At 33.0% G+C, this 72,089-nt stretch overlaps 3 protein-coding genes across 4 annotated transcripts; 1 reads left to right on the forward strand and 2 right to left on the reverse strand.

The window, feature by feature from the left end:
* Positions 1–963: 963 nt before the first annotated feature.
* LOC112802548 (protein KINESIN LIGHT CHAIN-RELATED 3) lies at positions 964–5,076 on the reverse strand. Its single transcript, XM_025845812.2, has 3 exons — positions 4,677–5,076; positions 1,892–4,018; positions 964–1,457 (listed from the first exon to the last, which is right to left on the reverse strand). Exons 2-3 carry the CDS (start codon positions 3,961–3,963, stop codon positions 1,244–1,246), a joined length of 2,286 nt encoding a protein of 761 aa, XP_025701597.1. The 5' UTR covers positions 3,964–4,018; positions 4,677–5,076; the 3' UTR covers positions 964–1,243.
* A 26,812-nt stretch (positions 5,077–31,888) lies between these two features.
* LOC112803955 (pentatricopeptide repeat-containing protein At3g22690) lies at positions 31,889–35,568 on the forward strand. Its single transcript, XM_029298547.2, has 3 exons — positions 31,889–32,289; positions 33,512–34,552; positions 34,682–35,568. The coding sequence occupies exons 2-3, from the start codon at positions 33,742–33,744 to the stop codon at positions 34,765–34,767; spliced, it is 897 nt and encodes a 298-aa protein (XP_029154380.1). The 5' UTR covers positions 31,889–32,289; positions 33,512–33,741; the 3' UTR covers positions 34,768–35,568.
* A 1,057-nt stretch (positions 35,569–36,625) lies between these two features.
* Positions 36,626–42,441, reverse strand: LOC112802550 (serine/threonine/tyrosine-protein kinase HT1). 2 transcript variants are annotated; one of them, XM_025845814.3, is made up of 4 exons: positions 42,146–42,287; positions 41,521–41,935; positions 40,096–40,551; positions 36,626–37,066 (listed from the first exon to the last, which is right to left on the reverse strand). In XM_025845814.3, the coding sequence occupies exons 2-4, from the start codon at positions 41,881–41,883 to the stop codon at positions 36,812–36,814; spliced, it is 1,074 nt and encodes a 357-aa protein (XP_025701599.1). In that variant the 5' UTR covers positions 41,884–41,935; positions 42,146–42,287; the 3' UTR covers positions 36,626–36,811. The 2 variants fall into 2 exon arrangements, with proteins under 2 accessions (XP_025701599.1, XP_025701598.1); XM_025845813.3 differs by having other exon boundaries at positions 41,521–42,441.
* Positions 42,442–72,089: the final 29,648 nt, after the last annotated feature.

The raw sequence follows: 72,089 nt of genomic DNA on the forward strand, positions 1-72,089 counted from the left end.
AAAAATTTATCATAGTAAAAGTTGTATTTCAGTTCAAAGGGAGAGGGAGAGAAAGCAAAAGTTTACTGTGAATTTCATACCATAAGTTCATTTCTCTGGCTTCCCCTTCAAGCTTCAAAACAAAATGTTGTCCTTGACTAATAGAAGATTACATAGAACCTCAACAAAGTGTTTGGTAAGGACTAAGGACCATTTCCACTTTACTTAGTTAGGCTTTGTTTGTGAGTTTGGAGGGAAAGAAAGGGGATAAAGTAATGAGTTTCCTTCTCATGTTTGGAGTATAAAAGCTGATTATAAAGGAGATGAGGTTTTGACATTCGTGCTAAGTGAGGTTTTAACAAATGCATGAAAACAAAACTCAGCTTTGAAAGAGAAAAAAGCTTCTATAGGAAAATGAACATGTAAATTACATAACACTGAAACGTGTATAAAATTATATGGTGCCCATGCTGAATGTTGCAGCTTAAATTCCTATGGTGCAAGACACTTAGGAATTTCACTATGTGTAAAACTTTGCTTTAGAAGAATGTTATTACAGTTATAGAATAGGATACTACTGGAGAACAATTCTGCCTCAATATGAAAGAAAATTTTGTTACCAACTTCAATCTTAATAGAAGTTTTTAAGAATGACAATCAAATTAGTCATTAGCAAAATAAACAGATAAAATAACCTTTAATATGTTAAAAAAATAAATTAAGTCTTAATTTTCCTATAAAATAATGTAATTAACTAATTGAGAAACGTTTAAAATTTTAAGAAAATAAATTAATTTATCAATTATTTTATTAAAAATTAAGTTATCTAATATTCTAAAAGACTGAGCATTTTTTTCTTGGGCTAAAGTCTGATTAATTAGATACAAAAAGTTTTATAACCCAAATTTCAATGTTGTAGAATATAGTACAAAAATTGTCAATTGTAGCCATAGCGGCAATGAATGTAGACTTGTAGAGTCTCAATCAAACAAGAGTCTTCCACTCTTCCGTCATTATTTAACAGAGAGGAAGGGGAAAACACAAAAATATTGTATACACAAATTTCGGGCGTACCCCGTATACACTTTTACTTTACATCATATGATACAAATATAACATCTGGATATAAATTATTACACTCTCCAACTTTTCCATTTTTCCTCCAATTATGAACACTATGCAATCATTCAAATTACCTAATATACTAAACACTACTTTGGCACAAGAGCTCTTGAAAAGTTATATTGATCAGTTTCAACGACTCTCAGGCGTTGATGACAAGGTTGTTTACAGAAGGAGGAGGATTGGCCTCAAGAAGAGTCTCAAGTGACCTGGCTTTTGTGCTGCGAACTCTACCTGCTTCCTTCAATAGCTCATTCAACCTTCTCTTCTCTTCGTCGACATCGGGGTTTGCTGTGCCGAGTTTTTCCTCCCTCATACCAACAACATATTCCAGAAGCTGAATTGCATCCTCCAGCCTGAAACAAAATATCAAACCCCTTAAGGAGAATCGAAGAATTATATCACCCCATCGTGGAAAGTGCAAAACTATTAAAGCCGTAAACAATTCATTTACTCCCAAAATACCCTTTTGAGGGTATGGTGTTAATATAGGGAGATATAGCTTGTGGTGTTTGTTTCATTTTTGTTTGTTTTTTCACTTGAACTATGCTCCACATTGTTGTGTTTCAATGATTTTCATAAACATATCTAATCAGCGTCCAAATAGACATGCCAAGTGTTATAATGTAACCATTAACTTCAAAAGAAAATGTTGCCACCAAAGATATAGAAAAATGTGACTATGATGAAAAAGTGCAAATTACCGCACCGAAAATGCTGACGAGAGTGCACTAAAATTGCAGACTGGAGATAATAGCGTCAACAAAATTCACAATCAAAAGGCGATTACCTGCCAACTGCATCATAGGTTCCAGCAAGATTACTATATACCCCAAGAGTGTCGGGATGATATGGTCCATACTCATGCTCCAAAATATCCTTTGCTTCTTCAAATAAAGTTGTAGCCTCGCTTAAGGCGTACTGCTGCACACAAGCAAGTCCCATTTGATTAAGGACAATGCCGAAGAATGCTGATCTCTTCTCTCCAATAGCACGGAACTTGGAGATAGCATTCTTAAAAGTACTGTAAGACTCGGCATAGTTCCCCATCATGTAGTGCATTACCCCAATTTGAGCTTCAATCCCTGCAATTGTACTTTGTTGACCGGGGGTGTCATTGTATATCTCCAGTGCCTTCCTCAGTAGCTTGAGTGCCTGCTCGGGCTCATTCATCGACTCATAGATAGTTGAAACATTTGTAAAACCACTAGCAATCTCCTCTGGAGGAACTCCAGCCATTGGATTCTCGTATATCTTGAGTGCACTCTCACAATATGATTTTGATTCCCTTAACTTTCCTGTCCTGTTGTACAAATCTGCCAAGCGCACAAAGACTGTTCCCACAGCTGGATGATTCTCTCCTTTGTAGGTCTTGAAAATTGTTAACGCTTTTTGATAAGAACAAACAGCCTCGTCGTATCGTGACAAGGATAAGTATGTGTCTCCAATACTGCAGTCAACAGCTGCTACATCTACTTCTTGGCCATTTGCTGCCATTGCCATGCTGGCTAAAACAAGATGCTCAAGAGCCGCTTCGTGGTTTCCCTTTGTTTCACATATAAGGGCCATGAGCCGCCTATCAGCAGCCTCTTCAAGAGATGGGGCCGAACTATTTGCTTTATGAATGTCAAGAGCCATTTGGCATAGCCTTTCAGCTTCATCAAATTGCACTGCTTGCACATTAGCTTCCGCCACATACCGACAAGTTTCACCAACTCTTGGGTCTGTTTCCCCAAGAACTTGTCTCTGGATTTCAAAACCTGTTGTGTAACACATAATTGAATTTTCAAGCTGACCCAGCATAGCATAGGTGTCACCTAGCTGCATGTAACCGGCAAATTTAGCAAGAGCATGCTCTTGACCTTCGTCGATAACAGGAATCTCAATTGAGCGCTCAAGCATTGGAATTGCCTCATTATATTGACCCAAGTTGCAGTATATTGCTGCCGTAACATGTAAACACATTACCAGCTCCAAACTCGGTTTCTCATCACTGAAATTCTCGAACAGTCTCAGTGCTTGTAGAGCTAATTCAAGAGCTTTCTCTGGATTATCCCCAGACGAAATCAGATTTCTTGCTTGCTTCAGCAATATTGGTGCCCTCTCTGGATTAACTAGCACTGACTGAGCTGACTCAGATTGGCTATTCGAAACCAACTTTTTCAGCGGAGAATTCTTCGCTTTCTTCACCCCAGTAACTCCTCTAACTGGTTTAGGGCTAGCAGGAGGTTTGGCAGGAGGTTTGGCAGGAGATTTTGCAGGAGACTTTGCAGGAGACTTTGCAGGAGATTTTGCCATACTTTTTCCCTTGGGTCTTGATTTTGGTGAAGCTTCGGCGCCCAATGGCGGGTTTGATGTTTTGACTGATTTTTCTGAAGAAACAGAACTTGTGGTTGCAGATTGGATCTCAGGATTCACATCCAATTTCTTATCATTGGATACACTACTGGCTCTAGAAGACATTTCACCACTAGAATTACCTCGCTGCCTCTTTTCCTTTTCCACTTCCTCTTCCACTTCCTCCTCCATTATCTCCACTTCCCTCATCCTTCCACCAACTAAATGGTGCAACTCCGAATCAATTCTAGACTCATCGGCATCAGATCCAAAACTTCGTCTTGATGGCGACTGATCGGAACTCTGCATGTCACAAACATTTTCATAAAGCTGCTCGATCGAGGGCTCAACCTCAACCACCCGATCAGCCGGATGATGCTGACTGGAACTTTCATGTCTTGGAGGACTTCGGGAACTCCTTGGAGACTTGACAGAAGTCAAGTTTTCCTTTGAGGGTGACTGATTACCATTCATCTCATTAGTCTCCCCATCTTCATGAACTCCATTCGTAACAATTCCCGGCATCTTTAATTCTCTCTAGAACTAAAACTCACTGAACAACCTATACAAAACAAACAATCTACAAAGAAAAAATAAAACTATTTGCCATTTAATATTCTCAACAGATCAAATAAAGAGGAAGAAATCCAAAAGGAGATCCAAGTCCTCCTTAAGATATTTGACAACCATGATAAGCAAAAAAGGGGAAAAAAAAAAAGGAGATGCAACCGACAATATTAACAAGCTAGCAATAAATTCATGCCTTTTTACCATTCAAATATTATAGAAAAACACAGAAAATAAAATATAGTTACTAATCCAACTTCAACTTTCACACAAAACTCAAGCCAAAAAAAATAAAAAATGTACGAGTTAAAACCTTCATCTTAAGCCGCTTTCAATTTCCATCCTTTCAGAGATAATCACACAACTGCTATGGAACTTGGATCTCAGACAAGCTCAATTAACACAAACACATAAATCAAAAAGCAGTTAATCTTATCACAAAAGAAAAAAAAAATAAAAACAAAAATTTATCATGGCACAAGAATGAAGTCAAATGAGCACGAGGAACCTAATTGAACAAAAACCAAATAAGCAAATGAAATTAACGTGTCTCTTTTCTTTTTCTTTTTTCTTTTTTCTTTTTCTTCCTTGTTCGGTTTCAGAGGCATAAAAATCAAGCAAAACAAATAGAAACAAACTTGTAAACAGAACAGAAATGAAAGCATAAATACCTTAAGCAGAGGAATTGTCTCTTGCAGAGAGACAAAGATTTCAGTATATATTTATATAGAAAATGAAGAAGAAACTCAAAGACCCTTGTTGGTGAGATTTATGTGCGTATATAATGTGACAAATGAATGAAACAGAGGTACCAGAATGGTAATGGAGGAGGTGAGGGGCAAAATCGAGAATATAGGGATAAATTAGTAGTAAGTAACGATATTGTTTTTAAGGATATCAAAAAAGTTAAAAATAGAAAAGGGGGAAGTAGAGGAATTAAAAAAAGAATGAGAAAAGGGATTGTGATTGGAGAAATGGAATGAAGTAAGAGAAAAAGGAGGGAAGAAAGAAGATGAAGGAAGAGGACTTCTCTGCTAACCGTGCTTACCGTGATGTGTTCGGTTTGTGTGTAAAAAAGTGTTGTTTTCTTTGCTTGTCAATTTTACATTTCGCATTCTGCCACGTGCCTTTCAGCAGCTTTCTTTTCTTTGTTCATATTGTTGGGGTCATATTTGTGCCGGCCTTTCAAAATATGTATTTAGACTTAGAGTAAGTTTATTTAAAATAAACCAATTTGGATTGGTAGAGTCATTAACTTATTTATAGACTTTTAAATAGAGTTTAGATTCGATAAATTAGTTTTTGATTTATCGAATTTGAGAATATTATAAACAACTAAAAAAATGTTTATTTAAAGTAATAATTTTAGAAGTCTTTTCTTCAATAAATAAATTAAAAATCAAAGTTCTAAAAATAGAGATCTATAAATTTAATTGATTCAACCGAATTTCGATAAAATAAAATATAAAACAATAAATAAGTACACAAAAGTACAAGCGTTCTCGTATAAATCCAAAAATCATATTAACATTTGATTGATAATCTTGCCTCATATTTAAGAATTAATTAAACATAAGTCTAATAAGATTGAATTATTGACCATAAGTTAATACCATAATAACAAAGCAATGATATCATAAGTTCATAACATAATACCAGCAACAACAAATCAATAGAAATTTAACGATTCCAAAAAAAATTATACTACAAACAATTACAAAATGCAATTAGAAAATTACACGAGTAAAATTTTAAAATGATTTTTGAAATTAGTTGAGTGCACTGAAATAGTTTTTTAGATTCTAATAACAAAGACATCTATAAAAATAAAATAAATTCTACCCAACTTTTTTTAAAATAAGAGATAAGCTATTTTTTATGATATGTTTAATTATTATTGGATCAAATAAATTAATTTATTATAATTAATATTAACTCTTAATTTAACTTATTTTATGATAATTAAAAGTTTTATTTAAAATTATAAATATAATATTAAATATAAATCATAAGCTTTATATGATTTTATTTTATAATTTCATGCACATAAAAATAATTATTGAAAAAACTTCTAGTGATAATGACCAAAGATCAAAGAACTCATCAATTAATTATTACTGATGTCAGTTAAATGTATTCTTATTTTGGAAATCTCATCACTATTTTTCGTCTTTATTTTGCCGTTGAAATTAAATTTTAAATGATTTTATACTTGAAAATACTGGATAAATACATTTACTAAGTTCACACAACTAGGAGAAGAACGAAAAATGTAGAATACTAGAACAGATTTTGCCTTGGTTGCAAAAAAACCAAAACTTTTGACTGACTATTATATTACTGATTACTATCTTCGGTTCATAATCATAAGGAATAGCAAATTTTAGCCCTATGTAATTACTCTTCATCATAATTATAAAATAGAATTTTCTAATAATTCTTATAAATTAAAAAAAAAGTTATACTTTGATTAATTAGTTAGGTTATCATCATTTAAATTAAATTAAAATTAATATTAATCATGATAAATCAATACATTTTATCAGGCACAGAACTACTCATACGAAAAGAGACAGTAGTCCCCCCTAAATTTTAATTTTTTTTTATAAATTATGTATAAATTTTAGTTTAGTCTCCCTTAAAATTTTAATTTTAGTTTCTTTATATTAAAAAAATTAAACTTTGATCCCTCCCTAAATTTTATCCTAATTCCGCCCTGCATTTCATAATTAGACATATTATAACGGATAACTTATCTTTTATTTTAAAGAAAATTGAATAGAATTTACCTAAAAATAATGTACCTTAAAATTCTCAAATATTCAAATTATACTCATCTTTTATCTTTAACCTCAACTCCATCACCATCTCTTCTTTTCCAAGTTTCAAACTTTTACAGCCTTCTAGTAACTTTCATTATAGAACAAATTACCATTATTACCTTTCACACCATCCTCCACCATCTCAAATGTTGAGTCTCTCTTCCTTCCAAACCCAACATCACCACCGTTCTTCATTTTCTTTAAACTGCAAACCTTGTAAAGAAACTGCGTCTTCGACGCCTCCTTAAACCTGACAACCTCGCATCTCAAGTAACACCCACTCAGCTGGATCTTCGTCGTCGCTATATCATTGCCTTTGAGTTTTTTCCAAGAATGTTTGGGATCTTGCTCACAGAGTTATAGCAGTTGGAGTTTGCTAGGCCATCTCTGCATTGGTAGGCTCCGGTGATGGCTGGCGGCAAAGTTCTTCTACAATAAATATGGGACGGGTGAGTTCATAAGAGTTTTGAGATTTTGAGAAGGGGCGCCAAATGGATCTTGAAGCTTTTAATTGGGGTAACCTTTGTAGATTAAGGTTGTGGTATTTGAGGAGGAGGTTTGTGTCAGAATTTGAAGGACGAAAAGGAGGAGAAATGGAAGCGAGAGTAAGAAGAGAAAAGTTTGGAATTTGGGAAAGAGAAATAGTAATGGAATTGAGGTTGAAGATAAAGGGTGGGGTAATTTGAAAATTTTATTGAAAAGTCAACAAAAAATTAGTATTTCATTACTTTTGTCATACAAAATCCATCATTTATGGGTACAACCTTGGTTTTCTTATTTGTTGGGTACTTTTGTCAATGTTCAAAAAATTCATAGATACAAATGGTTGTTTTTCCTTTTTAATTCTAAAAAGAAAAAATCTATTTAAAAATAGACTAACATTAGCAGATATAACTTTAAAGTAAAATATATTCACACAAATTACATATCATATGAATAAAATTTATATAATGGTGGACCTATCACAAATATCTAGCACAACATTAATATTTAGTCTTTGGACAAAAATATTAATTTATAAATGGTATTTTTAATACAGTAGTCAAACATTGGTAATAAATCATGTCAAACAATAAGTTTATCTTTGGATAAATTTATTGTTCACATGAAACCAAATAACTATCACATGTTTACTACCACAAATGTGTATATAATTTGGCTAAGTACAGAATTTTCTTTGGGCCGATCCATACCTGCATAAAGCTATAAACTATGTACACATAAATTCATTTAATGCGGTTTAAATATTTTCAATTCACATCATCAATCAATACACAATTAAACAATTGATTCAAATTTCACTCAAAATCTTATAAAAATGTCAACAGAGTCTCTTCTAAAATTTGGATTTCTCCACCCTTCAAGGGTTTCATCGCAACCAAATATCTATCAACCCTTCTCAACCATACCCAGCATCGGTGGCGGAGCCACATAATGGAAGAGGGGGCAATGACTCCCTTAATTTTAATTTTTTACATGTAAATTATATGTAAATTTTAGTTTATCATCCCTTAAAATTTTATTTTAATTTTATTTTATTGTGTAAATATTTTTGGCCTCTCTAATATTTCATCTAACTCTGTCCCTGCCTAGCATAATCCATAAAAAAGAAGAATGAGAATCCTTTACTAAAACGATGAAATTCACGCAAGTCAATACTTTCAAGTTCTAAATGATTGTCTATTAACACCAAACAAATAGAAAATAGAAAAGTAGGCAAAATTCACTCACGAAAGTGATGAAGATGGAAAACTGCATACAAATTTGTTGAAAAATTGATGCACTCAATTAAGAATTGACAAGTGATAATTTCAAAATAAGGATTAATCAAGTTATGGTCAGTCACAATAAGCAGCAACAAAGTATAATGCAGACAAGTCCAGCAACAAATTTTTAGTAAAAATGATCTTAACACAGTAAATGAACGCAATTAAAATTATCCAAATAATTCCTGTATCAAAATTAATCAAAATCAGCAATAAAACAGCGACTCGTCAATATAGTCAAGCATTTTCCAAACAATTCAGCATAGTGAACCAGCCAATAGCTCAATAATTTAACACTTTTCAGCAATCTCAGAACCTAATCTAACATATTCTAACATATCCTAACCACATAAGTCCACTAAATTAACTAAATTCTACTAAGTAATTAATTAACTTGAAATAACAGAATTTAAAATAACAAAATTTAAAAGAAATAGAGTTAAAATATAAAATTTTAAATGCAGCACAAGTAAAAACGGAAAACAGGAGTGGAGGTGTAGTGGCGACAGAAGCATAACTCACAGGGAGTTTGCTGTAGCGGCGGCAGTAGAGTTTACAGCAACAATAACGGCGTTCCAAATGGCGGCGACTTGTAGCAGTGATAGCGGCATTCCAGACGACGGCGGCGACATTTGCAGCAGCGGTGGTGGCGGAAGTTGACGAAGATGAAAGATGAGAAGGTTAAAGAGAGAGTGGGAGGGTGAGTGGTTAGAGAAAGAGAGAGGGAGAGAGAGAGAGGAAGGTGAGAGGTTAGAGAGAGAAAGTAAATTCGAAATGAAGGAGGAGGGATTTACGATTCACCTTTAGGGCACGATTACCGTCGAAATTATTGGTGGATATTTTCGACAATAATGCTGTTTGGATCACTAAAACACAACGTTCTATAAAAGTGTCTACCATCGAATTTTTTCGACGGTAACTCCGACGCTAAGTTTGGCGCCTCTTTGGTTTGTTTTCTCTCCAAATATTACCGGCGACTTTATCGTTGGAAGAAGCTATCTGCCGATAATTATTTGGCTGACAAATCCCACAACAAAACCATCGCTAAATCTTCTGAGTAAAACCGACGCTAATGTACGACGTTAAATTCGATGGTACTCAATATTTTTTTGTAGTGTAAACATTAAAATCCAAATAAAATAATATCTTTAATTTTATTCTCATTTAATTTTAAATAAAAAATAATAATAATTTTTTTAATTAACATTTATGACAAATAAAATTAACGTAATATAAGTTATTTAATATAAAATAACTTAATTTATAATTATAATATATATATATATGTATATTATCCATAATTAGATTAAAAAAATATCAATTTCTAATTTGCGACATAATTTAAGGTTTCTTTTTTTTTAACTAACAGTTTAAAACTGTTTTATTAGTAAAGTTATTTAGCAAAAGTATTTTTTATATTTTAAAATTAACTATTATAATTAATTATCATATATTTATATATAAATATATTTTAATTTAATTTATTTTTTAATATATATTTTATATTTTAATATATATTTTAGATAATTAATTTTGATGATTGATTTTAATTTATACTTTAACATTTTTATTACCCAATAATGCGATTGTTGTGTGGTTGGAAAATATGTTAGTCAGACAGACTAACCGTCACACTCGGGAAGTTACTTGCCTCCTTTATAACCCCATTCATGATAATGTCTCTATAGTATTTCTTTCTCTAATAATATTTTTATCCAAAATTTTGTTGAACAATATAATTTGTTGAATTAATTAATTTAATAATATTTTAACGCATTTTTTCTTTCATATACCCTTATTCATTAATTATAGAACAATTCATATGTATACTAAATATTGAATTTAAAGAGAGATAAGGTGAGATTAATTTAACTTAAACACTTTAAATATTGTTAAAATTTATAACCTTTTGGTATTGATATTTTTGTAGAATATGTTTTTAGTTAATTTTTATAAAAGATCAATTTGTATTTTGGTGCTTATAATTTTTTTAATTCTATACAATAAAATCTAAAACTTATTTATTTTAATAATTGTTGTTTGTATTAACCGTTAAGTGATAATGTGCTTGATGTGAATTGATTGACACATCAATATTTTAGTTTATATTGTTATTATTTTACGGAGTAAACTGATTTTGAAGACAAAAATAGGTCATTTAAATTTTATTAGAAAAAATGTTATTTTTATAAATATCAAAACAAAAATTTATAATATTATATAAGAAAAAATATTCTTAAACAATCATTTTTTCTTAAAAAAGTTTTTTATATTGGTAAACAATATTATGTATACATAAAAAATTAATCATTAAATTAGTCATTATATATTTTTGTATAAATATACACATTTTAAAAAAATAATAATAAATTTTTTTTAATACTTTTGATATATTTAATATATTAAAAATATAAAAAATTAATTTTATAATAATTTTTATAAATATTTTTTTATAATATACTTAACCTATATCTTTAGAATATAAATTAACAAAAATTTTTATTTAATTTTTTAATTTATATTTTATATTTTAATATATATTTTATATTAATAATTAATTTAATAGTTGTTTTTTTGTGTACACTTATGGTAATTGATTGTAAGTAAACTGAAGGAGTAATAATAATGGCAAAGTGCTTGTATTGCTGAAGCCATTCATGAGTAGTATTGTCTACTTGGTTGATTGTGGGAATAGATTTTTTCAATTGTTAAAAGAAATTGAGGGAGTAAAGTATAATTTTTAATTTTTAATTTTTTTCAATTTTTTAAATTTTATTTATAAAATTAATAATAAAAAATTATACTTTATTTTTTTAGTTGTTAAAAAAAATGGAAAGAGTCTGTTTACAGTTGATTGCTCTCTCTGAATTCGTGGGAGGGAAGGAAGGAAGTGAAATTGTGGTGCATTGAGTGAGCAACCCAATATAGCATGTGAAAGGAATAAATACAACTAACAGCTAGGTCTTGGTGTCCCCCAACCCAAGAACTGTTGGGGAAGCATTAATGTAAGGTAATTGGTGAATCATCATGATTTCGATACCATATGGGGAGAATTATATTTTAAGATCCTTGGACTATTATTACCATTTGCCTACTTTTACACTTGAAAACGAAGTCCTACTTTAAAATCCTGTTACACCTTTAACCAACATCATGAAATAATTACAGGGGGTAAATGAGTTTACACTTTACAGTATTGAAAAATTAATTAAATCTAATTGATGATGATATAGTATCCAAAGATTCCTATTTTGTCAATTGACCGTAAAAAAACGAGGGATTCTTTTTTTAACTCCTTTATTCTTGTCCCGTGGGCGTACTTCAAATAAGTTACTCAATTATAAATTATGAAAACACAGTAAAAAGATTTAAACACTTTAAGCTATTTTGAAAAAAGAAAAATAATTTTAAAAAAGAATTCTTTGATATTTTTATCTATTAATTAGTCTTAGTCCTTTAAATTTTGTAAAGTTAATTAACATTTGTGGTTCCTAATAATTGCTCCTGCTCCAACATTTTTTTCTTTTGTGCAAGATGTATTGAAATTGAGCTTATAGAGATTCGGCGGTGGTGGCTCTCAAGACAACACACTATTGTTACCTGGAAGTGGCTCTGTGGATGTTGCGACAGAGGCCTCTCTGAACCCGGTAAGCTCCCAAAATTTGGATGATGCTATATCAATGATCTCTTGCATGTCCGTTAATTTGCCTTCAAAAATAATTTGTTCTTTCCCTACCATAATCCATGGAGGCACTCAAGGAAGAGATTCATGAATTTTTTATAAATTTTCCCCAGCATCTTTTCAATTCACCTTCCTATTGATTGTTCTATTTCTTGATCTGTTCTCAGATTGAAAGGCAATAAAAATCAGAATCTTTGTGTCTAAGGACAGCCTCTGAATAGGTGAATATCTATTTTTTCTCCCTTCCAGCATTTGGAACAAAGGTTTATATCTCTGATTCCTCTTTTTTCAGGTTAGATTTTGTGGGTAAAGCACGTGAGATTAATCTCCAAACAAAATTCAAAGTCCTTTGACTTACTTTGGTCTTTCAGAGTTGTTTCCAAGAGAAGTCTCGATGCTGGTTTGGATTACTTCCTTGTGCTAAATTTTCGGGCTGGGACCTAATGAGATGATACGCCTTTTTAACCTCAAACTCTCCTGTTTTAGAATATTTTTAATAGTAGCAATCTTCTTGCTGGTTGATGTTAAATGGTAATTTTAGAATTTGTTCAATCTCAAATTGTAAGAAAGTTTGTTTAATTATCTCCTCCTTCCATATTAATGAGTTTTTATCGATGAGGTTTTTCACTGTGGCTTCCTGATAAAATTAGAGCAAAGGCTCCAGATTTTGAAACCATTTTGTTGAGGAAGCCACGAGTCACCCTAAATTCTTGTTGTTCTGCCTGAACCAATTCTCCACAGCCCTCCTAAATTAAGCCCACTTAGCATACCAAATGCTCCTCCAAGTATAGCTAGGCATGTACCCAATTTCAGACTTCATAAAATTTTTTCTGTTAAAATATTTAGCTTTTAAGGTCCTTGCAGCTAGAGAATCAGGATTTTTGATAAGTCTCCAACTTTGCTTGGCTAAGAGCGCTTGGTTAAAAGATTCAAAACTTTTGAAGCCTATTCCCCCTTCTTCCGTAGATGCACATAGCTTTGACCACTTTATCCAATGAATCTTTCTCTCTCCATTTTTGCTTTTCCGGTAGAATTTGCTAATAAGGCTTTCGATATGTTGGCAAATACTCTTGGAAAGTTGAAAGCACCCCATAATGTATAAGGGTATGGCTTGGGTAATAGATTTAATGAGCACTTCTTTTTCCACTCTAGAGAGACACTTTTCCTTCCATCCTTTTAACTTCTTCCAAACTCGATCTTGCACAAAATAAAAAATCTGGTTCTTTAACCTACCCACAAAAGTTGAAATTCTCAAATATTTTGAGTGATTTTCCACTGCCTTTATCTCTAACCATTCTTGTAGAAGCTTTTGTCTAAGAAGAGGCACATTTCGGTTAAAGGAGAGTTTGAATTTGTCCAAGTTTACTCTTTGTCTGGAAGCCAGTTGGTAGGATTGAAGGATGTTCTTAATCTTTGTTATATCTTGGTCTGATGCTCTCACAAAAATTATGCTATCGTCCACAAAGAAAAGGTGAGAGATCTTTGGGGCTTGTCTTGCAATCTTGATACTTCGAATAACTTTTCTTTCTTGAGCTTTTATAAGCAGTCCAGAAAATACTTCAGCACCAAGGATAAACAAAAAGGGGATAGCGAGTCCCGCTGTCTAATGTCCCTAGATGGGGTGAACTGCTTAGATGGTGTCATATTTATGAAAACTAAAAAAGAAACTAAGTTGATGCATCTTCCAATTTGTTCTGTCCACCAATCCGGGAAGCCCATGGCCCTGAGAACTTCTACAAAAAAACTCCATTCAAGTCTATCATAGGCTTTTGCCATGTCCAATTTTAATCACATATAACATTTGCTGTCCGTTTTCTTCTTTCTCATGAAATGGAAAATATCAAAACAAATCAGCCCATTGTAAGTGATCAATCTTCCAAGAACAAAAACACTTTAGAAATTGCCCACAATTTCCGGTAGGACTAGCTTTAGTCTATTGGCTATAGTCTTCGTTGCTATCTTGAAAATGACATTCCATAAGGAGATTGGCCTGAATTCTCTTGTGTGCTTCGGATTTTTTGTCTTGGGAATTAGGCATATGTAGGTCACCTCCTTCGTTAATACAATTTAGCACCCAATTGGTTGTGTCTTTCCCAACTACATCCCATATTTTTTGATAGAACAGAGCTGGTAATCCATCCGGACCTGGGGCCTTTGATGGATGCATCTGGTTTAATGCTCATTTGACCTCCTCTTTTGTGAATTTTTTATCCAGCACATTAAACACCTCTTGTAATACTCTTCCTCTCACTACATCAGTCATCTGTTCCATATTTTCTGTGCTCTCTGTCCTGAAAAGTTTTTTGTAGAAGTCAATAATGATTTCTTCCATCTTTTCCTCCTCTTAAAAAACAATAACAGCCTCATCAGCGATCCTTTCAATCCGATTTCTCTTTCCTCTTTGGGCTGCTATTTTATAGAAAAACTTGGTATTTTTATTACCGGACTTTAGCCAAGTAGCTCGAGATCTTTGTGCCCACCAAACTTTTTCTTGGCGCAGAAGGTCATTTAAATCAGCTTGAATCTCCTTTACTTCCTTCACTGTGTCCTCGGTTTGAGTGAGAGTTATTAGTTTATTTAGTCTTTTTTGTTTCTCATTTATTTTCTTTGAGATTATCCCAAAACTCGCCTTTTTCCATTCGGATAGGACTCTTCTATAATTCTCTATTCTTCCATTAATCTAATTTGAGCTGCTATTCCATGATCTTTTCACCACATGTTTGCTTCTGGGTTTCCTAGCCACACCTCTTCGAATCTGAACAATTTGGGCCTTTTTCTTCTTTTCAATGCTCTCCTTTTACATCAATGAGAATGGGACAGTAATCAGATTGGTATTTTTGGAGATGCCGTACTACCACTTCTAGAAAGGCTTCTTTCCAGTCTATAAATGCCACTGTCATGTTCAGTCTTTTTTGAATGTTTACAGCTCCTATTTGGTTGTTTGACCATGTAAAGACGTATTCTATAAAATTCAAATCAAGTAATTGGTTTATCTACAAAGTCTCTTGAAATCCTTTTACCTAAGTGTAAATGACTGGTAAACCTCCTTGCTTCTCCTTTTATTCAAGGACCTGATTGAAATCACCGAAGACAAGTCATGACATGTTTCGGGCTTGCCCAAGGGTGTTCAAAAGATTCCATGACTCATATTTGTTTGTTATTTCTGGATTGCCATAGAAGTCTGTGACTCTCCAAATCTGTTCACTCTCTTCTGCTTTTACCTCCATGTCTATTTGGTTTAGGGACATGGAAGAAATATTAATTTGGATAGAATTGTCCCACAAAACTGCAAACCCCCTGCTCTGCTTCTACCTTCTCCAGAACAGTCAACTCCTGCAATGTTCATCATTCCTCCTCTGTTTCTTATCCTATTTAATTCGTCTACTTTTCTCCTAGTTTCCATTAGGAACACCAGGTTGGGAGCTTGTTATTTTAAGAGCTTGTTTAGGGTTCTCACTGCACATGGGTTTCCAAGCTCATGACAGTTCCAACTTATAAGTTTCATTGGTTTAAGCAGGACTGCTGCCTTGCAGCCTCTGCCTCTCCTCCATTTTGTTCTCCTTTTTTGTTGTTTTGTGCTGGGGCCTACCTCTTCATCAGACTTCATGACATCCTTCTCTTCATTTCTTTTTTCTTTGATTCAGTTTCTGGTTTTGCTTGTATTATAGATTTGGCTTGGTTTGTTCTTGCAAGTCTCTTCCACCTTTTTTTATTGTCTGCTTTGGTAGTCTCTTCATTTTCTCTTTTTTGGCTTTTGTCATTTGTGTTCTTTTCACTTTCTGCTTTCTCCTTTATAATCTCTTTTTGTTTTGTTTCTCCGTCAACTTGCCTAACCTTTTCTGCATTTTTGCTTTCTTCTTGCACCTTCTCTTGCTCTTCTGCTTTCTTGTTCGTCTCTTTCTTGGTTACTTCAGCTTCCTTTTCATCTGTTGAATTCTTTGTCTCTTTCATTGTTAGGTTGGCCATTTGCTTCAACACACTCCATTTCTCTATCTGTCTTTTTTTCTTTTTCGGTCTGGACATTATTCTTTTTTGGTGCCATTTATTTTTGTTCCTTTTGCTCTATTTTGGTTCCTATAATTTCTACTCTGATCCAGGGCCCCATCCCCTTTGTCTTTGAGCTACTGTCCACTTCTTCTGCATTCTTGCAGGATGCTTCATCGTGTCCTATTCTTTCACAAAAATAGCAACAAGTAGGTGATCTTTTATATTTGAAGTCCACCCATGTCTGGCCATCTTGTTTGCTTCCCATCTGTATGCCCTTCTTGATTGGTTCCGTTAGTTTTGTCCATATTATTGCTTTGATAAAACTTCCTTTGTCGGGGGCTAGCTGTAAATAACTCGCAGTCAATGACATCTCCTACTTGAGCGGCTATCTTCCTTCCCAAAGTTGTGGTTTTGTAGTGTTTTGGCATATTCCAGATCTAACGTTTGATCTGTGCTTTTGAAAAATCTATATTTGCTGGGTTAGTTCCTCTTTTCCATTTTTTGGTCAGTAGCCATGAGTTCCTGAAAGTTCAAGGTTCCCCTTTTAGCACTCTCCTCATATCTTCCTTTTGAAAGAAGAATTGGTACAGTTTTGGCTTGATTTCTTCAACTCTGAAACCTTCTGATTTTCTCCAAATGTTGTACATAGCAGTTTGCACCCATATTGGGTTGATGGACTTTTTTTGTGATTAGCTTTCCTATCACATTGTATTTGTATTTTTCTATACCCTCCTCTACATCTTTCTCTTCGTACTCTATGTACTCCTCGTCCTCTTCTGGTGTGTTTTTTGTGTTTGTTATATTTCCTTTTCATATTTGATTGCTAATGTTTTCATTGTCAAGACTTGACTGTGGGGATCAGCACGTAGGCGATTAAAAATAATTTGTGAGGCAATTGGCACTATTCACTACACTACTTGAAACTGTTGAGTGTTGCTCTAGCAAACCTTACAAGGAGAGAGGATTTACAGTTTCTTAGTGGAGTTAATTTATTAATCCTGCAATTATCACGATAGCTAAAAAGCTATCGTGCAAGAATTACACACATTGTGTCATAATTATTCTCATCTCTATCAAGTTTATAAAAACATCAATAAATATGTAATATATTTTCTTTTTACCAAAAATAGAGAGATTCAAACCTATGACCTCTTAGACGAGTATGAGTAGACTATACCATTTGAGTTATGACTCATTGACTATGTAAAATTGAAGAACCCTTTATTTATGTGTATTGATACTACTGTTAATTAATCCAAAAAGTGCAGAGAACTAATTTTTTAGTTAGTTAATACTAATTAATTTTAGAGTTTATTATTTATAATTAGGAAGTAGAGTTAAGAATTTATAATTGAGTAGAGTTTAAATTTTCTTAGTTAGCCAATCCTAAAATTTAAAATAAATAAAATAATTTTAAAAATTTAATTAATATTAACTGAAAAAATTAATTACCTAATATTATTTTAATTAATCCTAACTATATATCCCAATTTTATTGTAGTGTACTTGAATCTGACATGTTAAATTTATATATATATATAATACGAAAAAGACAATTTCTCCTCACGTTACAAAACAGCTGAGGCAGAATTACGAAAGTTTTCAAATTAAACTAAACTTAATTTATGCAAAATAAGGATTGAATACTTTTTTCTCTTCTTCTTTTCTTATTTTTAGGGTCAACACTCAACAGTGACGATTCGTTCAATGACTTTCCGTCGGCATCACAAGTTCACAACAACTTCACAAGTATTTATTTATTTGGATTGGGGTTGGCATCACAATTGAAAGCTTGAATTTTATAGAGGTTAGCAAAATGGAGGCGGGCCTGTGCTACTGATTGTCAAATGGGCCACATATAAGTCAACTCGCCCCTCTTGTAAGGAAACTTAAGTGGGAGCGTGGGACATTATGCTATAGATTTTGTATTTTTTATTTGAGATTAAAATAAATATGTGGTCTCTTGATGTTTATTGAAATTAGTTTCGTTTTTTTATTTAGATCTTCTAAATTTTAAATTTTATTTTAAAAAATAAAGTATAATTTTTTAATTTATTTTATAAATAAGACAAAAAAATATAAAAAAATCATTTAAAAATGAGAAATTACACTTTATCTTCTAAAATAAAAATTTAAAATTTAAAAGATTCAAATTTTATATTTTTAAGCAGGATACAGAATTTAGATTATATTAGATTCTAAAATAATAAGAGTTAACTTACAAATATTTGCTAGAGTTTTTTTCATCTCACACCGTATTTGATATGATAAAAGTTAGTTTGGTAAATTTTATAATATTTTTATTGTAATGTTTAAATTATTTAACTTATTTTTAAAAATAAAAATAAACATTTAAAATAAAAAATAAATTATTTAAAATTTATTAAATATTATTTATTTCTTTTTTTAAATAAATTAAGCACAATATCAAAACTACCATAACATTTATCCGTTAGTTTTGCTAAAAAATAAACTACTAATTTTTTTTCTTAAGATGTCATTGGCTCATTGCCGAGTTATCCTAATTTGTGCCAAAGAGTTTTACAATTTGACATGAGTTAACAAAAATAATTGGTATGTGTATGTATATTTTTTTAATGCTTGCATTCTCTCTCTCTCAACCCAAATATATATATATATATAAAAAAGTAAAAATTAGGTTGATAATGATTTTGATTTTGGATTAATTAATATTTAAAAAATAAATATCAATTTAGTTTTTTACGATAATAAATAGTGGACATGTTATATTCTTTTATTAATTTACTATGTAAAATTTAGTAATTATGTTTTTTATGTACCATTAACTACTATGACGAATTTATTTGTAAAAGATTGTCTCGTAGATAATAATTTTTTGAATGAAACTTCATCTGTTTTGGTAGGATTGGTAGTAAACAAAGAATAGTTGATAAATGTTATATGAAAACTCAAAAGATAATAATATTTCACTATTTAAAACTACATCGTTTTTATACTCATGTATTGGTAACTAGACATTCACTATTTTGGATAATGAAATACATGGATAACTTCATTTCGTTTTATACTATTTAATGACGAAAGGACATATATATCTATAGTTTGCTATCATGGAGAATTTAATTGATATTTTTTTTCTTCGAGAGCTAATCATTTTGAGATCGAAATATATTTGAGGATCTAATTGTTACTTTACTGAAGAAAAATTAACTTAGTGTGTTAGATTGATGTCCAAAAAGTAGGTTGTAACTCTATTCCCTTTGACTAAAGGTTTGTTTAGGTGAGTTTGGAAGAAAATGTTTTTTTTTTCAAATTATTTATTTTTTAAAAAATCTTATAGAGAAGTAAAAGTAATTTTATGTTTGGATATTTTATGCAAAATAATCTTTTTATCTATCAATTATGTTTAAGTATAATAATACAAAAATACTTTTTATTTATGTATTATTAAAAAATATCTGGTTTTTAGAAAAAAATATCTTTTAAAAAAATATAAATTATAGCTTTTTAAAAAGATATTTTTTTCTAATATTTTTATTTTTACTACTAAAAATTTATTAAATATATTTAAAAAATTTTTAAATATTTTTACTTTTATTACTATTTTTTTAATTATTATCAACTTAATGGTACCCAAAGATGCACTAAGAGAGTAGACGATATGTTCTAAGCAATGTTCAGAAATTGAACTGGACTGGCTGATTCGATGGGGTTAATCGGTAACCAGTCTTTTGACCAGTTCGATTAATGTAAAAAATCGTCTGACAAAAAATCGGTCGAACCCACAGTTAATCGGTGACCTGGTAGAATCGATCGATTTTTTGACGGATTTCAAAAATTTAAATTAAAAAAAGTAAAAACCAAACCCCCCTAATAAAACCTACCCGGTGATGAGCAGATATTTTATACGCTTTTTGATGTTATTTTCTTAGTGTTTTCAGTATGTTTTGTTGAGTTTTAGTAGGTTTTTATGCAAAATTCACTTTTTAGATTCTACTTTGAGATTTTATGTTTTTCTTATGTTTTTAGGTGATTTTTGGGTGATTCTGGCAAATTTTGAAAAAGTCTAATTCAAAGGCAAAGAAACGACAACAGATGCTGTCAAATCCTGACCTATGTGCATTCAAACAAGCATTTCTAGAGTTATAGAGGTCCAAATGATGCGTTCTCAACAGCGTTGGAAATCTAACTTCTAGAGCTTTACAACAATATATAATAGTTTATACTTTACTTTGAAAATGAAGACCCAAAATGGGCGTTAAACGCCCAAACTACCCCTGTGGGACGTTCAACGCCCCAAAAGGACCAAGGCCAGTGTTGAATGCCTAAACTTAGCGTTCAACGCCCCAAGGGGAGCAAGGAAGCAGCATGGACACTCCTTAGATGGTGCTCAACGCCCACTCCTTCAAAGTTAAGAAGCCAAGTTCAACCCAAACACTCACCAATTGGGCGCCTTGTAGAACACACATTAACATATAAAAGTGATGTCACAAAAGAAGTATACACTTCACTTATCCTAGTGTGCTTGAGATGCTTTAAGTGAACTTGTAAGGTAAAACAAGCATTGAAGAAGTATGAAAGCATTCAAGCTAAAAACATATGGATGCATATGAACAAGAAGCACAATGCATTGAAGTAATTGCACAACATCCATCGAGAAGTTACCTAATCGAGGAAAAGGATTCAAATCACATGGTGACCAAATCATGCAATTCAAAAAGATTAAACATGCTTGAAGGCATTTCTCATCACTTGGTATTCTTAAAAGGTAAGCATGAAAAACTCAAAATCAAGTAGCAAAATATAACCTCAACAATAAAATCCAACAATATAACCTCAACAATATAACCTCAACAATAAACATAATGATGTTAAGATAACATCCCTTGTTAATACTCAACAACAATTAATGGTAAACAAGAATAACAATCCAACACTTACAATGAAAAAAGAGAAAACAAAATGAAAACTACCTAAAACTAACTAAGCAACTAACTAACGTACTAATTAGTTAACTAAAATAAATGGTTGTCAATGGTGCTTGGGAGTGTTGGATGAGGGGTAGAAGAAGGGAAGAAGAAAAGAGGAGGAAAGAAATGGAAAGAGGAGAAAAAAAGAAATGTAGTGAAGGAAGGACATCCGCGCGCGCGGATGGTAGTGGAATGGGCACGAAGCGACCGCGCAAGGCACGCGTACGCATGCCTGGTGAACCGGAGATGAGGCGCGCACGCGTCCATCGCGCTTACGCGCGGGTTGATGTTTGTGCCTCAGGCACAAAGTTCGCACAGTGCAGGCGCAACTCTCGGGTCATTGGCTGGGGGTGGAACTTCTGCATCCACGCGGACGCGTCATGTGCGCCTGCACGTGGAATGGCCGAAAAGCTTGGGCACGCGTACGTGCACCGTACACGTACGCGTGGATGGTGCTCTGTTTTTCAAAAAAATTTCTATGTTTTTGCACCAATCCAAGCATTCCAAACCTCCAAACAGCTACCAAAACACCATAAAACCTTATTTAACATACTAAACTACCAATTATACTCAACAAATCAACCAAAAACATGAATTTAAACCAATTTCTACCAATATTTACAAAAGAGAAAAATGAAAAGATTTTACCATGGTGGGGTGTCTCCCACCTAGCACTTTTGTTTATTGTCCTTAAGTTGGACTTATGGGGAGCTCCTCTCAAGGTGGCTTGTGCTTGAAGCCATCCTGGAACATCCACCAATGCTTGAATCTTTAATAAGCTCCATTCTTCAAAATTAATAGCTCCAAGCTTTGATGGAGTTCTTCACAAACCATGGGCTCCCAAAAGTGGTCCTCATCTTGTAATCCGGGATCCCACACTTTATTTTCACACCCGTCTTGAGGTTGATCATCATTAATTCGTCCGGTTGGCAAGCAAGAGGAATTCTCATTTAAGCAACCAAACAACATCCTAGACCCAATCAATCTAGTTCTACACCAACCATTGCAATTAAGCTTTGAACACGTAGCCATCATGAACCTAGAATGATATTTCCAACCACTAGCCATCTCCTTTTTGCTCTTAAAGCCACAATATATCTAAGTTGACAATCCGTCTCAACCAAACCATATTCAAGGGGAATAATAAAGCTTGAGTATAAGGAATTTACCCACTTGAATGAAAGAATGGATGGTGGTGGCTTGGGGAGAGGTATCTCCAATGTCCTTGCAAGCTCTACTCCCTTGTTTGCTTCCTTGTCAATCTCCACCTCTTCATAAACTTATTCATTCTCAATCCTTTGTTCATCAACTTCATCTAACTCTTCTCCATCACTCAAGTCATAATTGGAGGACGAGAGAAATCTACCTCCACATCACTTTCAAATTCATTGGGAGAAGGTTCTTCAAATTCAAAGGATTCTTTACCAAGAAAATTGGATGCATGATCTTCATCACCAAGGAAACTCAATTCTTGCTTCATTCTCTCCAAGTCTTCATTCAAAATTTGTTTTGGAGGTTGTGCACTCTCCTCCTCAACATCAAATTCAATCGCCTTGGAGAGGTTCTCTTCGACTCTAGGTTCTCAAGGAGGTTTCGCATCTCCTAAGTCTTCAATCACTTCTTCGTCTTCTTCAATGATCATAGGCTCCTCCAATTGCTCTAATACAAAATAATATCCCTCATTTTCCACCAGAGTTTCCAATCTCTCCTTCATGCTATGCTTTTCAATTAATTCTCCACATGTGACCATGGGAGTACTTTGAGTGCTCAAGCATTGGGAGGCCAAAGTGCTTACTACCTTGGTCAAGGTAGCCACAAATTCTAGTGTCTCCCTTTGCATTTCTCCTTGTCCTTGAAGTATAAGGTCAAGGATTTCATCCATTGGGGATTGGGGTGGATAAGAGGGTTCATTGTCTTGGAGAAATGGTTCATAATAGGAAGGTAGTTCTTCTTGGTAGGGGTATGGTGGTGTATATTGAGGTGGTTCTTGGGAGTATGGATATTGGAATGGTGGTTCCATGCATGGCTCATATGGTTCAAAAGGTGGTTGGTAGGATAGATATGGATTATGGTCATATGGAGGTGCTTGGTGGTAGAGGGCTTGTGAGTATGGTTCATGTTGAGGATATGACTCATAGGCATATGGTGGTGGTTCTTGAAAGTCACAAGGAGATTCACCATAGCCATTGGATTGATATGCATCAAAGAGTGGCTCTTGTTCATAGTCTATTGGTGGAGGTTGTTGCCAAAAAGATTGATCATATGCATATGGCTCCTCCCACCTTTGGTTTTCCCATCCTTGATACATGTTGTCATTAAAGTTCACGTTTTCTACAACACAATTAGGGCCAAACTCATAGCCAAAGTGAGAATTCATAGTGGAAAAACAAAATAAAACTAACAAAAACTAGAAAACAAGCAAAATACAAGCCTATTCACACTATTCACATATGTACAATAACCAATAACATAACACCATTGCAATTTTTCGGCAACGGCGCCATTTTGATGAATAGATTTTTGTGTGGTCTAGAATTTCACAAATGAATTCTCGTTGTAAGTATAGTTTCTAAACCAACAATAATCCTTTCATACAAAAATTTGTTTGTCACAAGTACAAACCCCTAAAATCTATAACCGAAGTATTCAAACCTTGGGTCGTTCTCCCTAGAAATTACAATAAAGTGTCTTGTTATTGGTTATGAGTTTGTTTGGGATTTTTTTGAGGTTTTAGACAAGAAATACAAATGGCAAAGAAAATAAACTAACAACTAACAAAGCTCTTGGCAAGATATGAGAACTAGAAGTCCTATCCTAGTTATCCTCCTCAATTGTGACCACAAATTGTTCATTGCTACCACTTAGTTAACCTCTAGTCATGGAGGAAAGTCAAGTGGATGAATCAATTTGATTCCTCAAGTCCTAATCAACTCCTAAAGGAAAGACTAGCTTTAGAGGTATTCAAAATAATTAGCAACTTCTAATTATCAATCAACAAAGGAATTAGATAACTCAAGAGTTACTAATTACTCTACCTAGGCCAAGAGGAACAAAATCTATACTAAAATCCAACCAAGCATTTCATCAAACACATGGAAGGCATGAAAGAAAAGCATAGTAAATTGACAACAACAATGAAATCTAACAACAATTATTGCAAGAAATTTATAACAACAATCAAAAGAAACACAATTATTATGAATTACCTCAAATTGAATTGAAAGAAAATAGAAGGAACAAGAGTAGATCTACAATAAAATATAGAAGCAACATAAAGGAGATTACAACAAAAGAATAGAAGAAGAATGAATGTAACAACAAGGAATTGAAAGGTAAAAGTAGATGAGAGCAAAGATTAACCTAGATCTAAGAACTAAACATAATCCTAATCCTAGAGAGAAGTGAGAGCTTCTCTTTCTAAAACTAACTCTAAACTAATCCTAATGAGTGTGAATGATGGAATCCCACTTTGCTCTTCAATCCTTGGCCCTTTTAAAGCACCTTAGCGCCAAAGTTGGTTGCAAACTGGGCCCCACAGCTCCTGAGAATTCGTTGGGCGCGAATTCACTTAAAAATCAAGTATCAGCATCGACGCGTACGCGCACAGCACGCGTACGCGTCCATGGGCCATTTCGCAGGGTGCGCGTAAGCACTTGGTGCGCGCGTGTCCATGGACAATTTCAATTCTTTGGCTTTTCATGATCTTCTCCACTTTGTATGCTTTTCTTTCACTCCTTTGATCCTTCCCTAGCCCTTTTCAACCTGAAATCACTTAACAAACAAATCAAGGCATCTAGTGGAATCAAAGGTGAATTAAATTTAGCTAATTAAGGACCTAGAAAGCATGTTTTCACACTTAAGCACAAATTTGGAGACAATCATGAAATCATGCTATTTCATTGAATAAATATGGGTAAAAGATCATAAAATCCCTTAAATGAAACATAAGATAAACTCTACAAATGGGGTTTATCAGGTGTCTCTTGGTATTTTTCTTTCAAGCTTTTCAAAAATCTATGTCTTTGATCTTTAAAATTTTTAAGTTTGGTGTCCTTTAGTGTTAGTCTTTCTAAAATTTTCGAAAACTTAGTGTCCTTAATTTCAAAATTTTTGAATTTGGTATCTTTTAGTATTTTTCCTTTTCAATTTTTCAAAAATTCCTTTTATTTAAATTTAAAATTTTAAGCTTGGTGTCTCGGTTGGCAATCTTATTTTTCTTGCTTATCTTTTCTTTAAATCTTATATCTTATATTTTCTTTCTTTGATTTTTAAAATTTTGCTATCTTATCTTTCTTTTAAATTTAATTCTCAAAATTTTAGTATCTTGTTAAGTCTCTCTCTCCTTTAAATTTTAATGTTTTTTAAAAAATCTTTAAATTTTTTTTAAATCTTATCTTATTTTTTCTCTCTTTTGATTCTTTTCCTAATATCCAATTTTCAAAATTTTTTCTTGATTTTCTCTTTCTAAGTTCAACACTTTTTAAAATAAAATATTTTCTCTTTTAAACTTTAAAATCTTATCTTATCTTATTTGACCTTTTCTTTTCAAATTTGATTTTTCAAATCTCTAATTAACTCTTTCCTTTTAAATTCAAAAATTTCAAAATCAAATATTTTATTCTAATTTTAAATCTTTTAATTAGTTACTTGTTTTATTTTAATTTTAAAAGATTGGTATCTCTTTAATTCTTAATTTTCTTTCCACTTTTTCAAAATCTTCTAACCTCTCTCTCTTCTATTTTTCGAAAATCTTCTACCTCTTTCTCTCTCTTTAATTTCAAAAATCTTCTTTCTTTCCCACTCTATTTCCGAAAACTTCTTCCTTTATAAAAGACATCTTCTTTTCTTTTCTTCATCTATCTTTTTATCAAAGGACCTCTATACTCTGACATAGAGAATCTTTTTTTTCTTTTCTTCTTGGTTTCTTTCTTCTTGTTTACGAACAGGAGTAGGGATAAAGAACCTCTCTTTGATCCGGATCCTGAACATGAAAGGACTCAGAGAAGGCGTCTGCAACAAGCTCAAATGCTATAAATGAATGTGTCGCTCCAGAATCAAACAAAGCAGTTAAAGAATTACCAACTACTTCACAGTTACATCTGATCAGTGTCTCAGATCCATCAACACCTGCTGCAGAAGTAGTGAACACTCTTTTCGGTTGCTGTACTCTGCCAGTCTCATACTTCTTCTTCTTTGGATAATTCCAGGCTAGGTGCCTGGGTTGTCCACAAAAGTAGCATACCCCTGACCCCAATCTGCATGGGACTCCAGGATGACACTTTCCACACCTCTGACAACTTAGATTGATCTGTGGCTGGTTCCTATACCTTCTCCCTTGATTAGCAGTGTTATTCGGCCTCTTAAAGATATTCTGACTCTGATTGTATTATGGGACGAAGCCCCCACGCTTAAAGTTTCTGTCTCTCAGTGCGAAATTCCTTCCTTGATCCCTCTCAAAAGGCATCCTCTGACTTCCTCTTTCCATTACTATCTTCCTCAGACACTCCTCAGCCACCCAACTTTTGTTTATAAGCTCGGAGAATACTCTAATCTCCATTGGCCCAACAGAACTCAGAATATCACTCTGGAGTCCTCCCTCAAATTTTATGCACTTCTATTCAGCAAAATCCTCTGGAGTGCCTTGACAAATACGAGAAAACCGGCACAGTTCTTCGAACTTGTTAGTGTACTCAATAACAGTCATCTGGCATTGTTTTAATTGTAGCAACTCAAGCTCCTTGGCGTTCCTGACTGAATTGGGAAAGTACTTTCTATAGAACTCTGTTCGGAACACTTTCCACGATACCACAGCACCATATAGTTGTAGGAGTCATGTTCCTTGCCAGCAATACTGGACTTCACCCTGAAACCGATAGGTCCCAAACTCGATCCACTGTTCCTCAGGAACCTGTTGAGCCTGCAGCGCCCGCTCCATCGCCTGAAGCCAGTTATCCGCTTCAGTAGGGTTTGAGGTCCCCCTAAAAGTCGGAGGGTGCTCCTTCAGAAAAGAGGCGAGTGTCATGGGACCCTCTTCACCGTTATTCCCATTATTTCCATTATTTATTTGATTTTCCAACGCCTTGGTTGTTGCCTGCATAGCCGCAGCCATATTTTTCAGGACAGCCATAAAATCTATAGGGTTGTTCCCTGCCAGTTCAAAGGTTGCATTGCCTAATCTACCTCCTCCTCGCCTGTCACCGCGTCCGCGAGTCGACATCTGGTTCCTATACACACCAAACAAGTGATATCAAGTTGATCAATCTCAATATCGCAAATCTAGTGTTTCAAGTCCCAAATGCATGCTCATGAACATTTATACCACATATATCAGTTAGATATTCTAATAACACAGAGACACACACATAGAGAATGCATAGAAGCATAGTCAATCTGTCCCTCAGGCTCTACAGGAATGAACTGCTCTGTTATCATAATGTAACACCCTACCTACCACACAGAGCTTTACGCTTAAGTAATAAAACAGATGTGATGTGGTATTACGACCTCTAAAATAAAACATATATACGTATAATAATCGAAAGAACGTAGTATACTAGGAGCCTCGAAGAATAGGTAAACAAAATCGTAAAATTAAAAGCACAATGATAAGGAATATGGATTACTTGTGTACGAAGAAAGCTAAGGTTCATAAACATATATATACAGAAAACAAGAATAGAGGGTCAAACGTACAAAATAACAAGCTCCTAACTCAGCCTGCGAAGCTAAGGCTGGTCGGAGAATATTTACATACATATCTATATATGTATATATATCCCACAACCCAAAATACATACATGAAACCCTAGCTCTCCATACATCTCTAAGAGGTACAAAAGTAAAACAAGTCATTTGGAGAGTTCTATACATATGATCATATATAAACAGAACACAAAATAATGTCCTAAAGATCCATTTCGCTGCATAGCTCCAGACGCCTAGCGAGGCGCCTCTCGACCTGTATCTGAAAAACACAAATATCCATATGGAATAAGAACTGGGATTTCTCAGCATGGTAATGGTGCCGTATACATAAGATATAAGGTCCCGGGAAAGCCTGAGACAATCCTAGAATGCCGACACTTAGATATAAAGCTTAAAGAACTAAAGCAGAAACCTTAAATCAAGGTAGTTATCTAAGGATTCCTAACTTAACCAAAACTTAAACCTAAACCCTCAATCCTCTTCCTTTCCTCCTACCCTCCAACACCGGTGAAACCGCACACACTAACAAGAAAATAATGGCAAACAGAGGTAGAATACAAGTATTGCAGATAACAAATATACAATTAACATAGTGAGTTCACTTAGGCATTCTCAACTAATACACAACAATCAATTCAAATAATATGCAATGATGCATGCCTGTCCTATGACTGATGAATCTCATCTGCCAGTTATCAAGCCAACCCGACAAGTCCGGCTGCTAAACCCTAGACTATCCCCCATCGCGCATCCCCAAGAGTCCATGCAAAGATTTTTCTCATATATAAAATCTGCTCATTGGGGGTATCTTTCCCGGGAGTTTATACGTGCCCGGTCACCCTTATGACGTAGGGTCAACAGAGTATCGAGTTTCGACCTGGAACACGTGGTGGCAAGCCCGGTACTTTACCCAGGAAAACTCGTATCTTAGATAAAATTGAGTGCATACATAAACATTTATAATCATTCATAATCATTGTACAATCATTCATCACAGCCATGGCATCACATATACTTCACTTCTTTACATTTTTCATACATAATTCGCCATTTTTCAACCTTACTTCATTCCCAAGTTACCACCTTTTCCTAGCTTCATCTCATTACTAGGCATACCACTAAGATCTAGGGGCTAAAAGAGTAAAAATAGAGGTTTAGAGGTTTAAAATTAGATTTTAAAACACAAAATTCATTTTGCTGAAAACAGGGGTCACGCGTACATGTGGGCGTGCGTTTTTCCTTCCTCGCGTACGCAAGGATCTTGCTCGTGTACGCGAGATGCCCAACCCAAAAAGGTTGGTCGCGTACACAACCCCTCAAAAATCACTGCTCGCGTATGTAAGATGCCAAACCCGAAAGGGTTGGTCGCGTCGCGTGCAATGGTCACGTACGCAAGACATGAAGAATGGCAAAAATGTTGAATGCTGCAGAATTTTCAATTTTGCATTCCGAACTTCCGATGCACATAACTTTTTTGTTTTAAAACATTTTTCATTCGTTCTTCGAACGGAATAAACTTCATGGACCCAATTTTCATATGAAACAAATTTGAAACATTTTGGGAGTCCGGAAGCCGAGTTATGGCTCGCTGAAATTCGGCCAAAATTCAGATTTTCACAAAAGTTTATAAACCTTTATTCTTTCCAAAACCAAACTCAAAATCAACCTGCCGTACACAAAAACAGCACCACAACACACCATTTACAACACCACAATCTCTACATCCTACCACAATCAATCATATCTCAATATCACACAATCTCATACCTCAATTCCTCAATTTAACCAACAAGATAATCAACAATCCATCATCTATGCATATTCAATATGATCAACTTATCAATCATCATTCAATCACCTTTTAGCATTCCATTTCCATCATAAACAATAATCACCCACAATTACTCAATCCATATTAACAATCATTATCAAAAGTACTAAGCTTTTAACATACTCTATCATTTCGACCTATCCTATGGTCATCTAGCCTAAGTTTTTACAAGACATTATATATTAAATACAAGAAACCAAAACCATATCTTGGTTAATTTCCTTGTATAACCCAAGACAACCCACTTAGGCAAGATTGCAAGCCCTCAAAACCAAAATTCAGCAACTAGCACCAACTCCAAGCTTCCAATTAAGCTTCCAACATTCCCAATTTGCTTCATATCACATATATATACACACCTAACACATTTATCACATATACATACCCAAAATTCAATACCCAACACATTTAATCAAGGAAATAGCTAGGGTTCTAGGATTCTCACCTTACTCAAGTACCAATGAAGCAAGATTAAACGTTTACCTCAAGCTAATCGGACCTATAACATAAAAGAATCAAAATCTCAACACCCACTTATACAAATTTTTGAAAACTTGGGGAAGGAAGAACTGAGACTAAAACTGAGACTTTTTTACCAAATTAGGCACTGGGCTTTGTAGAGGTCGTCACTGCAGACGCGTGGCTGCAAACGGTGCGGTAATCGAAACTAGAAGTGAGAAGATATGGTGGTTTGAAATCAAAGCCAAGGGTTTGTTCTTGTTCCCCTTGCCTTGAGCTTGCTTTAGCGTGATTTTGCTGAATGGAGGAAGAAAAATAATTCTTCTTTAAGTGTATTGGGCTGATTGGTTGGGCCTTGGGCCCAATATGGGTCCAGTTTGTCCGGTTCGGCTCGTTTGTCTCAATTTTTGGCCAAATTTTTTAAAATTAGTGTCAAAATTTTTATTTTAATTAGCTCTATCTTAGTATGTTATAAAATTCGTATTTCTAATTTCTTTTATTAAAAATTAATTTATTAATTAATTATTCGCTAATTTTATGGGGTTTACAGTTCTAGCGCCGCTACCAGCAGTAGCAGCGTCACCTTCTCTGTCCTTGTGGTATTGTCAAACCCAGCGCCTCTGTCCTCGTCGTCGTTGGCCGCCCATCTTCTCCTCTTGGATCCCTTCTCCTCGCGTTGCCAAGTCTGCTCACTCGTTGTTGGCATCACTATCTCTCCTCGTCGTGTCGTCAAGCCACTTCAGTTCTCGTCATCTTCGGCCTCCCTGAACTCATTTCTGTCCTCGTCATCTTCTATTGTCTCTGTCTTCGATCTCGGATCTCTGTCGAGCTCACGGCGATGTGCGAACATTCTTCCTTGTGCCGTGGACTCTTCACCGTCTCTCTCTGCCGCTGTGGAAAATGACACAATTTGATTTTGTTATTTTTCCTCTTTCTTGAGTTTTTTGGTAGTTCAATTTATTTTTTTATTTTTTTAATTATAATGATTATGATTTGCTGTTTTTATATTTTGGATTCTGATTTTTGGATAGAATAAATTCTGGTCGTTGTAATTATAAAAAAATTTAAATTTGATTAACTATTTAACTCTGTTGATTAACAGAAGAAATTTTGGTTGCTGCTTCTTTTGTTATTCTTTTGTTTTATTAATTTTGGATTAATTTTGTTGATTTGAAGAAACTAAATTACACAATTGATGCCAATAACTACAACAAGCTTTTTTTAAGAGATAATCTACTTCATAGGAATTTTTAAAAAAATTGATGGTATATTTTTTTTATGGCTGAAGTTTTATTTTGTTATATGTAATTGATACTGTATGTGATTCTTGTGTTTATTTAGTTAAAAATTTATTGAATTTAAATATTAAAAATTATATATTAATTTTTTATAATTTTATTTTATATTTAATTAAATCGGTTGAACTCCAATTGAACCATAATTAGACTATTAAACTATTAAATTGGTCATTCTGTCGATTTATTGATTGGTTCGATTCATGCAACTTTGAAATAAGATCGAGGTTCTAAAAATCAGTTTAAACCGACCGATCAAAGTGTAAACAAAAAAAATGAATCAATCAAATGTTAAAATCAGAAAATTTAAAAACTGCTTTTGAACCGAATGGTCAAACCAAATCATAACCCGACCGATTTTTTGAATTAAACTTAGACCGCCCCGTTTTGTAGCACATTAGAGCAAGGGAGCTTACCAGCCCCAGCCCTAAGCCCTGCTCCTAACCAAGACGCGCTCCTGCCTCTCTTACACTCAGCCAGCCCGAGCTCCTCTCATCGAGCTCCTGCTCCGCGTCACTTCCATCCAGCCACCGCCTGCTACCGCCGCCAACGCAACTGCGAACTTGGAAGCCATCGTCGCGGCGTCGCATCTTCCTTCTCCTCCGTCACACAGCAGCCGTCGCAACTTTCTTCCCCTCCATCGCGCAGCCACCGTCGAAGCCTCCGTCGCGCAGTCGTCCCGCCGGCACCAGCTCTGTTCCACCTTCAGCCTTCGATCGTGCTCCACTGCTCCCTGTCCCCCTCTTGCGCCAGCTCTGCCCTGTTCTGCGCTCCCTCAGTCCCTGGTATTCAAATTATTTTTTGTAACTATAATTGAATAATTTTTCATTAATTTTGTGAACTGTGAACTATTATTTTTTTTGTTGTTAATTTTGTGAACTGTGAACTATTAATTTTTCTTGTTGTTAGTTAATCTGTGAACTGTGATTTTTCTTTTAGGATTGTGGATGATTTTGAATAATTGTTGTTAGTTAATCTGTGAACCTTGCTGTTGTTACTGGGTTGAATAATGGTTGAATAAGCGGTGAACCTTGCTCCCTCTCCTTCATACTCTGCTCATTGCTCACTGCTCAGAGTCTCATGCCAAAAGTAATGGTTGTTTTCTTGCTTTTTTTTTTTCGGTGCAGAATCACTTAGTTGGGGATTTGGTTAAATTGGGGATAATTGTGCAGAACCATATATGCTTGAAAGTATGACTGGATGGAGGTTGCAGTTCTTATTTTAGCTGGTTGTTGTTTTAATTAGTAGGTTGCAGTTCCAGTTCTTGTTTCGATTGGTTTAACTTGTTTTTGTTAACTTGTTTTGTTATGTTGTTGATCTTATTTTGATAAATTGTGATTGTTATGCTGTTCTTGACATTTTGATAATTTGTTAATTTGGTAAATTGTTTTTGTTGTGGATTGTTGTTCTTAATCTTGATCTTATTATTGTTGTTTGTCATTGGATATTGTTAACTAAATTTTGTTATTGGCTAGATGATAGTATCAATCAATTTAATTCATTATATTTGACTAATTCATTGTTCTTGACTTCTTGTCATTGGGTTGCTGTTTGATGATTATGTATTTGGGAATTTTGATGATTGATGGCAAATTTTAATGTTGGTATTTTATATTTGGTTGTTTTTTTATTTGACTTTTGAGTTTATATTTGAATGATATTATAACATTATGGTTGATCTAATACTTTTAATTTGGATGATATTTTAAAATTTATATTACATTAGAATTATGTTTTAATGTGTTTATTTATATTTTATTTATTATTTTATTATAAAATAGTTATTTCGGTTGAACCATCAGTTGAATCGATTAAACTAATGAACCAGTAAACCAGTAACTAGAACGGTTCGATGACCGGTTCAGTTTTCAGAACCTTGGGTAAGATATACAAGATAGGAAAACACTACCGATACACTTGAAAATTTTCCTATATAAGATGAGATCTGTTGCCATATGGTTAACCTAATGATTATTATTATTTATTTATGCATGAAGTTTTATACAGGAACCGCTTCATTACATTCCCAACCCCCAAAAGCTTCACCTTTGTTAACGCAGTTCCTCAACACTTCTACAACCATTCTTCATCTCAAACAGACCCAGGCCTTTGCTCTTAAACTCCTCTCTCACCAACCGCATCAATACAATCACTTCTTGGGTCGTTTGTTTCTGAGGATTCTCCGTCTTAATGTCGAAATATCTAATCTCTGCTATGCCCACAAACTGGTTGATGAAATGCCAAACTGCCCAAACAGCTTCCTTTGGACATCCCTTATTCGCGCGTTTATATCTGGTACCCAATTTCGCCATGGAATTTCCACCTATGCTAGGATGCACCAAAATGGGGTCTTGCCATCTGAGTTTACCTATTCCACAGTCCTCAATGCATGCGGACGTATCCTCGCCACGTTCGAAGGGACACAAGTTCATGCTAGGGTGGTGCAGTCAGGTTTCTTGGGGAACAAGTTTGTGCAAACTGCTTTACTTGACATGTATGCGAAGTTTGGTAGTGTTTTCGATGCAAGGGTGGTGTTTGATGGGATGTGTGATACAGACCTAGTTGCATGGACGGCAATGATTTGTGGGTATACCAAGGCGGGGATGATGATTCATGCGAGGTGGTTGTTTGATAACATGGGGGAGAAGAATTCTTTTACTTGGACTACTATGGTTGCAGGGTATGCAAATAGTGGAGACATGAAATCAGCCAAGAAATTGTATGATGCCATGGACGAGGAGAATAAGAGTGTGGTCACGTGGGTAGCAATGATAGCTGGTTATGGGAAGTTCGGCAACGTAAGTGAAGCAAAAAGGGTGTTTGATAGGATATCAACGCCACGTTATCCGTCAGCATGTGCAGCAATGCTGGCTTGTTATGCCCAAAATGGGTATGCAAAGGAAGCTATTGACATGTATAAGGAAATGAGGCAATCAAAAATTAAAATCACTGAGGTTGCAATGGTGGGTGCTTTATCAGCATGTGCACAACTTAGGGATATTCAAATGTCAAGTACATTGACAGAACATGTTGAGGAGAGTATTTATGGTATATCCTTCTATTATTACTTTGTTTACTGCACTTTAGTGTTAACTCAATCTCTTTAGCTTGAACCTCTTGATACTAACCTTCGCGCTCTTGTTTAATTGGGTTTTGACCATTGTTCTTTCATTTTAGATAGGATATGTATTATATCCAATTCATTGATCCACATGCATTCCAAATGTGGAAACATAAACTTAGCTTGGACGGAATTCAGTTGAATGAAATACAGAGATGTGTATAGTTATAGTGCAATGATTGCAGCCTTTGCTGAGCATGGGAAATCACAAGATGCTCTAGGTCTTTTCCTAAAGATGCAGAAGGAAGGAATATAGCCAAACCAGGTTACATTCGTGGGTCTCCTCAATGCATGTAGTTCTTCAGCTCTCGTCGACGAAGGTTGTAGGTATTTTCGGACTATGACTGAGGTATTTGGTATTCAGCCCTTACCCGAGCATTATGCTTGCATGGTAGATCTGCTTGGGAGGGCTGGGCAACTTGAAAGGGCATACTGTCTCATAAAGCAGAATGCAAGCGCCGATGCAACCACCTGGGGTTCTTTATTAGCAGCTTGCAGGGTTTATGGCAATGTGGAATTTGGTGAGACAGCTGCTAGACATCTCACCATGATTGACCCTGAGGATTCAGGAAATTATGTGCTTCTAGCAACCACTTATGCATCGAAGGACAAATGGGAACATGCAGAAGAAGTTAGGAAGTTCATGAGTGAAAAGGGAATGAAAAAACCTTCAGGGCATAGTTGGATACAAAGAGAGATAAGTGGATAGTTTAGAGATGAAATATTTTGATTGTTAATCTTCTGCTTGTTAGATACATTCTTTCTGCCAATGTAATGGCATGAATTCCTTCTGCATTTCCAAAGTTCTTTCCGATGGTGGATGCTAGAGAAGAAGCACATTCTTTGTTAAAACAATGTAAGTAACTTTAGTCTATTACTATGGATTGTACCTTAAAACAATAGTTGCAAGTAATTAGATCACGTTTTCTCTTTGCTTTGTGGAGATCAAGATTTATTTTTAGGATCATTTTTGTTGGTATCTCTTTTTCTTTGAAGGTCTTCCAATTGGTGTCTTATAAATTAGGAGTAATATGAGTGGGTTTTTCTTGTTTCCCAGAACTCTTAACTTAGGACAGTAAGCCAATTAGCTGCCACATTCTACAACTACATATCATGTTGTCCAAATCAACATTGACCTTCACTGATAATCGTTGAACTCTAAATACATTTCCAGCATCATCTCCTGATGAAAATGGCCTCCAACATCATTTCCATTTCTTTTTATCATGAACAAAGTACATTGAGGTTGTTTGCCATAGTGTAAGAGAGAGATCTTCTTACAAAATATTCTATCAATCCTGAGTAAGGATCAAAGTGCAGATATTCTCATAAAGTATTGTCCCCAGGGCCATCTCAGTCATGTTACTCCATGTTAGGATTGTTTGATATGTACAATCCAATTTAAGGGAAAATGTTGCTTGATTTTGTTTCTTTTTTCTGTAATTTCTTTCTATTTTCTTCGTGTTTATGTTCTTTCTTGCTCATGCTCATCATATTTCACTAGATTTCCTCTTCATATCTCATTTTATTGCAAGTTGAGGTTTGTCCAAATTGAGAGGGAATGTCTTGTATATAAGCTTAGGATATTTATGTTAGTTGAGTTAGTTAATTGGGATGACAACTCAGCAAGTTAGTTATGCAAGTGACAAGGTAGTCAGTGTCGAGTACATGAATCAGCTAGAGGGAGAAACATGCCAATACCAATAGGCATAGATAATATATAATAAGCCAGTCACGGGTGATGAAACTTGATTATTCTATCAATTCCAATTTTCTCATTTCTGATTCCTCTACTTCCCTCTTTCCTTTCTCTGCATTTTTCATCTTCACCTCTTTTTCAGTGGCATATGGAACACAGTTTTAACAGAAACTACATTTTTTTTTTGTAAAATCTTTCTATATTAACCACCTGCTACTCTATGTGAATTGCACATTTTAAACTTCAAAAAGGTAAATTGCACATCATTAAAAGTTAAAGGGGAAACAAAACAAAACAAAGGTAGAAGGAAAACTAATAATTCATTTCTTTTTTTCCCCCTTAAACATTACAGTATAAAACATTAACTCTGAAGAGGATCACATTTATTAATTAATTCATCGATTGAACGTGCAACACAGCTCTTCATGTCAATTTGTCATCATATAAACCCAAAAAAAAGAAGAAAAATATTGGATTGACTAGCTAATTAAGCTTTGCAAGCAGTAGATTTATGGCGAGTATTGCACTTAGGTATGCATCCAAGAATTGTTGTGTTATTAGAAGGGCGAGGTTTGTATGTTTTGAAGAACTCGGGATCCTGCTCCAATGATTCTGTGTAGTTCTCCAAAATGGGAACTATCTCATCAAAATGTGGCCTCTTATCTGCATTGCTTGACCAGCATCTGTTTATTAGGTCACTTAGTGCCCATGGACATTCAGATGGCAATGGTGGCCTTGCATTCTACACAAACAAAATACGAATAAATAAATACATAAGTCCCACAATTTGAGTGTGATTAACGAAATGTATATTTACGAAAGAAGCTACTATAGTGGTTATCTCATGCATATACATGTCCGTTTGAGCATGTGATTCTCTCTCCCAATTATTATAAATAGAGTAATATCTTAAATTAGTCACTAAAACTTTTTAGTAAGACAATTTAATTCTTAACAAATTTTAATTACTAAATCAGTTCTTAACTTTTTATCTTGTTTGACATATTAATTCTCGTGTCAAATTTTGGTAAAAAAAAGTTAGACAAGACATAACAGTCTTAAAAAATTTTTAAAATTTCATATTAGTTTCTCTCTGTAGACGAACAATCTGATGTAAGGACTTTCTATCTAACGAAATAAAAAATTAAAAACTAATTTAATAATTAAAATTTGTTGAAGACTAAAGTATATAACTAAATTTTTTAAAGACTGATTTGAAATTACTCTTATAAATCAACCAGTACACCTCAAAATCAACCACCAGCAGTCATTATGCATTTTTAAATTTAGATCAATATCCTTTAAAGTGAGAGAGTTGGCAAAGTGATGAAGTGAAAAACTAATCACTATTAAATTAAAATAGTGAGACTTACATGCAATGAGAGTTGCAAATTCAATGAAAATTAAGTTCTCATTTTATCACTTTATTAATTTTCTCACTTTAAATATCTAAATTCTTTAAATTTGCATATATGTTGTGAGAGAGGATAGAGAAGTCCTAATAATAAAACCATAAAGCTAGCTAAAATATATCAAAAATTGCTACAAGAATTTAATTTGCATACAAAACTTTTACGTAGTTATCTAAAACTCTGTCACGAGTAAAGTATTTGACTGTCACCCAGCGAACTTTAGAAGTCTTATAAACAACCACCTAAGTGATGATAATAAAACACTTTTACATATAACAATTAAACTATTTATAACAATATATAAAAACAAATTTTGAAATACGGTTTTACAGAAAAGTTTATGGGATTCTTTAGCAAAAACATTTACAGATCATGCCATTGGATGGATGATGATATAAAACTTAAGTGTATAAAAATCGATCTCAAACATATATTATGCCTTGTGGTTGAGTTTAACTAGTCCCATGTTCAGAAGTCAGCACATTAACTTATCCAAAAATAGAAAATTGGAAATATAACCCTCTTGATGCAAGTGTATGCATACTTTATAGTATTTTATAAAGGTTAAGATCCGAAGTATATCTTTTGGATATTTGTAGCATGCGTTAAGGGAATGAGCATGAACAGTTGGAAAGGACTAATATATATAACACCCCCCCCCCCCTTTCTCTCTCTCTCTCAAGTTACTATGAGTAAAAAACTTTAAATATACATAAATGTATTAAAAATGTACACATATTAACTAAACTTTTTATTTTAAAAGTTTTTGTATTTTCTATAAAAGCTTCTTAAAAAAAAAAAGAAGAAGACAGAAAAGTTTCACCAAAATCAATAATTTCAATATCTACCAAAATAGCATTAATGAAATTAATTATATGACACTTTGTTTTCTGGCGTTCTGTGCATGTGACAGGAGGGAGTGGTAGCCATCATTGTTGATTTTCTCATAAATATTGATACATGGCACATACCAAATTTTTTAATGTTTTGGAAAAGTTCAAGAACCATCTTAAGATGTCAGGCAAAAATAGATAGTGAAACATCGCAATCTTTTCTGCGGTGTGTTTGATTCAGTTTTCCCCTGATAAAAAAACCAATTTCTTTTCTAATAAAAAAATCACTTGAGTTATGACATATTTACATGAAAAAATAAACTTAGTTTCACAAGACGTAAACAAAACAGTTTCTAATAAAAATTAATTTCCAATTTTTTAATTATATAAATAAATCAAATTGTTAACTACTTGTTTTTTTCCCTAGAATCCAAAACATAGGCACTCTATATATTTGGTAGCAATTCAATCCAACGTTGTTAATTGAATGTGTCTTGCTTAGATAAGCAAAGGAGCTATCTTATCAGAAATCAATAATCATGGCCACATGCTCCACTCTAAATATTGTAGACAATGCATGATTGTTGCCCACCCTTGCCCCCACGTTTGAGAAAGATCCGGGACACATTAACCATCAAGGTCCTACTCAAATGCATGCATAGGACATGCATAACAGATAATTAAAATGTAACATATACCTATACATGCTAAATTAATAATTGAATTTGACAAAGTATTATTGGCAAAACAAGTTCATGCATATTCAAGGCTAAATAAGAGTTTAATCATTTCTATTTCTTGTCACTGTAAAGTTCCTTTATATTGACATTCAATGAGAATATGAGATGGTATCATCTAGATAAAAAACAAAAATTGTTTCTTTTTGAGAGTAAATATGTAAGTTATCTACTTTTGTTTATGCAATAACACCTATCTGAATATGTATATAAGAGAATTTTACACTTATGGTGAATATATATATATATATATATATATATATATATATATATATATATATATATATATATATACTCCTATATTTTATAATATCACTCTCCCCATGAGTTTTTTGGATCGTATGTATGTATGAATTTATAGTAAAAAAGAATGATATTATCAAAATGGAAGTAACAATACCCATATCCATGTATATATATAGAGAGAGAGAGATCATGTTGATTTTCAACCACGGCATCAATGAAATTTGTATTGCATGTTTTAGCACAAAAGTTAACAAAATATTTAATTTGGTCTTCAGTAGTCTACAGCTTTAATCAGTTATAAAACACTGAGTTAGTAGTTCTGATAAACATATACTACTCTAACTGTGATTTGGGACAATTAGTTGATACTAATATGTCTAAAGTCAAACAGCAAAGAAACAAGCCAACTTTGTTCAAACTTCACAGCATGGATGCTATAAGCCTTTAGAGGTGATTAAGTATATTAATCATCTGATATATTCTGTTAACTCACAATTAAGAATATGAATGATACAATTAAGTAAATTCTGATGCAATATATACCTTGTGGGAAACTGCAAATGCAGCTTGCTCTGGTGTCATGTTTTCAAATGGTGTCTGTCCTGTTAAAATCTCCCATAGAACTATGCCAAAACTATAGACATCAACTTTCTTAGTGTGATGCTTTTCTTTGATCATTTCCGGAGCCATCCACCGGTAAGTTCCGGTGAATCCTTTCGCGCTACCACACTGAGATTCCAAGCAAGAGATACCAAAATCTGCTACTTTTACACACATATCTTCCCCCAGAAGCAGATTTTCTGATTTGAGATCCCTATGAAGTATCCCCTGAGAGTGAAGATATTGCATCCCCCGTGCAATGTCAAGGGCTAATTTCAGAACAATTTCGAGTGGAACTGAATTTGATTGTTGCTGATGCAGATATTTTCTCAATGATCCGCCGGCTAAGTATTCGGTAATTATACAAAAGACAGGAGGTTTCTTGCAGGCTGCAATAAACTGCAAGATCAATAGAATGTCAATAGCTGATTGAAAATGTATAATAATCTAGCTATTATTCAGCAGCTGCAAATTTTTAAACACAAACAATGCATTCTACTCTCATGAATAAGAAACTGCCTTTTAGAACTATGTAGTAGTAAGAATTAAACCAAATTAGAACGCAATACTTCCCAAAAATAAAAAAATAAACACTTAATAAAGAAGAACATTCACATAGACACTGCAATCTATTCGATTCCGTGCATTAGGGCAAACCCTAAATAAAGATGATTATTAATCTCTTGTTCAGTTTTTCAGACCGATGAAATGGAACAGAACAGAAAAGGACTTGTTTGGCAATTTCAACTATTATAATCAGAAATGTAGTAAATCCCTATCTACCACTCAATTCCTCTTCTCAGATAATAGATTCAATCTACCAAGTTAATTACTTAATGGTAAAACTATCTCGTAGTCTTCAGAAGATTTCAAATTACTCAATTACTCAATTAGTAAATAAAGACAATAACATCAACAACAAGGACAGGGAATCCAAACTCCAAAAGTGATGCTTCAGCATTGAACCATCAGAAAGAAATTCAAAGTTAGCTACCACAAAAAAGAAGACTTATCCACAATTAGACTAGACTCCAAATCATCAAAGTCATCATCTTCAATAGCATGAGAATCATATCTCGAAGCTACAAAGACTTGTCATTGGTATTATGCATGCGGTCCTACGTTCAAACGTGATCCCGTCATGTAACATTCCTTATTCTTAAAATAGCAAGAACAGAACGATTGAGCTTGCGTGCTTAGAGGGAGTCCGAACCCGGAGAAACTCAAATTAAGGAATTATAGTAAAAGAACCGCGGACTGCCTGATAATAATATTAGTGGCTGTTTCTAGTTTTAAACTTATAACCTTGAGAGAACAATAAAGAGTCCAATACAAAAAAAAAGAAGAGAGAGTCTCGGTGGCACTCACAGTGAGGATATTGGGATGGCGCAAGCGGAGGAGCAAGGAGACCTCAGAAGTGAATTGTTTCTCAAGAAAAGAAGCAAGATCCTCATCCTCCTCAGGCAGGCTTACAAGCTTGATGGCCACATCCTTCTGCTTGTATACACCTCTGTAGATCCTGCTGTGCCTTCCCGTGGCGAACTTGGAACCAATGAGAAGCTGAGACATGTCAGCACTCCATTCCTCTTCGCCTTCTCCCTTGATCGCCGCACCGGGAGACACCAAGTACTTCGACCATGACACCGCCCTCTTGTACTCCCCAAGGGACAGCCTCCTCCCTGACGACCTCATGCTCCCATTCCCGTTCCCTTTTTGCTTCAACCAATGCATATTCTTCTTATTAGTACAAACCACTCACTCCTCAATACTGCTCGCCTCAAAACTTGTATATACAAAAACAATCAATCGGAATTGCAAAGAATAAAAATTATGAATAAAGGTATTCAGTTTTTTTTTTTTAAATCTGTGACCTCCCTTCACAGGAATGCAGATCCGGAAAGATATAAAATGATTGGAGTTTTAAACAAATGCAGCAATTTGGAAGGTGGCTAAGTAATGGTTTTCAATTTCATGGGTTAATAAATAAACGTACTTGTTCATGAGATAAACTACATTTTACGGATACTGATAATGGTTTGGTCTCGTTGAAGGTCATGGAATCACGACGAATTTATGAAGAGGAGAGAAGAAGAAGATGACAAGAGAAAACCAGGACCAAAGACGGAAACAAAAAAGCTCACAACGCCTTGCGAGTATTTTAACCAAAACGAAGAAGAGTAAAAATTAAAAATTAAAAAAAATTAACGACAGAGGATTTCCCTCAGAAGAAGACAGATTGAGATAAAGTTTTCTTTGTAGATTTCCAACTTCCAATTGGGTGCTTGCACCAGGAAAGAGAAAGAAAGGGAGGGTGTAATAGTAATAGACCATGACCCTTTATTTGGATTTGGATAGCTAAAGCAACACTTTATCCGATAATCAATTAATCAACTAATAACTTAAATTAAATTAAGAAAAATACTACTGGTCTTTTAAAATTTAATTTTTGGTTAATTTTTTTAAGAATTTTTATTATGATACTTACTTTTATGTACTAATTATTTAAAAAATTAGAGAAATTACTTACTTTTTATTTTTTTTCTTCATCTAAAAGTTGAGTAAAAAAATATTTAAAAAATACTTAATTACACTGTTAAATTAAAAATAGTATATTTATATTCTTTTTATTATTTTAGTTCAACATATGCTGGCTCGTCCCAAGAGTGTTAGGAGAAAAGATTGATACTTAAAGACGGAGATTAAGAACAAAAATTAAATTAAGTTTTTATATTATTTTTTATGCAAAATGTATAAGATTGAGTTATCTCTTGATATTTTGTTTAGTTTAAAATAAAAATAAAGACTTAAACAAATGAAATTACTAAAATATTCTTATTAATAAAATTCTACTGCTTTTTCTTTTTCCTTTTCTCTATCTCTTTCTCGAACTATATTTATACGTCGTGTCGTGCCACCTTGTTCGAGTGCCGTCGTGTCGTGTACTTTTTCTCTCATATTCTCTCGCACTCTCTCGAGTTAGTTTCGCGTCGTGTCGTGCCGTCTATGTTCAAGTTGTGCCTTCATGTTTAGGTCCATCGTGCTATTTCTGTTTTCTGTTGTGTTTGTTGCACCGCCGTAGTTCTAGTTTAGCATTGTCTCAATCTCTCTCACTTTTTTTCTCTCTTTTTTTTAATTTTAATTTTGAAATCTTTTTATTTATGACTTGATTAATATATATTGTGAGATTGTTGTTGTTTTTATATTATTGTTATTGTTGGTGGTGAAATTTAGTGATGGTAGATGTGTGTAGAGCTCGCAAGGGGTAGGGTAGGGTAGGATTTAGATTCTATCCTAACCCTACTTGCGGGTTGAGAATCTCTCAACCCTAACCCTACCCGCATTCTAAAGTTCTAAACCCTACCCTATTCGACTCTACCCACAAAAACATAAATTTTTTTAAACAAATATAAAATTCAACCATTCCAAATTTCATACATATTAATAAAATAGAAAATAAAAAACTAAGTTCAAATGAAAATTAAAAACAATCAAATCTTTAAGAAATCCAACATAAAATTATAAATAATATGATCATCAACTAATTTAGTGGTTATTTCAAGTTTTTATAAGAGAAAAATTGTGAGTTCAAGATTCACTTTCTTCATTACATACATAACTTTTACATATATATTATATAATATATTAGGAGTACGAGTAGGGTGGGGTAGGGTATACCCTAAATCCATACCCTACCCTACCCGCAGGCAGATTCGTACCGTATTCTACCCTACCGGTAGGGTAGACAACCCTATCCAAATGGATTGGTCTGGATTGGTATCCGCAGTTAGAGTATATATTGCCAACCCTAGATATGTGGTAGTGGGGTGAGAGGTGGAGTGGAATTAGGGGTGAAAAGTAAACTTGAAATATAAAATTTTAAATGAGAGTATTTCAACCTTTTTTGTTAGTGTTAATAGGTTTAATATTTGTAAATTTATATAATTATCTTTTAATACGTTTAAGGTGTTAGTCTTTAGTGACTTAGAAATATATATATATATATATATATATATATATATATATATATATATATATATATGTTACATTTAATGTAAATGCATAGGTAGGTGTATTATAAGTTGTAGTACTGTTTAGATCTCAATTAATGGTTTAGAAGTAACTAATATGCGCTAGTTATCTGATTTGGGAATTGCAACGACCACGGTTACTTTTGTCACATCGTGTGACACTAGGTCTCCCGCCGCCACCCATCCTGCTTTCCTATATAAGGGAGGTTGGATTTGAGCATATAGTAGAGTTAAGGGATTCTATATTTGACGGTTGCTTGATCTTTGTATTTGTCGAGCGGTGGAGGTCAGAGACCCATACGTTCCACCTTCTGTGGAGTGAGGTCAGCATTACGCTTGAGGATGTTGCCTACCACACTGGACTGCGCACAGCTGGAGAGCCCGTTGGGGTTGTACCAGAGACTTCCAGCGGTGGCGCCAGCACCCGACATGGGAGTGGGTTGAGGATTTATTGAGCGCTAGGCCACCACCATCGCAGGAGGGAGGGAAGCAGGTGTTTGCAGTTAGGATGACGTAGCTCAGGGACCGAGTGGCACATATTCATGATGGGGCAGCCCTGGAGACTCTCTGATAGTATGCCCGATGCTACTTGATGATGTTGATTGGGGGTTTTCTGTTCACAAACAAGTCGGCTACACTTGTACCGTTGAGATGGCTGCCACTGCTAGAGAATTTCGATCGATGCAGCCAGTTGTCTTGAGGGTCTGCACTTCTCTGCCATACCTACCACTCGTTGTGCATGGCGGCTTCCCGTAATGTGATGGACATTACGGGATGTATGCCTCTTCTTGTATCGTGGATCTACCATAGGTTCCCGTGCTTTAGTCCAGCGGGTTACGACATCGTCAGGTTCCCAATTGCTTCCAGGTATATGAAAGTTGTAATCAATTTGTTGATTACCATTAGTAGACACATAATATATATTGGAATGTAACTATTTGTAAAATTATCTTTGATCCATGCAGGTTGCCAGGGCTAGGGCAGTAGAGCAGAGATCATCATGATAGCAGGATATTGAGTTTATGTCGTTGTATCGATGCACTGACATTTGATAGAGTATGATAGAGTGTGATCTATGTATTTTTTTCAATCTACCATTGGTATATCATTTAATTAACAAAAGTTCCTAAATGTTTTTAAAACAGTTTCGCTGTACACCATACGATGATGCAGAGCTACGTCAGATTGCGTCGGACTGGATCATGACTGACGCGGAACTTTATACATAGTGGGTTGTCGTCCCTATCCTCTGCTTTCACTTTGTTGAGTTCCATCACGTTGACAGGGTGAATAGGCAGTTAGGGGGCAGCAGCATAGGCCAGCAGGCCCAATGAACGCCGATGAGTATCTCTTCAAGACGACCAAGGGAGATGATGTCTGGTAGCCAGACCAGCATCGCTACTTGTACGACCTATTCAGGGGCCATTACCAGGCACATGATTTGGTTACCATCGACGATCATCCGGACCTCCGCCTGACACAGGAGTACCTCACCTGGTGGCAGGAGACTTGCAGAGTGAGATATCTTTCTGGTGATGACATCCTGGCCGATCCCAGAACAGCAGCCCCATCGACTGATATCCTCCCTGCAGCCCCTGATCACAGAGATGAGATACAGTTACCACCGGATGCCCCATATCGGAGGCGACGGGCAAGGAGACGACTTCGTAATGATGTCCGGAGAGCAGTACGGCAGGCACGTGGTCAGCATGCCCGTAAGGATGGTGGGGATCCTCAGGACGGAGTTCAGCAGTTGTTAGACGAGGAGGCTGAGTACGCCTAATAGGAGGAGATGCCAGAGGATGTCATACCCAGTGCACATGCAGAGCAGCCATCCGACACATTTTTTGCTGACCATGGGGCTGACGTTGCTACGAGGCTTATGCTGGGTACCTCCATCCCTGGTCACCACCCGACTGATGACACCGCTTGGGAGCAGCCCCAGTTTGACATTAGATCCAATGTTGAGATAAACATCGATGATATTTTCCAGATCATCGGGGCGACCTGTGATGGGATGGATGACTAGGCCAGTCGTTATCGTCACCGAAGAGATGATACCGACATACTTGGGACATCGAGCGGTGTATCCACCCAGTATGGGACAGCTCTTCCAGGGTGCTATCAGACTCCTCTTCCACCATCGCACCAGTCTGGTTCTGCGCCATTATCCTACTATCAGATTCTATCCCAGCCACCACCGCCGCCAGGTTTTGTCTGGCCACCACTTCCTACGCCTCCTCCCATGATTGTAGCAGCTCCTCCTCCGCCACCACACCAGCATCCACCACCCACTTCCAGCCAGTCAGTTGTTCATTCTCGTCCATACCGTCCTCCCAGGATGTCTCATCCTCGTGGATGTGGGAATGGACACCACTTGGATCTTGCCGCTGGACGACGTTAGTTATTATTATTACTATGTATTTTGCTTGTTACTTATATTTATAGACCTCCATCACATGTATGACTCTTTTTTAGTGCATTTGAATCTATGACTCAGACTTGTTTATCCATGTGAATATATGTTTTGTTACGAAAATATTGTAACGTTATATATAGAAATTGTCCTGTACACTCGCACGTATCTCGAATGCACTGGGTTAAAGTAAATTACACGCAAACAAGACTAGATATTGGATATAGTGCATCCAAAATATGACCGGCACGTCCCGTATCATAAAACGGGATCAGTGCACCGGAGATATATTCGTTTTTTTATTTTCTCTACTGTATCCGAAATGTGACTAAAAACATATTTTAATAAATATTTGCACGTTTATTTAAATCGATAAATATTATATTTATTTAATTTAAATAAAAAATATTCTCCAAAACTAACATGAGTCAAAAATATTAAATTAAGAGACTAAATTAAATAAATTAAAATTTTAAAAATTATAATAAGACAAAAGTGTAATTTTAAGAATTAATTTAGAGTAAAACACTATAATAAGCCAAGGAGAATGAAATTTTACACAAATAAGCCAAATGAAAAATTGGTTCATGAATCCACCAATGCACATTACTATATAGTTCGAATCATGTTCATTCGAACTCTATTCACACATAATTCGAATCATGTTGATTCGAATTATGCACAAACGTGCACACACACTAATTCGAATCATGTTGATTCGAATTACACTCACACACGCTGCACATAGTAATTCAAATTGAATAGATTCGAATTACTCATGATTTAATTATGTCCATTTTTTATTAAAAATTTAATAATTGATTAAAAAATCAATAATTTAAAAATTAAAAAATATATATTTTATTTCATGCATTAAAAAAAAGCTAACAAAATATTTTACTCTATACAAAATAATTTTAAAAAATGGCTTAAAAGATATTAGGAATACTATAAAAATTTGTAATGTCCTAATAACTAAGGACATTAAAGAAATACTCTACATAGTCAATAATAATTTAGAAATTAAAAAAATATAATTATAACCAGTATTTACCTAAATTACTAGAATATTACAAACTTTTATAGTACTCCTAACATTTTTTAAGCCATTTTTTAAATTATTTTGTATAGAAAATGGCTTAAAATGGCTTAAAATGCACTTTATTCTAGGCAAAATAATTTAAAAAATGACTTAAAAAAATGTTAGGAGTACTATAAAAAATTTTAATGTCCTAATGACTTAGGACATTAAAAAAATATTCTACATAGTCAATACTAATTTAGAAATTAAAAAAAAATATAGTTACAACCAATATTTACCTAAATTACTAGGACATTACAAATTTTTATAGTACTTCTAACATTTTTTTAAGCTATTTTTTTAAATTGTTTTGCCTAGAATAAAGGGCATTTTTAAGCCATTTTCTATGCAAAATAATTTTTAAAAAATTGCTTAAAAAATGTTAGGAGTACTATGAAAGTTTGTAATATTCTACTAATTTAGATAAATACTGGTTATAACTATATTTTTTTTAATTTCTAAATTATTATTGACTCTGTAGAGTATTTCTTTAATGTCCTAAGTCATTAGGACATTACAAATTTTTATAGTACTCCTAACATCTTTTAAGTCATTTTTAAAATTATTTTGTATAGAATAAAATATTTTTTTGTGGTATAATTTAAATAAATTTATTTAAAAAATTTATAAAAAAATATTCATGAGCTATTAAAAATGCGCAAAAGAGTATTGTATGAAATTCGAATTGATAGCTCACTAATATTTTAAAGAAGTCTCGTAATAAAATATTTTGTTAGCTTTTTTTTAATGCATGAAATAAAATATATATTTTTTAATTTTTAAATTATTAATTTTTTTAATCAATTATTAAATTTTTAATAAAAAAATGGACATAATTAAATCATGAGTAATTCGAATCTATTCAATTCGAATTACTATGTGCAGCGTGTGTGAGTGTAATTCAAATCAACATGATTCGAATTAGTGTGTGTGCACGTTTGTGCATAATTCGAATCAACATGATTCGAATTATGTGTGAATAGAGTTCGAATGAACCTGATTCGAACTATATAATAACGTGCGTTGGTGGATTCATGAACCAATTTTTCATTTGGCTTATTTGTATAAAATTTCATTCTCCTTGGCTTATTATAGTGTTTTACCCATTAATTTAAGTACTACTTCGTTACGAATTAAGTTCGAACATTTTCGTAAATAATGACAACGAGTTAGATTTGGTTAATGTAATTAGATAATAAATCTTAAGTCCGTCTCTCACATTATTACGTAGGCTATGTTTTAATTTTTAATAAATATTTTTATTCAAATTAAATATGTATTTTATTATATGTTATTTGAAAATTTTTTATTGAAAAATGTCTTTAATAATGCATAAATGTGCCCCTAAAATATCAATTTTATTCTTTTTAAATTCTCATAATATATTTAAAAATATTAAGGTTATTAAATATATGTAAATTCTCAAAAGTAATTTTTTTTATTATGTCTACCTTAGTTGACAATTTCATTTTAAATATTATGTGTGCTATTCATGAATTTTTATTTAAAAAATAAAGTGTGTTTTTTGTCTTTATTGTTAATAATTTTCTTTTAAAAATATCTTTAATATTTAATTTTATTTTTTAACATTTTCAATTTATTTAATTTTGTTCATAATATTTTTAATTTATATCAAAATTAATTTTAGTTTTTTTTATTTTATCTAATATTTTAGATAGAGTTAATATTTAAAATAATTTAAAAACATTAAAAATACAATTGAATAAAATTAAATATTAAAAATAAAAAAACATACTTTTCTCTTATTTAAATAAAGGGAATGTATTACAAAACATTTGATACTAATTTGAAATGCATTTTTATATCCGCAAAGACCCTGTCTATTACTCTCGAGAAGGATTATTTACACACTTCCTTCACCAAATGTGTTTTTGTTCTTCTTCATGGAAATTAATTTTGGGCATGTTGTGCAACCATGAGATTTTATTTTTAATTATTTTTTAATTTATACATTTGTAGAGAATTGGACGAAATATAGATATTTTGCTGAATTAATATGTTCGTATATTGGATACATTTTGGATATAATATTTTATTGACACTTGATTGATATGTGTGTTTATTATGTTCAACTATATTTTAATAAAAAATAAAAAATCTTTTATGAAAATATTTAGACATACTTAAATATTATCAGTACTAATGTGTCTAATTTTATTTTTAATATGTATTTTTGAAATAAATTTAAATATAGTATATATTATTTATTAAAACAAAAATGTGTCATAGAGATTTTCAATTAAATCGTATTGGATTAAATTAGGGCTGGTAATATATATTCTATCCATGGTATCCAACTCGGACCAATTCGTTCGAGTAGGATTGTCTACTCGACCAGCTACGGATAGGGTAGGGTACGGTGCGAGTTTGCCTGTGGGTAAGGTAGGGTACGGGTTTAGGGTATACCCTATCCTACTCTACCCGTACTCCTAATATATTATATAATATATATATAAAAGTTATGTATGTAGTGAAAAAAGTGAGTGTTAAACTCATAATCATCCTCTTATAAAAACTTGAAATAACCACTAAGTTAGTTGATAATCATATTATTTATAATTTTATGTTGGATTTTTTAAAAATTTTATTGTTTTTAATTTTAATTTGAACTTAGTTTTTTATTTTCTATTTTATTAATATGTAAAAAAATTGGAATGGTTGAATTTTATATTTGCTTGAAATTTTTTATTTTTCTATGAGTAGGGTCAGGTAGAGTAGGGTTTAGAACTTTAGGGTGCAGATAGGGTTAGAATCGAGAAATTCTCAATTGGCGGATAAAGTAGGCTAGAGTCTTAAAAAAAATTTTAACCCGCGGATAGGGTTAGGATAGAGTCTAAACCCTATCCTACCCTACCTAATGCCAGCTCTAGCAATAAGTGAGCAACCACTAAACTAATTAGTTAATTTAGTAATTTAGAGCATTAATTTTTTATTTTTTATTTTATTAATATGTATAAAATTTAGAATAATTAAATTTTATATTTATTTTAAAAAAATTAATATTTCTGCAGGTAGAGTAGGATGGAATAGGATTTAAAATTTTAAGGTACAAATAGAATTAGAATTAAAAAATTTTTAACTTGCGAATAAAATAGACTAAAATTTTAATAAAAAATTTAACCCATAAATAAAATTAGAATAAAGTTCAAACCCTATCCTATTCTATTCATTATCAGTCCTAAATTAAATTGATTTATTCAAGCTTGATTTCACACAATTTTGTATAGATTGATTTATTTTTAGCGTATTCTCTTACTAAATCGTTCTATTCTCTTACTAAATCATTCTATGTGAGGGAGACTATATATATACCGTGTGCACGTGTGTATAGTTATAATAAACCGTTTTAGGTTGAGTTAATACTCAAAATGACTCCTTAAATTTGACCTCCAACTCAATTTAGCCATCGAATTACTAATTTACTTAAATTGTACCCTGAAATTTTAAGACGTGGCTCAAGTTGACCCTTCCGTCTATTTTCGTCACCGAAAAACTGATGTGACACATGTAGTTGACACCTGGCAGCCTCAACAGTTGTTTGACGTGGCAAAATTCTTGTATGCATCAATTTAGCTCTCAATAATTAAAAAAAAAACCTAGCAACCCCATTTCTCCCAAATCATAGTCGTTTTTGGTGAGTTGGGGAGCAACAACCAAGCCTCAGGTAGCTCCAGCAGCTAAGCCTCAGACTCTCCACAATCTCACCTCAGTCTCTCAACTCTCTCGCCTTGCACTCACACAACCCGGTCACAACAGCCAACACACTCACACACTGACTACCACACACAAGCCAGTAATTCGCACTCGCATAATACCACGAATCCACACTAATTCCCAATTCGTCATTCGCGTTTCGGTTCTTCATCAGAGCCATGGTGGTGGAGAACCCACAAGATTCGTTGAAGAAGCTCGAGTACGTGTCTCTTGTTTCGAAGGTTTGCACCGAAATAAAATCTCACATCGAAAACGGTGACAATGTACTGCAGAAGGAGATTGAAGCTGAAGCCAAAGAGAAACATGGTGGTGATAGAGACAGAAAAATACACGGTGAAGATGGGCACAGAGGAAGAGACAGAAATAGAAGGGACAGGTATGATAAATATGATAGAGATGAAAGGCATAGAGATAGGAATAGAGATAGAGATAGAGATAATGATGATTATGATGATGAAAAGGGGATTCTAGGAGAAAGGGAAGGGATAGAGAGAACGATAGGGGTAGGGATAAGGATAAGGATAGATATGAGAGACAGAGGAGAGATGTGTGTGAAGAAGAAAATGGTGGTTATGGTCAAGAAGATGGCGGTGGTGACAGAAAAGGTATGAGGGATCTAAGGCATAGTGGAGGGAATGAAGTTGAATTGTACAAGGTTTATAAAGGAAGAGGTAAAGTCTGATAAGAAGACTTATGCAAGGTTTTTTTTTCAAATTATTGGGGGCTAAATTGATGCATACAAGAATTTTGCCACGTCAGACAACTGTTGAGGCTGTTAGGTGTCAATTACATGTACCACGTCAGCTTTTCGGTGACGAAAATAGACGGAAGGGCCAACTTGAGCCACGTCTTAAAATTTCAGGGTACAATTTGAGTCAATTGATAATTTAAGGGGTAAATTGAGTTAGAGATCAAATTTCAGGGGTCATTTTGAGTATTAACTTTTTTAGATCAGATCAATTTAATAAGGACATTTTAAAAACTAAAGTCAAAATAGGACAAATGGATAAAATGTTGCTTAAATTTAAATGGGTGATTTATCCTTTGAATTACGATAAAAAATTTTACTTATCACTTTTTTACATTAATTTTAATTGATTTAATTAATTAATTTAAAAAAATGTCAGACAAACTAGATAGTAAGTCCACCAACTCACTATAAAATAGAATGACTAATATTTTAAATTTGTTTTATTTTAGTAGAATAGGCCGATCCTATTGTAAAATAAATATATAAGATGTACTGAATATAAAACAAAAATATATAAATAGAAGATTCTAATATTAATATAATTAGCTTAATAATAATAATTCATATATGTATTTACTAATATTATATATTGTATGTATATATATAAAGAGAGAAGTATTCAGAATAAAGAGAGAGAATGTTTATTATCCCCTTCTATTTATATTCGTACAAAGTATTCTTTTTCAAGACCTCATAAAGTTCAGTCTTTCTTGAGGAATTGAATTTCTCTATTGGAAAAGCTAGCCGCCCAATGTATTAAATGGCCATCCATTCATGTATATCATAACACTCCTCCTTGGATGATCATTTAGCATTATTGCCTCGTTAAAACCTTACTGAAGAAAAACTCAGTGGAAAAAAATCTTAGTGAAAGAAAAAGAGTAGAACATCCTTTTTTATGGGGACTGCCTCATTAAAAACCTTGTCAAGAAAAACCCAATGGAAAAAAACTTGACCAAGGAAAAAAGAGTACAGTCTCCCCCTCTTGCAGACATCATTTAATGTCTCGAAATCGGCGCATTCTAATCTCATGTACCAATCTTTTAAAGGAGGATTTTGGGAGTGACGTTGTGAATAAATCTGCCAGATTGTCATTTGAACGGATCTGTTGGACATCAATTGTCCCTTGATTTTAAAGATCATGAGTGAAGAAGAATTTGGGAGAAATATGCTTTGTTCTATCACCTTTGATGTATTCGCCTTTAAGTTGAGCAGTGCATGCTTTATTATCTTCAAACAGGACATTTGGAGCTATCTTATGATCAATCAGTCCACATGATGACAGAATATATTAGATCAAACTTCTGAGCCAAAAACACTCGCGACTTGCTTCATAAATCGCTAGTATTTTGGCATGATTAGAGGAGGTTGCTGCTATTGTCTGTTTCGTGGACCTCCATGATATAGCTGTACCACCATATGTGAACAGATATCCTGTTTGAGATTTCTCTTTATGTGGATCAGACAAGTATCCAACATCTGCATAGCCAACTAATAGTGATTTGGATCCATAGGGATAAAATAATCCCGTATCAACCGTTCCATGAAGATATAGAAAAATTTATTTGATTCCACTCCAATGTCTTTTGGTTGGAAAGGAACTATATCTTGCTAGTAAATTCACTGCAAATGATATGTCAGGTCGTGTATTATTAGCAAGATACATTAGCGCTCCAATGGCACTAAGATATGATACTTCAGGACCAAGGATATCTTCATTCTCTTCTTTAGGACGAAATTGATCCTTTTCCACATCCAAAGATCTTACGATCATTGGGGTACCTAATGGATGTGACTTATCCATATAAAATCTTTTCAAGATCTTCTCTGTGTATGTTGTTTGATGAATATAGATCCCATTTTTTATATGCTCGATCTGCAGGCCGAGACAAAATTTTGTCCTTCCAAGATCTTTCATCTCAAACTCTTCTTTTAGAGTTTTTATAATTGTTGGAATCTCTTCAGGAGTTCCAATGATATTTAAATCATCAACGTACACAGCAATTATCATGAATCCAGATGCAGTTTTCTTTATGAAAACACACGGACATATATCATCATTCTTGAATTCGTTTTTGGCCAAATACTCAGTAAGACGATTATACCACATTCGTCCAGATTGCTTTAGACCGTATAAAGATCTTTGCAATTTGACTGAGTATAACCCTTGCGAATATTCATTGGATGGTTTAGATATCTTTAGTCCTTTAGGGACTTTCATATAGATATCCCGATCTAATGAGCCGTATAAATAGGCTGTTACCACATCTATTAAATGCATATACAGTTTATGATATGCAGATAAACTGACCAAATAACGCAATGTTATCGCATCCACTACAGGGAAATACGTTTCTTGATAATCTCTACCGGGCCTTTGTGAAAAACCTTATGCCACAAGTCGGGCTTTGTAGCGCACGAATTCATTTTTCTCATTTCGTTTTCTCACAAATACCCATCGGTATCCAATAGGTTTTACATCTTCAGGTGTACGGACTACAGGTCCAAAGACTTCACGTTTTGCAAGTGAGTCTAATTCAGCCTTCATGGCTTCTTTCCATTTTGGTCAATAATTCATTTGTCGACATTTTTTGACTGATCTTGGCTCAAGATCCTTACTTTCATGCATGATATTTAATGTCACATTATATGTAAATATTTTATTGAAAATTGTCTTATTTTGGTCCCATTTCTCTCATGTAAAGTCATAATTTATCGAGATCTCATCATTTTCACAATTTTCAGGTACTTGAACGTCTTCTGGCGTTAAAATTATATCAGAATTTTGGATAACTGCAGGTGTCTTTACTGTGTCTTTTTCAACAAGAATAGTATTTACCTCTTTTCTCTTTTGAGAATTTTTATCCTTGGAATCGACAGGCCTGCCATGCTTCTGGCGTGAATTTGCTTTAGTGGCTACTTGTCCTACTGGGACATCAATTCGAATTGGGATATTTTCCGCTGGTATATAAGATTTAGTTATCCTCTTTGTATCGAAAAATGCATCAGGCAATTCATTTGCTATTCTTTTCAAATGTATAATCTTTTGAACTTCTAGTTCACATTGTCCTGATCGAGGATCTAGATGCATCAACGGTGATGCATTCCAATTAAGTTCTATTTCAGGAAGCTTATTCTCTCCCCCTAATATTGTAAATTTTGATTCATCAAAATGACAATTCGCAAACCGGGCTTTAAATACATCTCCAGTTTGTATCTCAAAATACCTCACTATAGAGGGAGAATCATATCCAACATATATCCCCAATTTTTTTGGGGTCCCATTTTAGTGCAAATAGGTGATGCAATGGAAATATATATCGCACACCCAAATATTCTTAAATGGAAAATATTTGGCTGCTGGCCAAAAGCTAATTGCATGGGAGAAAACTGATGGTAACTCGTTGGCCTCAAACGAATAAGTGCTGCGGCATGTAAAATAGCATGCCCCCAAATCGAGGTTGGAGATTTGTTCTCATAAGTAAGGGTCTAACAATTAATTGGAGGCGTTTAATAAGTGATTCTGCTAACCCATTTTGTGTGTGAACATAAGCTACTGGATGTTCAACACTTATTCCATTAGCCATACAAAAAGCATCAAAAGCTTGGGAAGTAAGTTCACCAGCATTATTAAGACGAATTGCTTTGATTGGATTTTCTGAAAATTGTGCTTTGAATCAAATAATTTGAGCTAGTAATCTCGCAAACGCCAGGTTGCGAGAGGACAATAAACACACATGTGATCATCTCGAAGATGCGTCTATCAGGACCATAAAATATCTAAAAGATCCACATGGTGGATGAATAGGTCCACATATATCACCTTGAATCCTTTCTAGGAATTCAGGGGACTCAAATCCAATCTTTACTGGTGATGGCTTTAAAATTAATTTCCCTTGAGAATATGCAGCATAACAAAATTCACTAGATTTAAGAATCTTCTGGTTTTTTAGTGAATGTCCATGATAGTTTTCAATAATTCTCCTCATCATGGTTGTTCCCGGATGACCTAATCTATCATGCCAAGTTATGAATTCATTTGGGCTGGTAAACTTCTGGTTTACAATGGTATGTGATTCAATTGCACTAATCTTGGTATAATATAACCCAGATGAAAGTGAGAGCAACTTTTCTAATATAACCTTTTTATTTGAATCATGAGTTGTGATACATAAGTACTCATAACTTCCCTCATTCATAGTCTCAATATGATATCCATCTTTGAAACTCAACAAGTTTCTTAGAGACTTGGTAGATAATAGTGCGTTATTTATTATAAATTTTGTTCCTCTAGGAAACAAAATTATAGCTCTTCCGGAGCCTTCTATCACATTACCTGAGCCAATAATAGTATTAACATATTCTTCTTTTGGCACAAGATGGGTAAAATATATAGTACTTTTAAGAATAGTGTGTAAACTTGCACTATCCGCAAGGCAAATATCTTCAGAGTATGTCCTTATCATTTTTCTTCAAAAACAAATGATAATAATAATAAAATGAGTAGAAGTACATGCACAGTAAAATTATTCACATGAATACTTAACAAACACATACATATATCAAACTATTCCATCATTGATCAAATAGCCAATATTTTCTGTAGAATCCTTAAAGAAATTAGATACATCATAATGAGTGGTGCAATTTTCATCATTTGAAACAAAATTTGTTTCCTTTCCTTTGTCATCCTTTTTCAAGGATGCTTGATAAAGATCAACTAGGTGCCTTGGGGTACGACATGTACGTAACCAATGGTCCTTTCCACCACAACGGAAGCATTTATCCTCAATTGATATACTTTGCCCATTGTTTCTTTCTTTATCCCACTTCTGGTGAGATCTTTTCTTGTGAACATAGTTTCTTTTCCTTCCATAATTTTTCTTGTTATCAAAATCTTGTCATTTACCTCTTCTGGGGTTATAATTTGCCGCATTTATTTCAGGAAATGGGGCGGCGCCAGCTGGGCGCGTTTCATAATTTTCTTGAGCAACTCATTATTGCGTTCAGCAACAAGAAAGCAAGAGATTAGCTCAAAAATTTTTAAATCTTTTTTCTCGATACTGCTGCTACAGGAGCACATTCGAGGCATGGAAGGTCGAGAAAGTTTTCTCTAACATATTGGGCTTGAGGAGATATCACTGTCTTTTGATGATTGTACCTTTTTTCAAGGTATTTCCACAGATTTGCAGGATCTTTTAATGTGGGATATTCATTTGTCAATCATACGTCAAGATGACGACGAAGGAAAATTATGACTTTGACTTTATTCTTCTTGGATGTATTATTTTCAGTCTCAATGGTATCTCCAGGATCTATTGAATCAATCTGGATTTCAACATCTATATCCATGATAAATAATTATTTCGAAATATATCTAGAGTATTAAATTTAAGATGAGAGAGCTTCAACATAATGAAAATTTGTTACCTGAAGTCTTCCTAAAATTTTGTTAGAGCTTCGTGCTGATAACGTGTTGTAAAATAAATAAATAAATAAGATGTACTAAATATAAAACAAAGATATGTAAATAGAAGACTCTATTATTAATATAATTAGCTCAATAATAATAATTCATATATGTATTTATTAATATTATATATTGTAATGTATATATATATAAAGAGAGAAGTATTCAGAATAAAAAAAGAGAGAATGTTTATTATTATTGATGTGCATCATATGCCTCAGACCCCTTCTATTTATACTCGTACAAAGTATTCTTTTTCAAGACCTCATAAAGTTCAGTCTTTCTTGACGAACTGAATTTCTCTATTGAAAAAGCTAGCCGCCCAATATATTAAAGAGCAAAGTATTGTTTTTGTCCCCAACGTTTTGGGTAAGTCCTATTTGTGCCCCTAACGTTTAAATCGTCCTATTTGTATCTCTAACGTTTATAGAAGTGATTCAATGTTATCCTACTATCAATTATACTAATAAATCAGATTATATTTTTTAGTGATTCTCACTTGGATGTATTCATTTTCAATTAGGTCTCACTTGGATGTGTTTGATTTTAATATTATACCCACTATTGTGTTTAGATTCGATTATGTTCCTAGAAAAGTGAATTATGTAAATGTTGTAGGAATTAGTTTCAACTATTGATAAGCTATTTTTTTGGAGTGGATCATCGATTCTATCCCAGATATTTGTATTCTAACTTTAAGAAAAGATTTTTAAAATTCAAACTAAAGCGTTTATGATGTGTAATTGACGTCAAGATAACATTGAATCACTTTTACAAACGTTAAGGACACAAATAGAACGATTTAAACGTTAGGGACACAAATAGGACTTATCCCAAACGTTGGGGACAAAAACGATACTTTACTCTATATTAAATTGATATCCATTCATGTATATCACAACAGATCCATCCCATTTTTAGACGAATCTTGACGGGATCGAACAAATTATTTATTTTTCTACTCCTACTCCTCAAATTTCAATAAAAATTTATTGAGAACCAATGTGCTAGATAATAAATGTTTTGAAAACATATTTAAAATATTTATCAACATGTTTAAATTTATTTTGAACCATAAAATGTAAATATTTTGGATTTTTTATATAAATATAAATTTTACACATATATACATGTGTATAGAAATTTAGGATAATTCACATAACGAAATAAAATAAAATTTAATATTATATGAATGAACCAAATCGAATAAAATTATATAAATATTCTCATTCTATACTATTAAGTTCGATTTAAGTTATTTCATATAAATCAAATACGTGAATCTCTAGTAAATTGAAGTGACTATATTCAATTTACTAGTAGAGTCACGTTGAAAATTTCAGCCCATAATTAAATTGAATAAAGTTGCTTTGATTTATTTTGAATTATCAAGACCTACTAAATCGAGTTTAACATATTCGATTTATCAAGTAAAATAGTTAATGCAAATCGAATTCTCTTAATTTGATTTAGGGTACGAGTCTAAAGTATATAATATTAGCAGTTTGGGATATTATTGTTATATTTTTATTTTTTATTTTTTGAATTCAATAAAAAATTAGTAATTTTAGTAAATAACAATCAATTTTTTTAATTATATTATTATTAAAAAGTATAAATATTAAACTTTAAATTCTAATTTTTAATTTAAATTCTAAATTTTAATTTAAACTCTAAATTCAATCTCCAAAATTAGAGTATTAAAAAATAATTTTACAAACTAATTCTTTATTTTTTTAATCAATACTTTTATTCATTAGTTCAATTTTTTATTCTAATAATTTAATAATATATTTTAAATTCACACTTTTAAATATTACTAACTAATTAATAATAAAAAATAATAAATTTTACTCACTTTCTAGTATTTTTTTTAATGTACAATAATATACGTAAGCTATTGAAAAGAGTTTTTTGGTGATTGATAAGCTATTAAAAGATAAAAAAAAATTAGAAGCCAATCTGAAATTTTTATTCTTAATCTTAAATCTTTTAATCAAGCAGATTATATATGAATACTCATTAATTAAAATTTAATGATTTTTTTAGTAGTTTATATACATTGAGAATTAATTAGCAATATTTAATCTAATTAAAAATAGTGATATATAAAAATATCAATTAAAAAAAGTAAAGAATTAGATTGAAAAATTATTTTTTAATCCTCTAACTTTGAAGATTGAATTTAGAGTTTAAATTAAAATTCAAAATTTAAATTAAAAATTAGAAATTAAAATTTAATATTTAAACTTTATAATAATAATATAATTCAAAAAATTTATTGATATTTACTAAAAAATATTAATTTTTTTCTTAAACTCAAAAAATAAAAAATAAAAATATAAGAATAATATTTCAAATTGTTAATATTATATATTTTAGACTCGTACCCTAGATTAAAGTAAGAGAATTTAATTTGCATTGACTCATCCTACTTAGTAAATCGAATTTATTAAACTCAATTTACTTGGACTTGATAATTCAAAATAAATTGAAGCAATTTCATTCGATTTACTATGGGCTGAAACTCCCAACGTAAGTTTAGTAATAAATCAAATCTAATTACACTAATTTACTAGAGATTCACGTAAATCGAACTTAATAACTTTTATTTATATAGAATGAATACATCTACATGACCTTATTTGATTTAGGACATTTAGATAATATTAGATTCTATTTCATTAGTTTAGGTTAGATAATAATTATAGTTTAGTGTACAAGATATATATGTTAAAAGTAGTTTATTACATAGTTTGTTAGGTTGTTAATATAATAATTTTTGTAGATTATTTTATCGTAGATCTTGTTATATTAGTTAGTTTTATCTTAGTTAATAATTTTATTCTAATTGAATTGAATTAGTTAGACATTTTGTGACAAAAAAAATCTCTTTTTAAGAATAATTAGTTAAAGTGGGGTATTTGTGTTGGTGTTTTAGGAAAAATATGTGTTGATTTTCTCGTTCGATTTTAATTAACGATGTTCACATTATTAATTGGTTTAGGGTATATAGTTTTTAAAAACGTATGTGAAAGCGGTTTTTGTTACAAAACTGAACTACTTTAGTCATATGTTTGTAGTCGAGGATGCTTTAGCCTAAAAGAATTAGTCACACTATAATACTTTCTAACATTTTGATGTCATAGTTCAGAGAGACCAAATTTAAATATGCGTCGTAGTTTAGAGATTTTTTTTTATAACACCTTGATTGTTGTCTTTATTGAAAGATGACATTCAAAAATATACATATTTCACCTATCATAACGGGAGTGTATGATTATATTTAAAAATGTGACGTATTATCTTAAATTATGTATGAGTAGAGGTTCAATTAGTGAATACTTAAACAATTTTTAGACCTACCATCATCAATAACTTAGAACTTAAATTGTAGACTTAATTATTTTTATACTTTATTATAAACTTATAAAAAGAGCAGTTTTTTTTTAAATGTATTACAGTTACAAACGTGATATTTTTGAAGCAGTATATATATATGGCCACACTAAAAATGAGATACTTAATACTTCAGTAAAAAATGAAAATGTTTGGTAATCAAGTTAAAAATAATTATAATTTGTCTTATTTAATATTTGTCGTAATAATTAATAAATATTAAATAAAATAAATTTTGATTCAATAAATAATAATCGTCAATTCTGAAGTTGAAATAAGACAAAAGAAAAAAAAATCGCAATTTTTGAGAGCGTGTCTAAATACATAAATTTTATGTTTATTTTACTTTTTTAAAAAGATCCAAATTTTTTCTGTTGGCCTCTACTTCAATGTTGGTATGCTAACGTGCGAAGATCCAATTCTGAGGAGACAACGGGGTCTGCGTGAGTGCGTGACTATGGCCGCTGCCTATTTATTTTCCAATTATACCCCTCTGTTTCTCTCCCATTACCCAACCTTACTTTTATGCCACATCGCCACCCATTCCCCTAGTCCCTAGGTACCATGTGGTGGTTTGTACGATTGTACTACACTACTGCTACGCAACAATAGGAGAGAAAGAGCCCATCTTTCTTTATGTAATTCTATCATTTTACGTGGATAAAAAGAGAATTTTATATAGAATTTAAAAATTAAAAAAGAAAGAGAATCGGTTATATTGTATTACGCTAATAATTTCATTTACAAATATGACATCGCTTTTATATTTTTTTTAAGTAAAAATAAGAAAATTCAAATTCGTAATTGACTAAGTGAGTATAAAAAATTATGTTATTTAAATTATAATTTATTTACCATTACTTTTATAATCTATTTTTAAGAAAACTAGTGCAATTTATTATATATATATATATATATATATAATTGTTATTTAGCTAACTATGAAAGTACCAAGCTTTTATAATCTGTTGGTCTAATTAAATGTAATTATTATATGCTTATTTTCAAAAGTTTATTGATCTAAGCATTTGACAAATTAGTGTTAGCTGAATGCCATTTTCTCTTTGGATAAAAGGTATATATAAAAAATTGTATGTACAATTAAAAGTGACATATTTTGATTAACGGAAAGAATATAAATATGTTTTAAATAAGATAATAGTCAGCTTTTTTGTGGTGATCACGGAAAGTTTAATAATATTAATTTTTTTATTTAATGATTCATATGAGCAACGTGATTCTCTTCTAAGAAAAAAGGTAACATGATAGCTTTCTTTTATTTTAATTTATTTTAACTTAACTATTTTGAATAATATAGAAGACGGAAAAGTCTAGGAGACCAGCAATTTTATTAAATTTTGACCAGCATATAACCAGCAGAGGAAGGTAATCTCACACCATCAAATCATCATTAATGGCTAGTTGATGGCTAACGATCACAACATTAACCTACTTATTATTAGTCAACTTGGCATATACTCTAAGGGGATAACATTTTCAGGCATCTATGCGTTACACTTCTTTTGTTTTTATTAACAGAACTTCTCTTTTATTTATATATGTTCCTCCAGTCCTTGCGCAAAAGGTTAAAAGTGAGAATCAAAGCAGCAAAAGCACTAAATGGGAAAAAAAACCTCCAAAAGACAAACCAAACACTAATAAAGTAATAAGACTTCTGTTCATTTGACTACAATATTAAACAACAAAAATCAAACAATAAATTTTAGTAAATAATTACAATAGTCATATTTAATGTTACCTAACATGTGTAGCTCAATATTCAACGTCGTTGGTAACACAATTATGAGCAAAAGAGGTTGGAAGAAAAATTACGCAATTATGATGGACAAAAAGTTAATATCTTTTTATAACTTTAATTTTGATTCAAATAAATGGATAAAAAATTTAAAGTATTTGTATACTCTTATCGAATTAATTTTTTTCTATAGTACATATAAAAGGTATTTTTATAATTATAATAATATATAAAACTAAATATTTGTACCAGCTATGTTTTTTGTTAAATGCCATCAAAAAAATTTAGAGTAATTTATATTAATAAAATAAATAAAATTTAAAATTATACAAATGCTCCAATACAAGATTGGTTGCACACTTTTTCCTAAATATTTTTATATAAATCGAATAAAATTTATTCGATTTAGTATTTACACTATTTATGTATAATATGTATCATGTACCAGTAACAAATCGAATTTAACTATTTTATTCAATTTATTATGTATATTTTATACGAGTAATAAATCAAATTAAATTAATTCGATTTATTATTACTACAAATTATTAACATTTTTTATTTTTAATTTAATAATTGGTTATTTAATATTGTATAACTATCTGTTACTTCTGATTCTGATAAAATTCAAGTTTTTATTCCTATGTCATCTTATAGAAGTATACTTTATAATAACTTTTTAACATTAAAAGTCTCCGTAATAATTTGTTAGATGCTATGAATCAAATTATTATTTTTAATGATTTTTTAGAAATAATTTATTATTCTATTTTGAATTCATAAGTTTGTAAAAAATATAAATTTTTTAGAGTTTGAATTAAAACATAAAAATTGAATTTTTATTTTTATTTATTTTTATTTTTTAAAATATTTTATCTGAATTCAAATGAAGATAATTTTTTTATATTTATATTTTAAAGTTAATAAATAATAAATAAACGTGATTTGATTTACTGTGGATATAATATCTACATAGTAAATTGAATCAAGTTAATTTGATTTATATATAAATAGAATAAATTAAATTAATTTAATTTATATAAAAATATTTAGAACAAGATGTGTAACCAATTCTATTTAAAATATTTAGATAATTTTAAATTCTATTTATTTTATCCAAAAAAATTATCCTAAAATTTATATTTTGAACTTCAATCTTCGTACTTATTATTATTACTAAAACCACTCATTATTTCTATTATTATTATTATTATATATGAATTATTTTACATTAAAATGTATGCAAATTAAATTCATATATATTTTTTTAAAAGTTAACTCCTACAAAATATATAAGTTAATCAAATATAAATTTAATCATTTTAGATTGTCAAAAAATTAATTAATTTATTTATTTATTTAAATAAATATCATTCTCATCTTATGTATGTAGTAATTTATTAATTAATAAAAAAATTATAAAATAGATCAAAATTTAAATTTACCACAAATTAATATTTAACCTTTTATACTAGAAATATTGTAAAAGATTTAAAAAATCAAATATAAATTCAAGAATTTTAACTTCCCACTTTTACATTTTAGTTACAAATTGCCTACTTTTAGAGAATTTAATTTCTCCTTTTTTTAATTTTGAAAGGATTTAAATTCTAATAATAAGACAATGAAAATAACCATTCAAACCAATATCTAAATTATTTTACATTATTATCACATGTAAATCAAAGTCACTTTGAAAACCAGAGTAATTTGTTTGATATAAGGCAGAGAGAGCAGCAATGCCAAGTTAGATGAAGATGATTGGGCGTGTTGGTGAGTTCAATGAAGGATAGAGTAAATAAAATGGTTGGTTGGGCAACTAAGTTCAGCACAATAATAAGTAGAGAGAAGGGCATGTGGGGGTCCCACGACAGAAAGGCTCGTGGTAGGGACCACAAGGTTGGTGGTATCCATGGTTTTGTTGGACAAGCCGTATGGTCCTCTTCCGTATACGGTCTCTGACCACTCTCTCTGCACTCATGACGCATCTCGATGACCCTTCAATCAAAATCTCACATGCACTCTTCTTCTTTCTCCCTCCCATTTTTTTTTTTTTTTTTTTTTTGCCTCGGTTCTCCTAGTCTCCTACTTTCAATAGTAAAGTATGAGTTTTCATTAGTTCATTTGACTAGTGTTTTGGTTTTTTTTTTTTTTTTTTTTTTTTTAACTGGTGTTTAGCTAATAGGGAAAATATTAAAAATGCTTCATAACGAGAAATTAGTAATCACAGCTTTCATATATTTATATGCATTTCATACCTTAATCTTATTTAGCAATTATTAAAATTAGTGTAATTTAGAGAATGTAATAAAAATGGAAGACAATATTATGTATATGTTTTAAAATATTTCTCAGTACTAAAATGAGGACATCTGTGTAATAATTTCGATTTATATAAAATAATTACATCTATGTAACTTTATTATAATTACATCTATGTAACTTTATTGGATTTAGGATATTTAGGTCATATTAAATTTTGTTTTATTTTTTTTTTGTGTGAATTATTTAAAAATTTATGTGTACATACTTGTTTTTTTATGATGTAATGCGTGAGAATTAGATAAATTTTAGGGTTTGTTTATGTACATACAAATATTTAGTAGTGATTATGTACTATACTAAATTATCGGTTGAAGTGATGAATTATCTTTTGTAAGATTAAATATTTAAAATGATCTCTCAAATTCTATCTACATATTAATATTGTTCCTCAGTTTTCGATTGCACTAAATGGGTTCTCCAATTTGAGTTTTAAGTTGCATACACATCCCTCAATCCATTTTCGGCTTGAGTCAGTAAGCAGAGCGCTGACTTGACACTGTCACTGCCACCTAAGACGACTGAAATGGCATCGTTTTGCTTGTAGGCGCAAAAAGAAAAATAAACGACGTCGTATTATTATGCAGGGGTATTGAAAGGTTTCTTGGACGAGGGTTATCATTCACAACTTTTTCTTCTTCTTTTGTTAAACCGTTTCGTCTTCTCCTTTTCCAGAGAATGTCGTGACAGTAGGGCTCCTTCAATTTAACGATTTCCTAAGATTGTTAGCATGAGAAGGAAGGACGCCAACCATAGAAAGTTGCTGAAGCAGAGGGTACCACCATGATGTGTATGAATGAGGTTAGCAATATTTTTACCGTTTGAAAAAAAATTTTTTTGGATACTCATTGATCATTCCTCATTTGAATTGTGTTTTGAGGTAATTTCATTTGCATTTGTTATTTTTTAAGATTATTATGCTATTAGGTTTTTTGTGGTTACTGTGTTAGGGTGAAGTTTATTTGCTCTATTTTTTATGTATGAAAAAGGGGCTTTTTTTCATTAATGTTACTCATGTGCAGTTGTGATACAGTGTTAGTACTGCGTGGATTTAATTAATTTATTTATATACGCTGCAGATGGATGAAGTTTGGATATTATGTTTTATCATGGAGAAACTTTTGAAAAGGGTGTTGACGGAAAGGTGGGTTATTATCCTGATAATAGAAGTTGCTTGGGTGATTTTGAGGCAAATAGATTGGATGTATTTTTATCTGAGAAACTACTTTAAGAAGCTAGTTTATGACAGAATGAAGAAAGTTTCGTGGTTTGTACTTGGGAAGAGTATGGAAGTGGGTTTGAGAAAGTTAAACACTGATGCAGAGTTAAGAGAGATGTGTCAGATGGGTTCACAAAACAAGGGTCTTATTGATGTTTTTATTGAACATGAGGTTTCATCACCTGAACTGCTGCAAGGAAGGAAGTTATGATCTACATTGATCATGATGTATGGGAACAATCTGAATACAATAGGCCTTTGACACCATTGGTCAAGAGAAAATCGGGCAAGCTCCAAACCAATAGGAGAAAGGATGCAGATGAAGGAGGTCAATCTAACAAGAAATCAAAGCTAAGTACCACTTTGAAAAGGTAGCTACGTTCATTTACTTGCAAGTATTGTCTGCAGAAGGGTCATACCAAAAGAGGATGTGAGAAAAAGAGACCTGTCGATGCTACAGACGTTGCTATTGCTGCTGCTGCTGAGGCTGCTGCAAAGGACCCTAAGAATGCAGCTCAAAATTCCACTACAACTGTTTCTGCAAATGCTACAGCAACCACTACTACTGCAACTGCCACTACAACTGCTTTTGTTATAGCAACTGGTACTACTACAGCATCTGCTACCGCTGCAACTGCTGATCCTACCCCTCTTGTGATAGAGGGTGTCCAACAGGCTGAGATTGATCTATCTCAGCTGTCATATTTTGAAGTAGAAGACTCTCAAAAGATATTGTCTCATAATTGTTCATACTATGTATTTTTTAAAATTTGGAATAATCTAATTTCTTTGTCTGTTTATTTTGTCATTTGTGTGCATTGCAAGTTCGTAAACTTAAAAAGAAGACACCAGCAAGACTTGCAAAGATAGCACCTAGAAGAAAGTCACCTCCTCTAACAGGGTCTACAACCTTGGATCCAATGCAGGGAGCTAGTGAAGCCACTGCAGCATGGTTGGCAGACTTCATCAAGTTTGTGCCCACTCCAGGATTCAAACCCCTAAGACAGAAGTGACATCTAAGCTTAATGTCCGTAGGTTTAGGATGTCAACTTCAAAGTTTGTGATATTTTGTTAAACAATTATGACAATGTTCTTTTTGTTTTTTGTTTATTGCTGTTGATTTATAAATTTTTCTGCAACTATGTTATGGTATTTAGGGTGCTGAAAAATAGTTAAAATAATACTAAATTTCTTTTTGATTGTTCTTGTCATCTCTACATTATTGCAGAATTTTACATGAACTAATATTATTTTGAATTAGTTAAGAATTATATTTTATGTTACCTATTTTTTATTGTTGCTTATCCATTTAATAATTGTGTGTTCAATTAAATTTACAAAACTAAAACCAAAGAAACAAGCTAACAAAGAGCACAATCAATTCATGCATCAAAACACACCTTATTTCATTTACAATATTTGTAAAATAGATTATGTTAACATCATGGTCCTGCATTGTAGCAATAACTTTCTATTTAAACCTTCAACAATAACACTAACACAAACACAAATACTACCAAAAATCCTAAATCCAGTACTTAAATCATCACTTTTATATTTTTAACATCTGTTTTTAATTTACCCACCCTCCATGTAATGTTAATCTTTAGCTCATTCTTCTCATTTTCTTCGTCACCTTTCACAGGAACCTTGTCGTGCACAGAATCTTTCCATACAAATAATTCACACCATTTCTTTTCACTAGTATGCAAATATGCATTTAACTTAGCCAAACATCTACCTCAAATTAATAATACTTAAAAATTTAAAAATTTAGGCCACTCACATTATAATTTGGACAACCGAAGATGAGCTTATTAGAATGCATCTCTGTCCTTGACCACCTAAGAACCGGCCAACACCTACATCTGCAGCACTCTGGAACCCGTCTCAGCCTATTTCACACAGTGTTCTTTGTCCAATTTTTCGTCGTAGAGGAGCGATTCAAACTTCTTAAAACGTGACTACCACTCCCTATTATGGGTACAATAGCAATGGCAAAAAAAAAAAGGAGCAAAAACAAGCTAAGGAACAGAATCAGAAAGAAAGGGGAGAAGAACTACATTTAGGAGTTATCATTGGAGGCAAGGACTGAATTGTAAAATTTTGAAAGGTATTCCACATCAGCTAACTGTTTCAGTCGTCATAAGTGGTAGTGGCAGTGCTAGGTCAGTGCTTTGTTTGCTGATTCAGGTTGGAAATGGGCTGTGGGATCTATATACAGTTCAAAGTTCAAACTAGAAAATCCATTTAGTGCAATTGAAAACTGAAGAATAACATTGATGCACGGGCCAAATATGAGAAATCATTTTAAAAATTTAATCAAAATGGAGTAAATCATGTGTAACCTCTCATGATTTAGTTTAATAAAAAGTAAATAAATAAAATATAAACACACAACGATTTAGTAGGCAAGGAAAAAACCATGGAACAATCCATGATTGGTGGCGCCTCTTTCGATCTTTTGTGTTGCGAAGGAAATAAAATTATATTTTACAATTCAATTTAGATTAATTTTAAGATAAAAAATTGATATAATTTATTATAATTTAAATTTTATTAATTTAATTTTTATTTTTATTTTAATTTTATATTTTTAAAATATAATTTTAAAATATTTCTTAATATACCTAGACTATTTTCTGAGTTACAATGATATAATATTAAATTAAGATATAAAATAAAATTTCTAGATTACAATGATATAATTTTTGAAATTTTTTTATTTTTTTTTGGCTCAAATGTAGCTTGTGTTTTTGGGTTGGCAATGTTACCAAATTTTGTTTGGAACTCCAAAATGCAACTTGCGTTTTGTCGGTGTCAAAAACTTTTATTTGAAAACTTTAAAACGTAGAGAGCATTTTGTGTAGAAAATAATATTTTATTCGAAAGTCTTGCCTATAAATACAAAACATAACTCATTTGAAGTTCCTCATTTCCATTCTACTTCCATTCCTCTTTCTTTCCTGTATCTCAAACCTTTGAATTTTTTTGGCAATTAGTAGTGCCAAAAAAGTCGGGTTAGGTGAGGTTGAGACTATGGAAGGTATTGCAAATATTCGAGTGTATTATAACAGTGATATTATACCAAACACACATGAAAGAGTGACTTTTATTTGTGAATATCCGTCTTCATTTGCCATTTCATATACCATGAGTTTTGTGGAGTTACAAAATGGTCTTTGTGAAAACATACAGAGTCACATTTCAAAAAGGGTGAGCAACATTTTGTACAGAAATCCTGTACAAGTATTTAGTGGACTGATGCAGTTTCAACTGATGTCCATCACTGATGACGCATGCATGCAGCGGATGTTCTTTATTTATCAACAAACCTGAGGTCACGTGCTAATTATAGAGCTGTACGTTGAGTTTGAACAGCATACGGGGATGGATGCGGTTGGCGACGATGTCAACGTTGATGAACTCGGGGAGTTATATTGGGGAGAAGATAACAATGACAGCGAAGAGGAGTTTGAAGCCAACTATGAAGTCGATGACGAAAATGATGACGGAGACTTGGCAGGCAATCCAGCAGCCCAAATCGGGCGCATACGATTGTAAGTCAGCACCCCTTTGGCATTCCGTCTTTTATGCGAATTCTGGACCTCGAAGCCATGCATGCCCTGGAATTTCCTGAGTATGCGAATATCGGTATGTTATCTTATGGTTATTAATTAAAGTTACCACTACCATTTATTTTATTTGCCTTGTCCAACTGGTGGTGGTTTGCATGTTCTAAGTGAAGGCAATGCTGCGGTAGAAGATGGTGTTTTAGTGTTTGGAATGGAATTTAGTTCTAGAGAGTTGGTGATATCTGTAATCAAAAGCTACACTATCTCTAGAGGAGTTGATTATACCGTTTATGGGTCTGAGCCATAGACATTCTACGCGAAATGCAACGGTTATGGTGCAGGGTGCGATTGGCTTATCCGAACTAGTTTGATTCGAAAGAAGGGGTGTTGGGCGATCAGGAGATACAATGGCAAGCACACATGCACCATGGGCACGATTTCACAAGCTCATACCAAGTTGGACTCAGACATAATTGCAGATGCCATTAGGCTGTTGGTTGAAGTAGACCCGTCTATAAAGGTAAAGTCTGTTATTGCAGAAGTTCAGTCCAGGTTCAATTACACTGTAAGTTAATGTAAGGCTTGGTTGCAAAGCCAAAAGCTGTCGCAAAGGTTTTTGGTGATTGGGAAGTTTCTTACCAGACTCTGCCAGTATGGTTGAAAGCAATGACTGTGAAGATGCCAATGTCTCGTGTTCAAACAAAAACGCTCCCCATTTACCGTGAGAGTGAGGAGGTTCAAGGTGTAAGAGTTCTCCATCGTATTTTTTGGAGCTTCTATCCGTGTATAATATCATTCAGACTCCGCAAGCCTCTGGTGCAGGTTGATGGCATACACCTATACAAAAATATAAAGGTGCACTTCTAGTTGCTGTTGCACAAGATGGGAACCAAAACATTGTGTCTATTGCATTTGCGATAGTCGAGGGTGAGATGGCAAACGCATGAGAGTTTTTTCTAACCAATTTGTGGAGATATGTTGTTACCATTGATGGCGTGGGAATTATTTTTTACCGCCATAACTCCATCGATGCAGTAATAGCTCGCAGTAACGGTGCATGGGCACCACCAAGAGCATGTCACATGTTTTGCATCAGGTACATCGGTTCCAACTTCTTAAGGAGGTTCAAGACTCCGTATTTGCATAAACTCATGGTTAACACAGGTATTTGATTTCCCTGTATTTGCATAAACTCATGGTTTAAGGCTCCGTATTTGCTTAAACTTATGGTGTCCTATTCATAGTAATTTCATGGCATTTGCTTATGATTAAATGGTTTGTCCAACAGGCTATTCTAAGACGAAACAGGAGTACAACAAAAACTACCAACGGCTTAAAGAGCGGGGTAAGACATATACTCAATGGTGCGACGAGATCGGTATTCAGAGATGGGTGTTGGCATTTGACAGGGGTCATCATTGGGGACATATGACGACAAACTTGGTAGAGTGCATAAATTCTGTCCTGAAGGGTCCACGCAACCTGCCTGTGACTGCCATCATCAGGTTTACTTTCTATCGGCTAAATGAATTGTTTACCCAGAAGAGCGCCGAAGCTCATGAGCATGTCTGCAACGGATTCACGTATTCAGAATTTGCTACCAAAAGAGTAGAAGAAAGCTTTTGACGTACAGGAAACATTGTCGACAATCGGTTTGATAGGCGCAATGAGATGTTTGAGGTTTGCAAAATACAAGATGGTTCTATTTACACTGTCAACCTTGCGCAATGACACTACGACTGTGGCCATTTCCAGGTCGAGTGACTCCCATATCACCACGTTCTTGCATGTTGCGCTAACCAACGTCTTGATTGGCAAGTATATGTGCATGATGTATACAAGATGTCTGAAATTTGCAAGGTGTACAGAGGTGAGTTTGTTCCGAGGGGTGATCCATCTACGTGGGATAGATATGAAGGAGCTAAGGTGATTCCCAACTGAACATTGAGGCGCGCGACAAAGGGAAAACCGAATTCAACCCGCTACTTGAATGAGATGGATTCGCGGGATGTGTGTGGTCCTTGCCGGTGCACTATATGTGGACGGGAGGAACATAGCCGTAGCTGATGTCCTCAGCGCGCTGGTTCAAGCTCCGCCGGAGGTCAATAGTGGTTACGCTTTTTATGTATATAACTTTCTTCTTTATTTTAAACTAGTGTGTAAGCTTTCTATGTTATTGTGCATT

The sequence above is a fragment of the Arachis hypogaea genome, chromosome 5 (assembly GCF_003086295.3).
Source record: "Arachis hypogaea cultivar Tifrunner chromosome 5, arahy.Tifrunner.gnm2.J5K5, whole genome shotgun sequence".
Lineage (NCBI taxonomy): Eukaryota > Viridiplantae > Streptophyta > Magnoliopsida > Fabales > Fabaceae > Arachis > Arachis hypogaea.

Bases quoted from the DNA above. Each gene is read 5' to 3' on its own strand.
- LOC112802548 (XM_025845812.2), bottom strand. From the start codon at position 3,963: ATGCCGGGAATTGTTACGAATGGAGTTCATGAAGATGGGGAGACTAAT. The intron at 1,458-1,891 runs GTAATCGCCTTT...ATTTTGTTTCAG, and splicing joins ACCTATGATGCAGTTGGCAG to GCTGGAGGATGCAATTCAGC.
- LOC112803955 (XM_029298547.2), top strand. From the start codon at position 33,742: ATGCCAAACTGCCCAAACAGCTTCCTTTGGACATCCCTTATTCGCGCG. The intron at 34,553-34,681 runs GTATATCCTTCT...CTTTCATTTTAG, and splicing joins TGTTGAGGAGAGTATTTATG to ATAGGATATGTATTATATCC.
- LOC112802550 (XM_025845813.3), bottom strand. From the start codon at position 41,883: ATGCATTGGTTGAAGCAAAAAGGGAACGGGAATGGGAGCATGAGGTCG. The intron at 40,552-41,520 runs GTGAGTGCCACC...TTGATCTTGCAG, and splicing joins GCCATCCCAATATCCTCACT to TTTATTGCAGCCTGCAAGAA. The intron at 37,067-40,095 runs GTATATATTGCA...TTGTTTGTGTAG, and splicing joins CATTTGCAGTTTCCCACAAG to AATGCAAGGCCACCATTGCC.